This window comes from Haliotis rubra, unplaced genomic scaffold (genome assembly GCF_003918875.1).
Source record: "Haliotis rubra isolate DU_JTF1 unplaced genomic scaffold, ASM391887v1 Scf275, whole genome shotgun sequence".
NCBI lineage: Eukaryota > Metazoa > Mollusca > Gastropoda > Lepetellida > Haliotidae > Haliotis > Haliotis rubra.
In genome coordinates, this window is record NW_025766836.1 from 292,823 (window position 1) to 364,911 (window position 72,089).

At 39.1% G+C, this 72,089-nt stretch overlaps 1 protein-coding gene across 1 annotated transcript; it reads left to right on the forward strand.

Annotated features, from left to right (window-relative positions):
- The first annotated feature begins 1,385 nt into the window (after positions 1 to 1,385).
- LOC124280833 (protein-tyrosine sulfotransferase 1-like) lies at positions 1,386 to 54,952 on the forward strand. Its single transcript, XM_046716816.1, has 3 exons — positions 1,386 to 1,520; positions 46,913 to 48,023; positions 53,532 to 54,952. The coding sequence occupies exons 2-3, from the start codon at positions 47,218 to 47,220 to the stop codon at positions 53,845 to 53,847; spliced, it is 1,122 nt and encodes a 373-aa protein (XP_046572772.1). The 5' UTR covers positions 1,386 to 1,520; positions 46,913 to 47,217; the 3' UTR covers positions 53,848 to 54,952.
- Positions 54,953 to 72,089: the final 17,137 nt, after the last annotated feature.

Consider the following 72,089-nt stretch of genomic DNA (forward strand, 5'->3'; position numbering starts at 1 on the left):
ATAACATTTTCTAGTTTCGTTAAGGGATTCATAAAACAGCAATTTTTATCCGAGTGAGTAAGTATGTTTTTACGCCGCTTTTAGCAATATTCCAACAATATCACGGTGGAGAACACCGGATAAATGAGTTTCACACATTGTACCAGTGGGGAATCGAACACGGTTCTTCGGCGTGAATAGCGAACGCTTTAACCACAAGGCTACCTCACTGCCCCTTTGATCTGAAGTCGGACTCCTGATCCACATGACCAAAGATGCTACCCTCGTCAGCAAAAATAATGTATGGGATGACCCTTGCCTTGCTACATACCGTATACCCTCTAATAAGCGCCGGAAGTAAAGCAGCGGTTTAAGAAATAAGCGCAGGGTCTCTCATAAGCTCCGGGTACATTTTCTATAAAAGTATTCTCCCTTGATCCAAAAATAGATTTATAAAGGAATGGTACCTTTAGTCATAACTTCCGCAATAAACGCCGGGCCTTTAATAAGCGCCGGGTGTGGTAGTCCGTTGGATAGGTAAGCGCCCGGGCGCTTATTAGAGGAAATACGGTCTTTGGCCGACTATTTGGGAACTGAGACTAATTTTGCTCAAATTTAATTGATGTACATGTGCTAAATCCCAAATTGGGCGCCATTGGGACCATAAAATTTCCGAGTCACGTGATGGAAGTCGAACCCTCTTTTGATGCGTTGTCCACAACGACGTATGACGTAGTCCACGTATTCCCATCCACAATACTTGCATCCGTGAAAATTCACCCCTAATTTTGAACTGTGTTGCATCATGTTTTAGTAGAACGCCGCTTGGAACAACATTTCGTTTATGTCACGGCCTTTAAAATAACTCGGATCATATCCAGTGAATATAAATTTGTATTATTCCTAGTGACCACCCTTGAAGATCCGGGTTAGAATTGATCTTCAGTAACCTATGCTTGTCGTAAGAGGCGACTAACGGGATCGGGATCGGGATCGTATTGCGTAGATCGGTGCTCATCATGTTGAACACTGGATTGTCTGGTCCAGACTTATTTACAGATCGCCGCCATATAGCTGGAATATTGTTGAGTGCGGCTTACTGTGCTCGTGTTCAGTTGTGTTACCCAATCACAGCTATACCATGTCCGATCTCCTTTTGCCAAGCATTAAGATTAACTGAAGACAGTTTACACATATTATATTCTTGTTTTCAAAATGGAATATGGCCAAACAAATATATAGTATAATCCTTCATTACTGCGCATAAGAAAGTAACAATGAAATAAACTGGCACAATGCTAGATCCAAAACAGCACACGCCGCTTAGTAATTTGAGTTACCCGCGCTGTCAATGTTATCGGACAGTAGGTGGCGCTGCGGCCGGAAGTAGAAATCCCCATGTGTTGTTGTCTAGCTGCAGCAGCGTCCGATCAGTTGAGAGCGAAATGCATCGCCTGTTAAACTGTATCCATGGATGTGTACCAAAGTGACTTCTGGATGTATATTGTCCTCATCTGTCCGGCGGGCTGACAGAGAGTCAGGTAGGCCTACAAACTACCCTCAGTGTCAGGAACTGGATTTGGGTTTGTGTGTTCATCGTTTGTTTATCTGCGACTAACGTGAAAGGGGGGTGGCGACATCTACTGCAGATGATGGTTTACAACCATGTGGAGTCACCTATACGATGTATAGATACGAAGAGTCAAAGTTCTTGCTAAGTTCTCTTAGTGTTTGAAATTTAAATACCCACTGGGAACGGTTGCACGAAGAAAGGTCAACTCCACGAGAATCGCTGATTGTTTACTGGCGTGTTGGAGTCAAAAGCGGTGGTGCTTGTGAATCAAACGCGTCCAAATCTGGCCTTTAAAAGAATAAGAGATTGTAAACGTAGTGCACAAAACTGTTCATTGGCAACTTTGTACTGAAACTATCAGTTTTAGGTATTTGAAGAAAATAATGAACAAACCAATATTTTTTTATTGTTCATGATTCCAGATCAGGCTCAAATGGAAATACTTCAAAGTAAGCCAACAATATCTCTTCTTTTTCATAGTTTCGTTGTTGTTTTTTGTTAATTGGAAGTTGTAAGCATAATAAAAGTCATTTGGCTCCAAGCATTTAATAATATATGCTTCACATTGGAAATGTAACATCTAAAAAAAAAAGGATGCTTTATGTTTTTATGTAATGTTTGACTTCCTGAAAATCAAATGAATATTCATCCTGGTTGAGAGGCTTATTCATTAACATGAGTAATTTGAAACTCATGTTTACTTTTGTGATTGATTTGTTGAATATTTGTTGTGATCATATTACAACCAGTGTGTGGAACAACTCACTTCAGTCCCAGGATAATTGTACACAATTTTTTATTAATTCCTTGACCCCATTACAATGGTTACTTTGGGTAATGTGATTTGCCGAACATTCAACACGATCAAATAAAATGCTGAAACAAAGATGCCTCATCGTTAGAATGATGAAGAAATAGTGAGATGGAATCTGCTTCCCATTTTTCTATCATTACATATTGTACTAATTTGTAGGAACCTGTGTAATTGGAAGATTATTTTGTTGACCTAGTATGATGCTACTGTGTTGGGGGTCTAATTGCTTATTCTGCATTGTGACGTCTGTGCCAGAATATCAGTTTATTCTTCATTAGGTTATGTAGAAGTGTAAATATACCTGGATACACATGGTCACCAGTCCGTTAATCTGACATAAACAACTTGGGACTTGGTTTCTTCCAAAATCTACACATTTTAAGTGAACCAAAAGTGTGAAATGAGCTTCAGACTAGTTGAATATGACCAGTAGTGTCTAGCCTGTTGTCATTTCAAGATGGTATAAACATAATAATGTTGTAAAACACTATTTACTATGTTCTTTATATGCAAAAGATTTCCAAAGTCACTGTTTCTTTACCTGTCTGATATTTACTGAAAATGTTGAATGCAAGAGACATTATAATTAATATATTATCATTTCATGCCAGTTTTTGAGGTGTGTATTACAGCCCTAGTTGTATTGTCTTGCAATGTAGTGTAATGCCACTTCAATAGAAAATGGCTTCCTTCTCAAGAAATCTTGGTAGACCAAGTTATCAATATCTTGGGATTTCTGGTCTCCCCTCCCATGATATTGCCGGAATATTGCTAAAAGCGGTGTAAAACTAAACTCACTCAAAATCTTCGGAAGACAACTGCAAAGTCAGCGCATAGAAATATATCCGTTGCTCACTGTAAGTGTCAGGGGTGAAACAATGCACCACTGCATCTTGTATCACTTTTCTCTATATCAGGAAGAGCTTTTTATGGATATCAACTTCCTTATTACACAAGTTTCGGAGTATATCCTTACTCCTTCGTCTGGTGAATCCAAAACGTTGTGTTCCTCATAATAAAGAAGTTGACATCCATAAAACTCTCTTCCTGTGTATCACTTTCTAAATGCCACTGAAAGACCTGATTCTCTATTTTGCTGGGGCAGTGGGGGTAGCCCAATGGTTAATGCGCTCGCCCGTCACATCGAGGATCCGGGTTTGATTGCCACATGGGTACAATGTGTATAAAGCCCATTTCTGGTGTCCCCCTGATATTGCTGGAATATTGCTAAAACGGCCTATAACAATACTCACTCCCTCTATATCACTGCAGAACGATACACATGATAGAGAACTTACTACTGATTTACTGCCCTCCACCCCACCAGAAGTGTTTGTTGTTAGTCAGCGATGGAGTGATTGATTGAATAATAGGTCAATCAATTGATCTCGCTTGCTGCAGCGATTAGTGATGAGCTCAGGAGGCTAATCAATGTTCATAAAAAATGAAACATCAATTTAAACTTTAGAAAGTATGTTTCTTATTGTTATGTTTGTTAAATCAAGACATAAACGACTGATACAGTTTCCCGCCTCGTAAAGCTGCAATGTAAACAACATACTCGAGTGCATGTTTCAACAGGAAGTAATCTTGATCATGGTATTATTACTATTAATTGGGGCCTGTTTTGTTTGCAAAGTGCTGCGATCGCTCTGTAATTCCAACTTCAGTTTTGTGGTGTTTTTCACTCTTACAATCGATTATTGACCTTGCATTATCGATTAGCGAGTGATAACCAGCACTAGTATTTAGTTGTCAATAAAGTCCTCCCTAGCAGGACTCAAGCCTCTTTTGTTGGATTACTGATGCTAACTGGTGTCTGCTGATTATAGTATATACTGGATAATGAAAAGGTGTTCACTGAGAATTGTAGTGTTGTTTCCGTTTAAGTCTGTATATGGAATCTTCTTATTTAGATACAGATTCAGGATTGTATGGTTTTGTCAAGAAGTTGGTAATGAGATACTATTTATGAACATTTTCAATCAAGGTTTATTAGATACCTCAACTCAAATGTGGCATGAACGGCTTGACAGCGATTCTCTTGCATTTTATTCCTCTTTTAAATCTCTGTTAGAGTGTGATTGAATGGTATTTATCTATAGTAACGTCACCTATTCAAAGGATTCAAAATACTCGGCATGATTAAGCAAAGAATTCATACAGGCATGTATGGTTTCTGTAGCATAGAAACTGACCATAGGTTGTTGATATCCGAACCCTGTTGTCATTTTCTACAAATTTTATCAACAGCCATAATGGACTGCACTGGAGTGAGTGAGGTTTGTTTTACGCCACACTCAGCAATATTCCAGCTATATGGTGGTGGTCTGTAAATAATCGAGGCTGGTCCAGACAATGCAGTGATCAACAGCATGAGCATCGATCTGCGCAACTGGGAACCGATGACATGTGTCAACCACGTCAGCGAGTCTGACCACCCGATCCCGTTAGTCGCCCCTAACGACAAGCATGGATTACTGAAGATCAATATTCTAACCCGGACCTTCACGGGTAAACTAAATTTAGAAGTGGCAATGTGAACATTGGAGTTATGAAACTAAGAAGAGGACAGAGCACCGTAAATGATATCGATATATTGTGTAGGACCTGTTTATCCCTCGAAGATGAGAGTCATATATTGTTCGACTGCACCATATTTACAGACATAAGAAAAGAACTCATTCCAAAGAAAAACGATGGACAATGCATATCTATTTAATCACTCATCAATTCTCGAAATTCTGAAACCATTAATAATTTAGCTTAATATATTTTCCATGCATTTACTTTAAATGAGAACTGTAAACTCTACCTTACTGTCAAATTGCTTTGAATATTTAATGAATATGTATAATGGGTCATATGGCCTTTAATACGAATAAACATACCCGTACTCATATCTATTTTCAAAAAGGTGTTCACCTTGTTGTGCTGTACGTATGTCTGATCATAGCTACGTTTGCTCGCATTACCTTACCAGGTATGTCCAAATTAGAATAGATGAGAAGGTTATTTTTTTACCTGCAAATTACAACTCTTTTGAAGTGTATGATAGGACAGCAATGACACCACTGTGAGGCGAAAATTATACAAATTATGAATATTGGGGTGTGAATATTTGTTAGTGAATAGCACTGAATACAATAACAAAACAGCAGCTGAAGTATTCTTCATTATATTCAGTGAAACAATGAGAAAACAAAGGAATGACAAGCCTTTATGGAAGATCAACATCTTTATTGTACAATAGCGACATCTAGGTATAGATACTTACACAGTTTTTAAGCATGAGGTAGTGAATGAGTACAGTAGAATATATATACTGGATAAAAATAATTAGGGATGTATTTATTCATTGACAAAATATCAATCATAAAAATACCAATATCCCTAACTTATTTTGTCCAGTATACATAAGGTACATGAGGGCTAACAAAGAAAATATATTCTTTGACACGTTTTGATGATGGCATGTTGACAGTTTTAATTTATCCTGACAATGCTGTCACATATTTTTAATAAGAGTGTTGAATGTTTTCCTGTTTTTGATATGTTCCATCTTGCAAATATTACCTTCATAAATAACACCCAAATTTCAAGTAAATCTCCTCTTTTAATTAAATTCATGAATATTCAATCCTGGTGGTCACGATTAAGAAACTGAATTAATGAAAGTTTATGGTTCAGTTCACCGAATACACAAGTGAAGTAAGATTCCTTGTGTGTGCTGAGTAAGTTGTACACCTAAACTAATACAAGCAAGCTTTTGGGGTAGCCTTGTGGTTAAAGCATTCACTCATCACGTCGAAGGCCCGGGTTCGAGTCCCCCATGCGTACAGTGAGTGAAGCCCATTTCTGGTGTACCCCACCGTGATATTGTTGGAATATTGCTGAAAGTGGCGTAAAACTATACTCACTCAATCTATATAATGCAAACTATCTGCCAGGCTTGTCAACAGCTTTTGAATATCACTTCAGTGCATAAATTGTTTAGTTTTTTCACTTTATTAATTCATGGTACATGTAATTATATAAAGTATCATTCTAGAACATTATCATCTTTGTGCATCTTAATTGATGTACATAAGCACTTGTAACATGATTTTTATCTCACTGGCTTCTGTCATGAAAACATGCTAATAAGAACATGCTAACCAACTTATCTCACTGGCTTCTGTCATGAAAACATGCTAATAAGAACATGCTAACCAACTTATCTCACTGGTTTCTGTCATGAAAACATGCTAATAAGAACATGCTAACCAACTTATCTCACTGGTTTGCTAATGAACATGCTAACCAACTTATCTCATGAAAACATGCTAATAAGAACATGCTAACCAACTGATCTCACTGGTTTCTGTCATGAAAACATGCTAATAAGAACATGCTAACCAACTTATCTCACTGGTTTCTGTCATGAAAACATGCTAATAAGAACATGCTAACCAACTTATCTCACTGGTTTCTGTCATGAAAACATGCTAATAAGAACATGCTAACCAACTTATCTCACTGGTTTCTGTCATGAAAACATGCTAATAAGAACATGCTAACCAACTTATCTCACTGGTTTCTGTCATGAAAACATGCTAATAAGAACATGCTAACCAACTGATCTCACTGGTTTCTGTCATGAAAACATGCTAATAAGAACATGCTAACCAACTGATCTCACTGGTTTCTGTCATGAAAACATGCTAATAAGAACATGCTAACCAACTGATCTCACTGGTTTCTGTCATGAAAACATGCTAATAAGAACATGCTAACCAACTGCTAACCAACTGATCACTGGTTTCTGTCATGAAAACATGCTAATAAGAACATGCTAACCAACTGATCTCACTGGTTTCTGTCATGAAAACATGCTAATAAGAACATGCTAACCAACTGATCTCACTGGTTTCTGCCATGAAAACATGCTAATAAGAACATGCTAACCAACTTATCTCACTGGTTTCTGTCATGAAAACATGCTAATAAGAACATGCTAACCAACTTATCTCACTGGTTTCTGTCATGAAAACATGCTAATAAGAACATGCTAACCAACTGATCTCACTGGTTTCTGCCATGAAAACATGCTAATAAGAACATGCTAACCAACTGATCTCACTGGTTTCTGTCATGAAAACATGCTAATTAAAACTGGTGAAAAAGGGTAGCAATAGCATATCAACATAAGATTTTGTCCTATGTTGGTCATTTTGGTGTGGGATTTTGTCAAAAGAAATTTTGTCTGGGTAGGATTTTGTCCGGTTTGGATTTTGTCCGTTCCCCTGTGAAATATGTGTTGCCATGAGTACTACAAGTGACATGTGGGGATTCTGGCGTAATTAAACATTGGCCGACATCCCCTGTGTACAGCTTTCCAGTTAACAAATACACAGGAAAAGAGCAATTATAGCAAGTCCTTGTTGTTTGACACAGTGAACCTGCCCACTGAAAGCGTTAATAAGCAAAGCAGCAAGCAAGGACATGCTTGTATTAGAATACCTTGACAGATGTTGACGAGGAGAAAGTTAATTACATGTGGTTGCTGCATGTTTTATGTCAAATTTTTCAACTACCTTGTATGATTAATGTTTTAACCTGTCACCAGGTTGTCCCAGGCTTGAAAACATTGGGCAGATTTTAAGAGAGAGTTAAGATTTAAAAATTTTATAGCGATGTTTATAGCATTTAGCGACAGCAGATTAATAGGGGTATTAGTGAATGAGTTTGGTTTACGCCACTTTCAGCAATATGTGGGGGGTCACCATAAATGTGCTTCACACATTGTACTCATGTGGGGAATTGAACCTGGGTCTTCGGCGTGACAAGCGAAAGCTTTAACCACAAGGCTACCCCACTAGTTGGTTTCTTTATAGGCTTTATAGGTATGGGCTTTATTTGAATGATATACGTTTTAATAATTTTTCATGTTAGTGCTACCCAGCTGAGCAATATGAATTTCCCTTGGGGTAATTCAGTCTCATTTCTTACCACAACTACTGGTATGGCAAGCTATGTGCAAACAGGCCTGCTAATGAAACAAGTGTCAAATAGGGTCCCTGTCTGGACAGTAGACAAACCTTGGACACTCGATTTAGAGCATTGGACAGCAGAGATCTGTCTCCTGATGACATTATGTAGATGGTGCTTACAATGTTTAATAATGTTACAAAATTCTGATTTCTCTATGCAATAATAACAATGGAACCTTCCACCCATGACTGAAAGCAAACGAACAGATCATCTCAGTATATCCTTTCGTTGTAACAGTGACCTACAATAGAGGAAAAGGGAACGAATCAGAATTCGATAGCTGCAACTACCAAAACAGTTTTGTGTGAGAAGAAACCAACAACCTGTACAGTGATGAAGCAACTACCATCGATGCGTACAGTTATTGTTTTCATTAATATCTCAGGTTGTATGTTTTGACAGAAGCTAAGATCTTGACACAGCAGCTACATAACCTCAGTTAACCTCAAAATGCACAATGCGTGAAATGAATCCAGTTGATTATGTTGTAAAAACGTTGAAAGTGGTCGACTTCTCAGCTTTTCTGATCAACACTGAAAGACGTATCAAGAAATGCTTCAAATGTAATTTGTAAACAAACTATCGCGTGTCGTGACCAAATGATATAGGGGTTATAATCGATGACCATTCAGTTTATAAGACAAGTCGATTTCATAAACATCTACTACTTGGAAATATCAAAATCTTACGAAGTTTGGGGCTTACTCTCTACCGGGATCCACTGTCTATCGCGGAAATGGTAGTTGATGATGACTAACTTCTGCTTGAGCAAGGACAAGGCTTACCCCCTGTGAGAATTAAATCACCATTTCAAACAGAAACATGAAACGAAGGCATTTTCTGGTCTGTGGTGCCCTGAAGCATGCTCACGCTTCCAGACATGTTAAGCGGTACGATGCATGATTAATCAACATTGTATCAATACAATAAAGTATCACAGCTGGATTTGATTGAATAAAATGGTTGTGAGCATGGAGAAGAGCAAATGTTTCTACCCTTGGATCGGGTTCAATAATCTGTTACTTCAAACCTAATGAGTGAGTTTAGTTTTATGCCGGCATTCTGGCAATATTCCAGCAATATGTGCTTCACACATTGTACCAATGTGGGGAATCGAACATGGATCTTCAGCGTGACGCAGGAACGCTTTAAGCGCTGGGCTACCCCCACTGGCCCTCTTTAAAACCGCCTGTTTTGGGGGACTCTTCTAATCTGTGTATTAATGTTCAAGTATCTTATGGTTTTGAGTTATCACAGATGTGGGTCGTCAAGTGTTTTGATATCATTTCACGAAGGAAGAGCCTCGTCTGTCTGGAGTTAGTGAAGTGTCTTACCATTTAAAGGTGACATACCTCTGATAGTATGCAAATTGTACAGGCACTGCATTTGTATTCATGTTCCTAATGTCTCTTAATGGTTTTTGACTGCAAATGTAGCAGGCAAACAACACTAAGAGACATTAAGAACATGAATACAAATGCAGTGCCTGTTCAACCCGGCAGACATGGCTAATTCGTGTAAAATTTACTCTCTGTCTGGGAAATATTAGTAACTCGCCAAAATCAATCTGTCCTATGATTACAATATTCTTCATTTGAGTAGAAAATATTTCCAAAGGTCCATCATATTTTATTGATTGAATGGTGGGAAAGTTGATGTCTTCATTGTGAGAAGGTAGAGTTTGGATGCAGCACTCACTCCCATTCCAGCCATATTGCGGCAAGCTGTAAATAATCAAGTCAAAGGTCCATCATATTTTATTGATTGAATGAAGGGAAACTTGATGTCCTCATTGTGAGAAGGTAGAGCTATTTGGCGGGGGTCTGTAAATAATTGAGTCTGGACCAGAAAATCCAGTGATCAACATCATGAGCATCCATCTACGCAATTGTGGGATATGATGACATGTGTCAACTAAGTCAGCAAGCCTCACCACCTGATCCCGTTAGTTGCCTCTTACGACAAGCATGGGTTGCTGAAATTCAATTCTAACCCGAATCTTCGTGGTAGAGAGATCATGCGATGAAAGTGTGTTAAAATTGACCCAAACTTCACTGAAGATAACAATGTGTTTCCTCCTGGTCAAGAGGCTAAGTTACAGTGAGTGAGGTTAGTTTTACGCCACTTTTAGCAACATTCCAGCAATTTTACGGCAGGGGACACCAAAAATGGGCTTCACACATTGTGCCCACTAAGTTTCAGGATGATGGCCGGAAAAATGTGGTCTTACTGGCAAACCTGATTTAGACCGAGCAGGCAAATGAGGCATGAGCCTGTCATAAGATAACACGCAGCAAAGTTCTACAAGACTGCAGTGGCAGAATACGGTTAAGTGAGGGTGAGGGAGAATATTGTGAGTATATTGTTTGGTTGCTGAAAGCTGTCATTACCAGAATCAGCCCTGTGAAGGTCCTTTTATGTGTTTGCAAAGTCGGAGACCACAGCTGATATTGTACTCCAGAACATTCAGGAGCTTGTTCCAGTTTGGTTCCACCTTTGCCAAGGAGTTTAGAAACTTCTGAAAATACAGTTGACATGAACAAATGTGTTTTATCTGATTGATGACTTTTTCAAGGATTTGCCAGATAAAAGCGTCTCATCAAATTTGCATACAGATTGAGAATGATTACAGATGTTTTGATTACCCAATGCCATTTAGAAAGGGTCAGCATTTGTGCACATTTGTGGAAGCCGTGGTGGCTGAGCGGGTTAGGCGGGTGAGGGTGTGGGTTCGAATCCTGGATGAGACTCAACCCAACAAAAGTACTAGAATCTGTTCTTTACTGAGAAAGTGTAATCCCAAATATAACGTGTTACAAATGTTTCATTGTTGCATAATAGGCTTAATACTACTTTGCATGTGCAGTGTGCAAAATTTACACTGGTCCTGTGGTCCCTGGCTAGTAAAACGTCATCAGGACCACTAGATAATAAGTTTAAGTTGGTCCTGGTGGCCAGTGAAGTTTGTATTAAGTAAATCTACGAATGTTATTTTGGACCAGTGAAGTACAGACAGGACCACTAAGGCCCCATAAAATAATATGTCCGTTTCCGGTAACCCGACTGACCCTGTCCTAACCCACTCGACCCTAAATCTTTTTTTAACCAAGTCAAATCGAGTATGATTTTTTCATGTTTTTCAGTGTATGTAGGGCTAAAATGGATCGCATTGAATAGGCATAATGGGCTCTCACTGACAAAATCTGCAAATGAATAACATATATAATGATTTGATATAGAAATCTATCAATGTTTCATCACAAGACATTGTCACAACATGATATGGTATCCTTGAAGACATTCTCAGGTGCCCACCTGGTGCTATGAAAAAAAAGAAGAAGTAAAAATATAAAAGATAAAACCGACCCACCTACCCTATTTTTAAAAAGCATGTAATAAGAAACGGACATATATTTTTGGGGGGCCTAATTATTGTCCACTCACTGGTCATGTGGAGTAGTAGATATTTTGAAAGGTATCTTTCCCTGCATAAATGAATTAACTGATTGATAAATAAATCTTTTGTCTAATCATAAATCATTGAATTTAAGGTTGAGGAAAGCCAAATATTATTTTCCTTTACGTTTTTTTAAAAATTCTTTGAGGTCATTTTGTTTATATTTGATTCCATAATATTTTTATGGTTCCCATATTCACAGTGATTATCTTTGTTAGAGTATCTGCTCCTGATGTTTGATATGTACGACAAGTTCGTGTTGTCTTTTGTGGGGGGCAAAATGAGTCGCCTGAAGTTTTGATTAGCTATTTGTATGTGTATTGATCTTGGAACCTGTCATAGCTTTGCCCACTTATACTAAATATTTATTGATTTCTTATCACACATGATTGATAATGCTAGTTGTGAGCCTAATGAATTATACGCTTAATCACTCAAGCTCTATTTGCCCCATCCCTCAACTGTTCGGCCTGCATCAAGGATGTGAGATTGCTGGGTTGTGTAATGGATACAGATCGTGTATGTATTGTAGCAGTTCAGGGGCGGTGGGTAGCCTAGTGGCTAAAACGTTATCTCGCCACGCCAAAGGCCAAGGTTCGATTCCCAACATGGGTGCAATATGTTAAGCCCATTTCTGGTGTCCCTGCCGTAATATTACTGGAATTTTGCTAAATAGCAGCGTCAAACTAAACTCACTGTAGCAGTTTATGGGTACAGATGGTGGGGAGAGGCCACTGATCATAGTCAGGATCTCTCATCTACACCAAAGTAGCCATTAAGTTTTCCATTGGTATATATTTGATAAATGAACATTATCAACAATCATCATGAACATTCAGTATTAATTGTCATCATAGTCATGATCATCCATGCTTGTTGTAAGAGGCGACTAGGAGGATCGGGTGATCAACATCAGGTATATACCTCATGTTATATTCCGAGAAAAATACCTATGAAGATCTGGGTTAGAATTCGTCTTCAGCAACCCATGTTTGTCGTAAGAGGCCACTAACGGGATCGGGTGGTCAGGCTCACTGACTTGGTTGACACGTCATCTGCGCAGATCGATGCTCATGCTGTTGATCACTGGATTGTCTGGTCCAGACTCAATTATTTACAGAACACCACCATTTAGCTGGAATATTGCTGGGTGTTCCGTTAAACAACAAACTAACTAACTATTATCATGATCGCTTCACAATTTTTATCATAATATGTAAAGTAACTGCCTACAGAGCTGTACCCAGTTGCTTCTTACATTACTGTCATAATTATTGATATTGACAACAGCTTTGAACTTGATCATGACAATTTTATGAAGCATCAGTAAAATGCATTGACAAATACAGGGAGTGAGTTGGGTTTTACCCAGCTTTTAAAAATATTCCAGCAATTTCTCGATAAGGGACACCAGAAATGGGCTTCACACATTGTACCCATATGTGTGCAGTGTAGGAAAGATGTAGAAAATCTAGCCTGTCCACAGGACTGGCAGGTCAAATTTTTTACCAGTCCTGCCAAAATCTAGCCTGTCCTCCAAATATAAATAAAACACCTTCGGCAGTAAATATTCAAAAAGGTTATAATCATTATATATATGTCATTGGTTTGCTAAAATTGACCCGACATAAGGACGGACTAGATATATTTTTTTTAACCCGTCCTCCACAAAATTCACCCGTCTCGGACGTTGGGACGGGCTATCTTTCCTACACTGTTATGTGGAATCGAACCCAGGTCTTCAGCATGACCAGCTCGGCATGATGAGGCAGTTTAACCACTCGGCTATCACATCACTCCCCCTATGATGAGTCATTCGTGGATCATAAGTCATCAGTGATGATAGTGTGAGAACTACTCCTACCTGTTCATGTGATGCCACAAACTTATCTTAACAGATTCAGCAGTTGTTTTTAAGCATATGTTGACACCACCAATAGCTGAAGGCCGTCTGATGCTTCATTAGTGATTTCGTGACTACTGACAGAGTCAATGGTTTTTGATACATCTTACAAACAACAAATCACTCAATAATTCTGTGATTGCTGGGAATCAGAATAGAAAAAGGCCACACTTGATGACTTTTCAAGTAAGATTTCTTTTCATGAGTTGAAATCTAAACATAATAGCTTGTAATTTGAGAAAGATGTCATTTACACATTTTCACTATTTCATTAACTATTTATAGGATGTTCTTCTTAATTGCAACACATTTTTAAAAAATCTCCAGAACATTTTGGATGACAACTATATCAGTTTTATCTACAAAAATAACGGCTGCAAGAACCTGTATAATGGTGATCCTTGTCATTATTAAAAGGCACAATGTCACACTTTTGCGACAATATTTTGATTATTATTTGTATATAATTGGGCATATGCACTCACTTTAGCTTCCTATTGATGTAATAAAAGACTTATTATTCCTTACGACTTGCCTGAAATTGTTAATTGAAACTTTGAGGCGAATAGCTTCCAAACAGAGAACACTTGCCATATATGGAAAGTAATCAATTGCTCCATACATTGAAAACTGTCGCACGTGGTGTTGTCAGTGTTTGCCGAACCGGTTCAATCACGTTACACGTAAGAGTTAAAAGTGCTCCAAGGGACATAACATCATAGGTTCGCTTGAAATAATGTTCGGGCGGTAGAAGGCAAGAGAGTCGATTTAAGGCAATGTTGCATTAATTCATTGGAACTTTTTAATTTAATAATTTAATATAAATATGTAATGTTTTTTGGATTAAACTATATAGTAGCTTCCCTGAGGGCTGATAGTTAGCAGGGTTTGATTTAACAGATGTTAACCTACTTGCACCAGGTGCAACCTAAGGTAAAAACCTATTTGCACCAGCCAAATTCCAGTTGCACTGCTTTTATTGCAATATGTTGATGCAGTTATTTAGATGTTTTATTCAGAAGTTTACTCACTCAAAAATAGACTAATAACTAGGTTGCACTTTGTAATATTGGGTTGCACCAATGCAAGCAACAAAGCACTAAATCGAGCCCTGGTTAGTATTATTGAGAGAAATGCATCTTTATTTTTAGAGAAGTGTGGTGTGATATAGTGCATTTAAAATCCAGTCTTCTACTCTAATACCTGGGGCTGTGGGAGGTAGCCTAGTGGTTAAAGCGTTCGTTCGTCACGCCAAAGACCCGGGTTCGATTCCCCACGTGGGTACAATGTGTGAAGCCCATTTCTGGTGTCCCCCGCCACGATATTGCTGGAATTTTGCTAAAAATCGGCGTAAAACTATACTCATTCACTCACTCACTCCAATACCTGACTGTGTGAAGATCTGAGGGTGTAGATGTTTGCAACAAGTGAATCATGAACAAACTTTGACGTACCAGTTTCTGAAACAATTCGATTTCATTTTTATACCTCCTGGATTTTGGAATATCTATTTAACCAAAGAACGACTCGCACAACACTTGTATTCCTTCCGATGTAGTCCCTCGTGGCTGTTGATACCATGTGTAGAAAAGGACAACAGGTTTTAGATATCCACAACACAATGGCACTCGTAACCGATTAGTTTCTATGCTACAGAAACCATACATGCTTGTGTGAATTCTTTGCTTAATCATGCCGAGAATTTTGAATCCTTGAAGTTGATTGGCTGAAAGTTCACATGCCATGACCTTCTGTGGAGATCTTCATGCGGACAGGTATGGTATCGCTGTAAACACTCCGATTGTAATTGACATCATGTGGTTGTTGTAATGCTTGTTAACCAATCTAGCAGTACATACCACACCTCAGTTGACGTCAGTTATTATCCAAACCTTGTAATATAATTCTTTTCTGTGAAGGGGTTGTGGGGTAGCCTAGTGGTTAAAGTGTTTGCTCATCATGCTGAAGACCTGGGCTCGATTCCCCACATGGGTACAGTGTGTGAAGCCCATTTCTGGTGTTCCCGTGCCGGGATATTGCTGGAATCTTGCTCAAAGCTGGGGTAAAACCAAACTCACTCACTCACTCTTTTCTGTGACAATGGGGATTAAATGTGATGCCAAGGGACAGTTTCGAAATAGCACACACCTTTGTCTTGACTCAAGGACCTGAGGAGACGAGATAGCTGATAAGGTTGAAAGATAACTTGGCTCTGTTGAAGTGGGATGACCCAGCCACCGACAAGACCATACTGTATAGTCTGTTAATAATCTCAACCACTTGTCATGTCTATTAGCAGTAATAAATGCTAAGCTTGTTTTTCTGTTTTTCAATTTTTGTATTGTTTGAACAATGTTAGGTAATCCTTGTGTATCACTTGTGTATCATTTGTTTATGTCCTTATCATTTAGGCTTGATTATTATGTTGTATAAGGTGAGTGAGTGAGTGAGTGATGAGTTGAGGTGAGGTTTTATACCACCTTTAGCAATATCACAGCTTTATGAAGAGAGCCATCTGCCTTGCGATCCAGTAAGCAACATTAACAGCTATTACACACAGTCTCTTTCATACCATCTACTTAGTGGGTCTCGAAGTTGGGCCTTCGCCAGCGATACTAATACGATTTCTTTCTGTGAAATGTTTTAACAGACATGGCAGGAAAAGTAAAAGAATTCCCTCATAATTTTCGAATTATTTCATATACCATATAATTGCTATATTATGGTGACCCGTGAAGATCCGGGGTAGAATAGGTCTTCAGCAACCCATACTTGCCACAAAAGGCGACTATGCTTGTCGTAAGAGGCGACTAACAGGATTGGGTGGTCAGGCTCGCTGACTTGGTTGACATATGTCATCGGTTCCCAATTGCGCAGATCGATGCTCATGCTGTTGAGCACTGGATTGTCTGGTCCAGACTCGATTATTTAGAGACAGCCGCCATATATCTGGAATATTGCTGAGTGCGGCGTAAAACTAAACTCACTCACTCACTGTATTAAGGTCCCCTGACTTCTGAGTCATTCTGCAGTAGTTCTAAGCATCCCTCGTAAGAGCAAATGGTTAACATGTTTAACGTGGAAGTGCAGATGTTTTTGTTTCTGTCACAGCCTGTTTACAGACAACAGCAACACAAAAAGGGCATATCGTAACTTTGGCTGTGTATTGGCAAATAAATTGTATTGCAATATATTGCGATTCACATTCCCATATTGCGATGCCTACTGCGATATATTGGGAACTTAGTTTTTGACAGTCAGTGACACTAATTGTGCATGTCAATCCTATTTTCTACATTATAAGTCCCTAAACATATAGTCTGGTCCAGACTCGATTACTTAATTACAGACCGCTGCCATATAGCTGGAATTTTGCTGAGTGCGGAGTCAAACTAAACTCACTCACTCACTCCTAAAGATATACGTTACGGTTCTGATAACAGAAATATCAAAATTGGGTTGCACAGTCAGTTATTCTATTGACCTTTTTACACAATTTATAGTATTGCAGTATGCCAATTTTGTCATTGTATACGGAAAGAAAAGTGTGTAATTTAAACCATAAAGATAATCACAAAGGCTTCGTGTATGTTCTTTACCCAATAAACCGGTTCTCAGAAAATATGTTGCAATACGTATCATTTGAAAAGCGTATTGCGATATACCGGTATAGCGGTAATACTGTGCAGTCCTAATCATAGCATAGTAACTATTATCAGATTTTTAGACTGACATTAAACTAAGCCTTGGCACTACAGCCAGAACTCTGAAATCAAATGTAACACGTTGTGTATAGTTTTATAGTGCCCATTTGTCAATGTTTTAAACATTCAACGCACTTATTTGGATGGATACGGTACGCGAAATTTAGTCAGTGGATCAGTAAACCATGGATTAAAAAATGCATTATCTCTACTAGTGCTGGAATGACACTTAAGAATTTGAGATATCTTCCACAAAATGTTTCAGTAGGTCACAGTGACCTTTGTCTTCCACAAGGAAAGAACCCTGTGAGCAAAGAGAGGAAGATAACAGTTTTAAGCAATCCTTCAACAGTCCTTGAAGTTCTTTTTTGAGCTCAATAGAGAAACTATTCACCACATTTGGACTTTAGAATGGAAACATGTTAGAAGTTTTATCAAGTTAATAAGGCTATATGAGCCATTTGTTTCAGGGTCAGTGTGTTAAGGATATTCCCTCCAGACTTAAGAATTGTTGTTTAGTCAACCAGTATAGTGGCAGGTGTGATGCTAAAACATCGTCTTTGTGAACTTAATGGCAAACTGATGACTTTTTGGAATGATTGTTATTTTATAAATTTATATAGAGAGATCTAGTGGTATTTTAATTACTTAAATTAAATGGTAAAAGAGACAAGATGTTTATTGTGCGAACTCTCCATGGTATCAGATTTATTGGTCCTAGCCTAATGCCGTATTTAAAGCATATTCATACAATCAATCACAGTATGATATTAATGTAGTATTGTCAGATTTGTTGTATTTTTCATAACTGTTTTCATGATATTTAAGATCAAGGACTTTCTGTATGATAATGACTGAATGTTCTGGAAACAAAACTCTATTGTGAAAGATGGGCTAAAGAGCCCCGTGGCCATCTTGACTGTCATGTTGAGTGCCTCTACTTGATCTATGTGCCGAAGACTTCAAGCAGCAATGCTTACATGACACTGATTGATCTTTGTATTACAACCTGAAGCTCACCTGTACAAGGTGTTGATTGTTAATGATGATTGTGTAAAGGTTGTTACTTTAATCTCTCTGAAATCCTGAGCAAGGGATGATTTATTTTGTTCCGATAATGCTCGTTTGAAATGATGTACGTGATGGTCCAACGTTTGGTCAGGTCACCTGTTCAATGTGTGCTGTGACAACTTGCGACATGTAAGTCCCTGTGCACGTTCATTAACAGACCTTTGTTTTCATCAGAATAACTGTAACTGACACATATGGTGCAGAGATTCCAACCTCAATGATTTATCGTAGTTGCTACAATTTTTTTTTAGCCTCAAGCTACGCCAATACGATTGCACGATAAATTCTGCGAAATGTGAAGAAAATTCATTAAGATTCGGATATATAGACAGAAACATATTTTCGTTGATTAAATACATTTTTTGCCATAAAGAGACGACAAGAAGAAATGTAATGCTGATAATTTGGAAATCTGCTGTTGGAGGTATGTGAAATTAAAGCTCTTGATTAGTGTCATATTATCTTTCTCAGAATCCATCATGATTTTAAGTATTTAGTTGATTACTAATTTTATGGTCAAACTACTAATTTTGATCCTTGAAACTACTATTTGCAACACTTTGGGGTTGGCATCTCTGGTGGTGACTGTTAGTTTAGAGCAGTATCATGTGTAAAATGTTTAACGAACTGACCGATTGACGATAACAGTGAAAAATGCCATGAAAAATTGATACATTGTTTAATGGCATTTCATTCAACAGTACTTAATGAAAGCTGTAGCTTTAAGTCTGTTGGTTTGGAATAATATGCTGTAGAAACTTTTGTTTAAAATCAAACATTGTTATGATGAGATAAATTCTAATTTAACCCCATAATCATTCCATGCTGATATGTTTTATACATTTGTCCATATGTGCACATTTGACGGTTTGTGCACTGTAAAGATCCGGGTTAGAATTGATCTTCAGTAACCCATGCTTGTCGTAAGAGGCGACTAACAGGATTGGGTGGTCAGACTCGCTGATTTGGTTGACAGTAATGACACATGTCATTGTATCCCAATTGTGTAGATCAATGCCGCCATGATGTTGCTGGAATATTGCTAAAAGCGGCATAAAACCATACTCAGTCAGTCAGTAGATCAATGCTCATGATGTTAATAACTGGATTATCTTGTCCAGACTCGATTATTTACCGACTGGCACCATATAGCTGGAATATAGCTGAGTGCGGCATTAAACAACAAACAAATGAGAATATGTCATGTCATACTATCAAGAAGAAGGCAACAATAAGTGTGGCACATGTGACCTATCCCTTTGTTGTTTTGAACAATAAAGTGTGTTTAAAACAAATCATACTATCAGATAATATGTAGTAAAAATTGGAAGTTATGTACATGAAACATGAGTTATGTGGTTAAGTCTGTAAACCACATTGTTGTTGATTTATATAAGGCCAGACCAGTTTTGTTTCTTGTTTTATGGATCCGCTGGTCATATTTGTTCAAGAATAAAATAAAAAAGATAAAAATTAATTTTCCCTGCTCAAAATATAAAATCCTAATGTATTTATTGTCCAAAAATGTTACTTACAAAAAACAAATGTTTTTAGATTGTTTTTTGCCTAATGTACACTCATAAAATTGCCAAGAGAAAATACTTTTAATATTTATAAGGAATATTAGTTTCACTGCTGTAATTTTCTTTCATCCTGCCTGAAGGTTTTCTGAGGACAAAAATCTGTAAAACAAAAAATAATATTGGTCTGGCCTAATATACAATCTTCAGTGTAAGTGCTTGAATCCCACTTATGTATCTATTTTCTGTGTTTCGTAAAATCTACATAACTGTTATTGACACTGTTATATAGTAGATGAGCTTCTTCATGTGAAGGTAAAGAGGCTTCACAGTGTGTGGAACAGGAATTCATTTTCACTTTCCAGCTAGTGGCGAGGCAAGCAAGCATAAAACTCAAGGTTGCTTGTTTGAAGACTGCTTTGTGTATTGTTGAGAGAGAATGTACTGCTTCTTTGAAAAGAAAAAGGTGTTATGATTGTACGGTCTCGTGAGTAATAATGGGATTTTTCTATGGCTAGGTATTTGCAGTGACGACTTCTAAGAGTCTCTCGGATAATAATTCTCAGATTTAGAGAGCCATTTTCTCTCAGCCAGTATTGTATAGTGCAGGAAATATTCATAGTCATACGCTCACCTTCTCGTATGAGCGCGCTACAGTATATATCAAAAAGAGAGTTTAAAGAAGATTATCTGCTGTCCATAGACATTGTAAGTACAACATAACTAAAGGTTATCACGTTGGTATCAGGCCAAATTGAATTCGTTATATCTTTATCCGTTTTGTTTATTTTGAAAAAATTGAAATAAATATTTCAGCGATCTGTATACAATAATTATCAGTGGATGTAATTCATATCCAGCATGTGTACAATATGTACATGGACTTCAGCTAGAAAAGTAATTTTCTTTGTAACCTGGGATTACACTTTCCCTGCAAAGTGCAGATTCTAGTATTTGGGGGTGGTGGGGTGGTGTGGTGGTGTGGTGTTTGAGTCACTTCTGGGATTTGAACCCACACTGTCACCTAATCGATAGCACACAAAGTCAGCAATTTAAACTAAATACCCAGACGCTGATACGTTTACCAATTCCGCAGCAAATGTCAGTAAATTTGCCAAATCAGATACTAAAAAACAAAGTGAGGAGAGAAGACAGATTATCATTAAACGGCGACCAAGTTCTGTATAAACACAGTGACAAACCTCTATTCGATAGAACAACTAAAAACAATTTCAAGAAGAGAAAACAGATTATCATTTAATCACAACAAAGCTTTATTTACACACAACCAAACCAAGCTTCTCAATAACTAACCTGTTACAAGCTCAGCTAGACTAAGGCTTAGTCTCTGAATATATATAATTTTGATAGTAACAAACAAGCCCATTTATATTGAAAAGGAGTCCTAGGGAGACCAGAGATTCAGACTGAACCTGAGGAAATCTAGACTTGCTTTATTTAGGGCTTTAGCACTGCAGAGAGAGCTTGGCAGTAGGGAAAATAATGTGGTTCAGGGACTGTGAGACAGACTAAAGCTCAGCCTACTCCACTCACTAGACTGTGGACTGTTCCATTATACCCATAGGTGTTACCCTAATTAACCTTCTTGCATGTCAGTGTCTGCCAAATGGGTGTGTGTCAGATATAACCAGAAATAATATTTTCCCAATGCATGTTTATTAGGTTGTAACTAATGACTTTGTAGAAATGACTTGTATTTTATGATAACAGAGCAATTGGAGAGGAAGTAGTTAATGCATAATTTTACATAATTTCATTTACTGCTGTGTTAAAATACATCACAATTTGACGAAATCCATAACATCAACACCAGAGAATAATAACTCTAGAATATCCCATTAAATGAGATTCCGTTGAAGGCAAAATATTGGTGAATATTATGAATGGACAACTGAAAAAGAATGACCACATTTTTGTCAAAAAAGTAAGAATGTTGTCCTATTAGTTGAGATAGTTGTATGTGCATAAAAAGTTCCCAATTTGCCTGCCAAGAGTACCTCAGTGTTTGTAATCTGTCATAATATCCTGAATACTGAATTGTAGCAGTTCACAGATATCATAATCATGTCTTATGAAGCCTTGCTACCTGAAACACAACCATATAATTTGGGCCCTGGTGGGAGAATTGTTGGTTTTGATGTCGACATTTTTGTCGGTGTACCACCATTAGGCTTCGGGTGATTGGAGGTATGGACAGCTGGATCAGTCTCGACAGCCGTATAGTCAAGACACCATCAGAACACCCATGGTTTACAATAAACACATCTGTGAATATCCGGATTACAATTGATCTCCAGCAACCCATGCTTGTCATAAGAGGCAACTAACGGGATTGCTGACTTGGTTGACACATGTCATCTTATTTCAGTTGCGTAGATTGATGCTCATGCTGTTGATCACAACATTGTCTGGTCCAGGCTCGACTGACTGACTGACTGAGTTTGGTTTTACGCCGCTTTTAGCAATATTCCAGCAACATCACGGCGAGGTACACCAGAAATGGGCTTCACACATTGTGCCCATGTGGGGATTCGAACCCGGATCTTCAGCGTGACGAGCCAACGCTTTAACCATTAGGCTACCCCACCGCCCCTCCAGGCTCGATTATATACAGGCGCCATATAGCTGGAATATTGCTGAGTGCGGTGTTAAACAACCATCAATCAATCATAGAAAAAGTATGTTCGTGTGCTGTGAAAGAGCCATCATACAACACACAAAGAATTAATGTATGACACGGGTTCTTTAATCAGATGATTGGTTTTAGTACAACTGTGTGTGATGAATGACCATATTTCCACTAATAAACATTTTGACCTGGGACATTTTATGAGATCTGGTGTTTTAGTCAATATCTGGCGTTTATTTCTTCATTGTTCCAAGATGGCTGTTGCTGTCAAGTTTTGGCAAAGTCTCAGTTATTATTCAAACTGTGTTTTGCATCTTTGTATGACTGACTGAATTGTTTTTGAAAGTATAGCATCAGTTTATCAACTCATAAGTTCCATGACATATTGATACATTGTGATACAACACAAGACCTGTGCGAAGATCAGAATTTCTAATGTTGACCTTCAATCAATAGTGCTGACTATGAACTTAATTGAGTCGTTATGTTTAAAATTTAAGTTTCTGCCTTAATGTCCTTAACACACCAATCTTACATGTGTATATTTCAGTGGCAGTGAATTGTAAAGATTTACTGGCAAACAAGGATAAGTTGAGTACCGACCTGACAATTGACCCATATTAGTATGTAATATTGAGTTCCACCCACTGGCGCTTGCCATTGTTAGCGAAGGGGCCCCAGGTTGTCTGTGATCAAGTGTAGTGCGATGGGTGAAGCAAGGCGCAAGGCGTGTGCAGCTACGCGCGGAATCAATTTCATCGTCATGCAATGCATGTGCACGAGCCTACATCTGCTCTACCTTTCACAAACCAAATGGGTTTGCTCATTGCCGTGCACCGCCTACTTCTCGTAAATGTGTTCTCTGCGCCGGTCCAACTTTTCCTTGTTTGCCAGTAATAATGATATTATTAAATTTGTGTTGTTACAGTATCAACATTAAAATTGCAATAATAATATCAATATTGCTATAAACGATCATATTCTTAGATCTTTACCCGACATCAATTAAAAAAATTACACTCGATGATGTCTTTTCCAAATGGGAGAAGTGGGGTAGCCTAATGATTTAGCATCTGCTTGTCACGCTTAAGACCTGGGTTCGATTCCCAGAATGTGGGTAGAATGTGTGAAGCCCCGGATGCTGTCTCCCCTGCCATGATATTGCTGGAGTATTGCTGTGTCCCCCTGCCATGATATTGCTGGAATTGTGCTGTTTCCCCTGCCATGATATTGCTGGAATATTGCTGTGTCCCCTGCCATTATATTGCTGGAATATTGCTGTGTCCCCTGCCATGATATTGCTGGAATATTGCTGTGTCCCCCTGCCATGATATTGCTGGAATATTGCTAGGTGAGGTGAAATTGGGTTTAACGTCTTGCTTGAGAATATTTCGCTCATATGACGACATGCATGCGTGTGTATGTGTATGTGCGGCTGCTTGTACTAGCCCAGACTTAAGCTGGTTTTATAGTGCTAGCCCACTGTGATACCATGCCGCAGTGAAGCATGAATACCCCACTCAAACACATTATACTGACTCCGAGCCGACCAGTCCTTGTTGTACCCATTAATGCCGAGCGCCAGGCAGGGACCAACAAGTACCATATTTTAACGTCTTTTGGTATGACGCGGCCGGGGATCGAACTTGCAACCTTCCGCTCTCCGGGCGGACGCTCTAATCACTACACCACGGAGGCGGTCTATGGAATATTGCTAAAAGCAGCATAAAACTAAACTCACTCACTTACACAGCTCTGGACCAATGGTTGGAGCTATCCTTGGTTGCTGTCTAAGTCAAACTAGCACCATGCTTACACCTCCACATCTTTGGTTTCATCAATTTAAAATAAATTTAAATACTAAAAAGAATCTGGTTTGATCATGCTACATAATGGGGTTTACCCTGGAACTAGTGATTACTTGAGACAGAGGGAGTACTTAATCCTGCTGATTGATTTCTTGGTGAAATATTTATGGATGCTTGGTCAGAATGTTATTCTTTTATAATGGATGACTGACTGACTGACTGAGTTTGGTTTTACGCCGCTTTTAGCAATATTCCAGCAACATCACGGCAGGGGACACCAGAAATGGGCTTCACGCATTGTGCCCATGTGGGGATTCGAACCCGGGTCTTCGGCGTGACGAGCAAACGCTTTAACCATTAGGCTACCCCACCGCCCCTATAATGGATGACAGGTTTACACATAAGATCATAGGCTTGGTGGGGTAGCCTAGTGGTTAAAGCGTTCGCTTGCCACACTGAACACCGGGGTTGAATTCTTCACATGGGTACAATGAATGAAGCCCTTCTCTGGTGTCCCCTCCCATGATATTGCTAAAATATTGCTAAAAGCATGAAAACTAAACTCATTCACTCACATATAAAATACATCCTGGTGATCTATTTAAACCATGTACACTTAACTTTTGTCTTATTGAACAGTGTTGCTGGGAGATTGGTTCTTGCTACCTTCAGCCAACATAAACTGTAAGCCAAAAATGAACTGAAACTATTAATATTTTATGTCTGTTATTTCCCGAATCCTAATGTATCAGTTACAGGTTATCTATAATTAATATCCACATGGTATATCAGCGTTCGTAATACCTGCCTGTCCGACCGCCCGCAACGGGTTATTTTCAACACGAACTGCCAGATTCTTAAAGGTCACATGCAACGTAAAACACAACTTTGCAGATTCTGATACCTTTCGGTATGGACTTACCGAAACAAATCATCAAAAATGCAAATTCAACTTATGAAGTTGAAAATAACGTGATGAAAAAAACCGCACGAAATCGTAGTTCAAACGATTCACTAACTTTCCCCCAATGCTTGGGGGAATTGAAGTGGTTTCAACAGCTGGGCTGCGCTCATAGCACATGCGCAGTGAAATAGGTTCGCGAAGCTTGGAACCGGGTTGTCCGGTGAATATTCGGTGAAGGCTTTGGTGTGAGCTATTTTTCTAATGTTTTGTTGATATTTCACAGGCGCAAGCTTTTTATATGTTATTACAGTAGATTACCGATTTAACTGTTTATATAATTTCATTTGTCTATTTCACCACACGTTCTTCTTACCGAGTCACTTTCTCAGTTCGATACTTAAAAGCAATGTCATTATTTAGCGTCGACAGAATTTCTAACTGTGATATAGATATGTCGTTGTCACAGACAAAACTCAATGTCTGTTTTATTGGCACCTATGTGTCTGCCTGCCCGCCTGCTAATGACAATATTCAATACACAATTTCAATCACTGACCACATGCAATTTGAACTTAACACCTATCAGGCTATACACCATAAACAAAACGCATTGATTTATGGCCCGAGTTCGGTCTCCGTCACATTATGTAATTACACAGACAGGCAGGTGTGATACTTGTACACATGACATGTTATGATGTCTGTTGATTGCAAAATGTTATACACAAATAATGAGCATGTATTTACAAAACCCAACATCTCTATATATACACACACAATGAGCCGTGAGAGAGGCATCTGCAAATGAACCAGCCGTTTCACTTGAGTGCACACCCACCCGCTCTGACTAGGTTCGGTATCCCGGCTGCTTCGTTTCTTGGGAAGTAAACCCAAGTACAAAATATTGCTGTTTTGATTTGCGATTGTACGCTTATAATTTAGTTTTTATGTTTTTTTCATAACCAGCAATGTATATTATTTGTCATGAATAAGTGATAATTGTGTTTTAATTATGTTTGATTTTTTGGTTGCATGTGACCTTTAAATTCACCTGCCCGACGGTCTGGTTAAAATTTAGAAATGTGTATGAAGATATTCATCAGTTTTAATTTAATTATACTAAGTAGATTAGTATTTTTGTGGGCAGGTAAGGTTTGGTCAGGGCTGCTCAGGGTATATTCGAACCTGATATTCAAATATAGAAAATCTGTTATGCATGATAATGTTTTATGAAAGTGAAGGTGAGTGAGTGAATGAGTTTAGTTTTATGCCGCACTCAGCAATATTCCAGCTTATGGCGGCGGTCTGTAAATAATCAAGTCTGGACCAGACAATCCAGTGATCAACAACATGAGCATCGATCTGCGCAATTGGGAACCGATGGCATGTGTCAACCATTAAGTCAGCGAGCCTGATCACCAGATCCCGTTAGTCGCCTGTTACGACAAGCATGGGTTACTAAAGGCTCATTCTAACCGGACCTTCGCTAGTGAAAGTGAAGGTAATGTGAAAGTGGGGAAATATGTGTTATTTACACTTACAGGGAGGTATAAGTTATTACACTTGATCAGATAAAAACACTCAATCATTTATAAACTGGTCAAAATATAGCTTGTTATGTTTAGGATGACACTATATCAGTAATCAGATTCCAGTACTATTGTTAGGTTGAGTCCAATCCAGGATTCGAACCCACATTCTCAAAGTCAGGCACCTAATCGCCAGCACACAAAGTCGATGACCCACTCAGCCGCCGACGCCGCTTCCAATAAAAATGGACGGCAGACAACTGGTAGTCTGGATCTAGTCTAGAAAGTATGTCATCTAAGTTTTGGTATTGGCTGTTAATAATAGTATATTGTTGAACGGTGAATAATATAGTTTAGTTAGACCACAACCTACAAGCTACAAGTGACAAATTACTGATCATCTTCCTGAGAGAACAAATTACTGATCATCTTCCTGAGAGAACATATTTTAGAAACCTTGGCAACAAATTTTTAGTAATTCAAAGTAACAAATAATATGTAGTTACAAGATGTAGTAGGTTATGCTGTTAATAGTGGTATTATGAGTATATTAAGTTTTGGTTAACTATAATACATTGTTGAATGTCTTCTGTGAGTGGCGCTGCCATGTAGTTAGAATATCGCTGAGTGCCGCGTAAAACTAAACTCACTCACTCTTTGAGTGGCATTTTATAAGTTGGGAAGTACAATACTTTATGGATAACACTTTCTTTATTTCATGAGTGCGACGTTCTATATCAAAATGTAGCAGTAACAAAATAAAGAAGGAGTATATATATATATCCATAAAGTTTGTTTATTATATTGCTGAATGAAAAATAATAACCTGCCATTCGATTAACTATCCTTTTTGTGAGTGACCTTTGGTTGCTTAGCACAGTTGATGATAATCTTGTGTGTTAATTATTCATGGAATGTACAGAATTTCGTATGGAGTGATCATAAAGTATGACACTGATGTATGCTCTTGCTTCGGTGGGCAATTGCAGTGTACTAGTTACATCTTGCCCTGCGAGTTCCACCTGTGGCAGGCAGCAGGATGTATAGTTTACAGGACATGTGGCCGGCATGTGGTGGCCTAGTGTGCCATGTACACCAGTACCAGGGCTGCAGTTCATTAGCTTACATTACATCAGTTGCTTCTCAACCCTTCCCAAGAATGGACGAGACTGGGATGATGATACTTATGGAAAAGCATGTACATTGTACAATGTGAATGACCCTCCTAAAATTTATGTTCAAAGTAAGTAAATTGCTGAACATCCTTGCACCCACCCCCACCCCCCATGCTTGTCGTCAGAGGGGACTAATGGGATCGGGTGATCAGGCTTACTGACTTGGTTGACACATGTCATCATATCCCAGTTGCATAGATGGATGCTCATGCTGTTGATCACTGGATTGTCTGGTCCAGACTCGATTATTTACAGACCGCCGTCATATAGCAGGAAAATTGCTGAGAGCGGTGTTAAACAAAAAAACACAAAATAGTGAGTCTTTTAAAAGAACAGAATGTATACATCCATGTTTAATTATGACTATGAGTGTAAGAGAGAAAATTTGAGAACTCAGTTATCATTAATGGCATGACTGACAAATCACATTTTGGTATTACAAAAATGAACAGTTGATAGAAAACAGACAGCAGGAGATGGTGAATGACATAGACTACAGCATGACTGATGGTGAGAATGAAGGACAAATGTTTCAGATAACCTATCTTTAGTTATCCAAAGTGTTCTTGTTGTTGGCATGTGTCAAAACAACACAGCAAAACAAGATTATGATGCCTTGTGGCTCTCTTGAATTTTTCTTTTTACTATCTCTCTCAAGAAATTAAACTGTATGATGGATTTTATGAAACTTTCTAGTGACAGTTACTATGAGTTAGATAGACTGCAGCATTGGGGTCCCCAAACCCGAAGAAACATTTTCTGTATTTTCTTGGATCTTTCTTGGATTCCAAACTAATATTCCTTGGTAGGCTAATTGAGAAAAAAAAATGGTATTTTGTTCAAAATTGGGTTTTGTCAAATTTTATAGTTTCAGAGGAATTTAACTGTATTTTCTATCTTTGTACTCAGTATTGTAATGTTATCAAGCTTCTTCCTCGATTTCACCCTGTTGTCAGTGGAATACAAGTCACATTGACCGAGACATGGTGTTAATTGTATCTATAGTTACGTGAAATCATAAATCTCATTCAAGGAGCCAATTTTTTAAGAGGTATAAATGAAATAAGCTTTCTGATGCCATTGTTTTTCACGGCACCGATGGACATCAGCCTTTGTAATAGAGAAAGTCATTATAATGGCCGCAAGCATGCAATCTGAAACTTGACGGAATAAACAATTACACGTGGATAAATGTGCTATTAGTTCGTACATCTGGAAAAATATAAAAATCCTACCTACCTACCCTCCCTAAATTTTAAAGAGGTGTTATTGGAACAACAACATTTTTTTTATATAGGCCTAATGGTTAAAGTGTCCGCTCGTCACTCTGAAGCCTCGGGTTTGATTCCCCACATTTCTGCTGTCCCCACCATGATGATGCTGGAATATTGCAAAAAGCGGCGTAAAACCTCATGAACTCACTGACTCTCTAAGGAGGTTCTTCAGCCAACTGCTGCTTCTCTGAACAGGTTTAAATAACACCTGATTTACCAACGTTTCCGAACGTAATTGGTAAAATAATTATTTTACAATGCTGTCCCCATGATTACATTGAGCATCACGTGTGAATTTTTTATCCGCTAAGGTTATCATATCTTGCAGAGCAACTGATCCTGGTTTAGAATAAACTACACTCCAAATCTACTGTTGAGAGATTATTGTACAATTAGAGATGAGTCAAGAAAAATTATCCTGATGCCTGAACATCTTATGCAATTCCACTAACTCAAGTGATGTATCAATATGGACACAGCCAGGTGACTCAGTGTAATAGCATTATCGTGATGTGCTGACAGTGGGGTACTTTGTTGTAATTGATTTCCAGATTTATCTTAACCGTTTTGATGAAAATGGATGTTGAAAGATGATAACTGATTTTTAGTGAGTGAGTTTAGTTTTACGCGGCTTTTAGCAATATTCCAGCAATATCACGGTGGGGGACACCAGAAATGGGCTTCACACATTGTACCCATGTGGGGACTGGAACCCGGGTCTTCAGCGTGATGAACGAACGCTTCAACCACTAGGCTACCCCACCGCCCTGCTGTGGGAGGAGAGCCTGTGGTAATCAATCCAAGAAACATCATCCATGCATCCCAGTCAGGTGTCCATAGCAACGTATCCGTGAAGATCCGGGTTAGAATTGGTCTTCAGTAACCCATGCTTGTCATAAAAGGCGACTAACGGGATCGGGTGGTCAGGCTCACTCACTGACTTGGTTGACACATGTCGTCATATCCCAATTGTGTAGATCGATGTTCATGCTGTTAAGCACTGGATTGTCTGATCCAGACTTGATTATTTACAGATTGCTGTCGTATAGCTGGAATATTGCTGAGTGTGGCGTGAAACTAAACTCACTCACTCACTCCAAAACAACTTACAACTGTACAAGACAGGAGTTTCAAGAGTAGGTAGTAGGCTGCCTTTAATATTAGAGCAAGACATGCCTGGGGCTGTTGTCAAGCTCACTAGCTCCACAAGCCAAGAAGACACATCTTGTTACGAAGCTATGCACAATATTTCCGCTGTTATTCAAAGCATCTATTGTGTTATGGTGTCCCTCGCCTTTCAGCAGGTGCAGTTTTTAAGAATTATGACAAGCTTGTAGTTACATATATTTTTGAGAATGTACATCTATCCTGCTATTGAAGAGATGAATGTACGTTTACAGGAACAAGAGAAGGGTTTCCATTTGCTGGCGTTCAAGTCATGAATTTTTTATTATCTTTTATGGGAAGTCTCACATATGCCATTTGTATGTGGTTCAAGGTCTAGCCTGGTAGGATTCTTTCTAAAGGCCTTTACTTTCACTTGGCTGATTTGTTTGAAGGTAAAAGAACTACAGTTCGTGCACTGTCTACGTTCATACACAGTAATGGGCTCTTGAAATCTCTTGTAGGTGAGTGAGTGGGTGGGTGGGCGGGTGAGTGGGTGCTCCATGCTCTAGACACCAATTTTGCGGCAGTCTCGCTTCCCACTGTAGAACCTATAGCTGTATAATAGCAATCGATAACTCAATGTCTTAATTCTCAAATAACACAAAAGGTTGTTTCCATACAGTGTTCACTATATTCATAGGTGGATCCAGGGGAGGGGTTGCAGGGGTGCACATCCCCATTTTGTCCTGAAAGTTTATTAAATGACCATTGAAACTCTTGTGAAAATGGGTGAAAATGAACTGTGCACCCCCCTTTCTCAAAAAGCTGTATCCGCCCCAGATATTTGGGTTCTATTTACATGGTTGGAATTGCTGGACCATGGTACCCTGAGAGTACAATTTAAGTTAATTTTTTAAACAGTACCTACCTTGAAGCTATGTATGCCTATATTATGATTTATATAAGGTCAATTGAAACAACAAATTCTAAATATTATCAGTACCAGTATTTTAATGTCTTGCTTCCTCTGAACTCATGCAACTATTTTTATTTTCACTGTACATGTATAATTTGTTGGCACACTTATATTATAAATAAATAATTGAATTTGGACCAGACAATCCAATGATTGATATTCATGAGCAACGATACATGCAGTCGTGGTATGATGACACAGAGTCAACCGCGGGCGGTCAGAGGTAGCCGTATGGTTAAAGTGTTTGCTCATCATGCCGAAGGCCCGGGTTTGATGCCCCACATGGGCACAATGTGTCAAGTCCATTTCAGGTGTTCCCCGCTGTGATATTGCTGGAATATTGCTTAAAGCAGCGTAAAACCCAACTCACTCACTCACTCAGAGTCAACCGATTCTCCGAGCCTGACCTCCTGGTCCCTGGCGATCAACTTTAGTTGCTGGGGACTGGGAATTTTTTCAGGGGCTTAAAGATTCATTTTCACCTTTCATTCCTGAACAGTGAGTGATGACAGCTTCTAAAAAATGTCTTGCCATATGAAAATCTAGTACAGGATACCACCACCATACCCTGTGGATTGGATGGAAACAAAGTGTGACTTTGCCAGGTAACATACAGATTTGTGGGCGTTATTGAATATTTGATTCATGGAAAATGATATTCTTTAAGTATGCAAGCTACTGGTATTAGCTTCCTAAATATGCTTAACACAAATGATGTTTGTTGACAGTGTCAAACAAGTGAACTCGGTAAAGTGTCACACTTTTTAGACAGACACACTTTTCTGTTGACTTCACTGATGCCATGGTGACAGGTTGGTTTGTTGTTTAATGCTGCAATATTCCAGCTATATGGCAGCGGTCTGTAAATAATTGAGTCTGGACCAGACAATCCAGGGATCAACATCATTAGCATCGATCTACGCAATGGGGATATGATGGCATGTGTCAATCAAGTCGGCGAGCCTGACCACCTTATCCCGTTAGTCGCCTCGTACAACAAGCATAGGTTACTGAAGGCCAGTTCTACATTGCTAAGCACGGCGTAGCACTAAACTCACAGATCTATGTTCGATTTCCTACATGTGTTCAAAGTGTGAGACCCTTTTCCGGTGTCCCCCCGCTGTAATGTTGCTGGAATATTGGTACAAGCCTCGTCAAAACTCACTCACTCACTCACTCACTCACTCACTCACTCACTCACTCACTCACTCACTCACTCACTCACTCACTCACTCACTCACTCACTCACTCACTCACTCACTCAGGGACATTCCAAATTCCAGGTTCTAGTCATACAATGTGTACACTGGGAGGACAAAGTGATTATATCACAATACTGGCGACCAAGTGTCTGTCAGAGGCGTGGCGTCAATTTTTTTGAAACAGCAATGACATGGCATCAACTGGAAGCCACCATAAGTTGCTCGCCTGGTGACATATATAGCAAGTTATGTATGTAATAGAGTAATTATGCTACTTATGTCTATTGTGATTGTAAATGGTTGAGTTGACAAAGTGCATTTCACAGATAAAGACGCTTTAGTCATGTTTATGTACAATTCTACATCATTGCTTTGAATACAAGGTTGAAATGCCTCTAAATTTAATTATCCCCCACCACGCGTTTAGAGCAAAGCGGGGATGTAGTAATAGGCTCCGTCCGTCGGTACGTACGTACGAATTGGAATATCTTAAGAACCGATGACTGGATTCTTTTCATATTTGGTACCTAGGTTCACCACAGTAAAACAAAGGCCCCAGTCAGGTTTGGTGACCTTGACCTTCATTTCAAGGTCACAAGGGGACTTTAACGTTTCACCCTTGTCAGCGAGATATCTCAAGAACCCTTGACTGGATTGTCTTCATATTCAACACCAAGCTTTATCTAGGGAAGGCGCAGGGCCCAGTCGATTTTGGTGACCTACACATAATTTCCAAGGTCATGGTGACACTTTGAAGATTTCAGTATGTTAAGCTGCATGTAAGCTTGTCAGCGAGATATCTCAAGAACCGTAAACTGGATTTTCTTCATATTTGACACCAAGCTTCATCTGGGGAAGGCGCAAAGCCCAGTCAATTTTGGTGACCTTCACTTCATTTTCAAGATCACGGCGACACTTTAAAGATTTCAGCATGTTAGACTGCATGTTACAGGGGTGGAAATAACTTTAAAATTGCTGGTGTACTACTGAACAGTGGCACATGTAAAATCACCGACCGTTTCCTTGTTGATTTTCTAAAATAAACAACATAGTTAACATTGGAAAGTCAACTGTACACCGGTACAGTGTGATATACAAATTTGCTTGCCCGACAGAAAAAAACACTGGACTCAGACGTCGGGCAATGGGTTATTTCCACCCCTGATGTTAAGATTGTCAGCGAGATATCTCATGAACGGTTCACTGGATTTTCTTCATAGACTTTCAAGACTTCCCTTGAATGTTTTTCAATAAGCAATTTCTTTCTTACTATTTTTGCATATAACATATGTTATATTTGGGATTACACTTTTTCAATAAAGTACAGATTCTAGTACTTTTTTGGGTTGAGTCCCATCCGGGATTCGAACCCACACCCTCAGAGTCAGGCACCTAATCGCCAGCACACAGTACCCCTCTGATAAGTGTTAATTGGCACTGTGGCATTGTGTATTTCACAGCTTTCAGCCGTGGGAGCTGTGCCAATTAACACTTATCAGTGGGGTACACAAAGTCCGCAGTCTAGACTACCATTTGTCCGACTTCCATTTTGTGGAAGCTGCGGTGGCTGAGCGGTCTAGGCGTCTGACTTTGTGTGCTGGCGATTAGGTGCCTGACTCTGAGGGTGTGGGTTCGAATACTGGGTGGGACTCAACCCCAAAAAGCACTAGAATCTGTACATTATTGAAAAAGTGTAATCCCAAATATAACATATGTTACATTTGACCACTTTCTAAAATGGCATTGTGTATTTCATATGTTTGCATATTTCATACACTAAGACATTCATGTCAAGGTCAAAGTGAGTCTTGTAAATAGTTGTGCTTTTGAACAACTACAGATCAAGATATCAAGAAAGGTTGACTGGTCATGTTTTTGTTGACATTTAACTTCATCTAAAATTACGACCTTCACTTTCATTACTTTTTAAGTTTGATTTGTTAATTTTCGGCAGGGGATTAAGTCACCTTAGTGACAATGCTAGTTAAATAAAATTGTTCTGCCAATCATATTATATAATATCATTATATTCCCTTCTTCATCTGATACTTTGTTTTAGCAAACTCATTGGTTGAGAATTAACATGTTGCAAAGGCAAATAGTGCAGAAGTATTTTTGGTGAATAATATTTTATCATAATTGGTAATATGAGCCCAAATATTAGGTATTAACTTGACAGATGAATTATGAATACAAGAAAGCTATTTTTTCACAATCAAGAATTTGGTTAAATTAACAATCTTGTTTGTTAAGTTTAGATACATGTCGACATTGAATTAAATGGATTAATGTGAAACTATGCATTAAGGACTCTGTTTTAAATGGCTCTGTTATAAGTGAAATATGAGGTACCACTGCAGTGCTTCTTACATTTGTTACAATTACATTAACCATGAAATGATTATTTCCAATTTGAGCATATTAACTGCCATTTTCTGCAAATTTGGGTGGAATAATGGAACTTTGAACAAGGCTTGATGAATGCGGGGAACATGGAATGTCTGGATTTAATAGCAGAAAAAGACATTCCGGTGGGACACATTATCGGTCTTTCAAGTCTGTAATTTCGATAATGGCTTATTCAACCAGTATTTAACAAAAAACATAATTCCCATGACAATCTGCGGTTTGAATAAATCTTTAGCAACCCATTCTTGTCTGAAGAGGCTACTAATGAGTCAGATGGTCAGGCTCACTGATGATGCATGTGATCATATCCGACTTGCATAGGTTGATGCTCATGATGTCAATCACTGGATTGTGTGACCCAGACTCAAGGTTATTGACAGACCAGTGTCATACAGATGTAATGATCTCAGTGAGGGGTGAAACAGTACGCTCTTACCACATTACAGTTCGTATTGCGGTACAAAGCCTTTGTTTCGGTCCGTTTCGGTTCGGTATATTAGAATTTACTTCTGGGAAAATAGTGTCCGTCTCGCAAAGAAATGCATAGATTTTTGACAAAAAGGATTTGATTTGTAGACATTTTGGAAATGGTGTAAAAAGGTTATTAAAATGATGGTATGAAAACCGAAAATACCAAATTTTTGGATTGCATTTGGTATACCGAACCGAAGGCAAAATACTGCTGTTCTACTAATACTGTGGTATACCGTTTCACCCCTAGCCTGAGTGAGGCATTAAACAACAAAGAAATAAGACGTTTGATGTAGTCTCTGATGACATTGCATCATGTGATGGTTTGGTCATCTAATGAATTTGGCTTGTTCTATTATAGTTTTTTGCTAGGTCTGGATAAAATAATAGATAATTGGAAATATTGTCAAAAGGAAAAATTAATAATGGTTATCGATATGAAAATTGTGTCATCGATTATTGTACAGTAACTTTTGTGATAGAAAAAAGTTTTCATTTCTCACACCATATACAAATTTAGGACGTTATACATAGTCTGCTTCTAAATTATGTTCAAGACGCTGTTTTGTTAGTAATCCATGCATAAACATGTCACAACTCACCTGTGATGTGAAATATGTATTCATTTCTTTCAGACATTTTTGTCATTTTTTGTTCAAAATTACGTTTCTGATAATAGTGATATTTTTAGATAATCGATCGATATGCAGTTAACGATCTGTATGATTTTATCGATAGCCAGCTGTAGATTATCATTAGATATCTTCAGATGTGTCCGAGATTGTGTGATGCTAACATGAGAATTCATGTATAGCTGGAGATATAATCCTGGTGGCTTGTGAAAGTCTCTCAGAATCATCAGGTTCACCTTGAATGTCATGAAGTCCTCGGGCTGCACTGATGAACCTGCTGGTGTTGGAATAACTGAGGATTGTATGATATCTTTAACATGCATCTTAACCGCTCAACAGTATATGCGTGTTTCACAAATGGTACTCATGGGGATTTGGAGCGAGGAACAACACATTTTGACGTAAACGTCTGCCGCCATAACATGATAAATGAAACATTCTACGTACTCACCTTTTTAACACATAGAATGGTTTCTTTGTGGATAATTATCATTTGCTTCACATGTCGTAAAATCATATCCCAATACTCATATTCTAAACAGTGAAATCTGTATGCAATAATGCTGTTGAGTGAGTGAGTGAGTGAATTTAGTTTTACACCGCTTTTAGCAATATTTCAGACCGGGGACACCAGAAATGAGCTTCACACATTGTGCCCATGTGGGGAGTCGAACCTGGGTCTTCGGCGTGATGTCTCAGCGAACACTTTAGCCACTAGGCTACCCTGCCGCCCCATAATGCTGTTGAACTTGCATGTACCAGTCCAGTAGATATTCCCAAAAATTTCAACAAATCCACTGTGAGAATTCCATAGATTTTGTTTACGTCAATGGTCTCTTTTGTGATACATGCCATTATAATCATACACTCATTGAGGCTGGCTAACTTTCAGTTTTTTCGTACCAAAAATCTCATTCAGATCTGTAGCCTAAAATTAGCTGCAGTCTGTAAATCACCGAATCTGGACCAGACAATTCAGTGATCAACAGCATGGACATCAATCTACACAATTGGGATACAATGACAATGCGTCAACCAAGTCGGCGAGTCTGACCACCTGATCCCATTAGTCACCTCTTACAACAAGCACAGGTTACCGAAGATCAATTGTTATTCTAACCTGGATCTTCACGGGTTGCTGAAGACCAATTCTAGCCTGGATCTTCATGGGTTGCCGAAGACCAATTCTAGCCCGGATCTCTCACGCAGGGGTGGAAATAACTTTAAAATTTTTTTTTTGTTTTTTACCGGTACAGTGGCACATGTAAAATCACTTGCCCTGATAATTTTTCCACTATACTGGCCTATTTTCTTGTTGATTTTTTAAATAAACAACATAATTAACATTGGAAAGTCAACTGGACACCGGTACAGTGTGATATACAAATTTGCTTGTCCGACAGAAAAAAACACTGGACTGGGGCGTCGGGCAATGGGTTATTTCCACCCTTGTCTCGGGTTACTGAAGACCAATTCTAGCCCAGATCTTCATGGGTTGCTGAAGACCAATTCTAGCCCAGATCTTCACGGGTTGCTGAAGACCAATTCTAGCCCGGATTTTCACGGGTTGCTGAAGACCAATTCTAGCCCTGATCTTCACGGGTTGCTGAAGACCAATTCTAGCCCTGATCTTCACGGGTTGCTGAAGACCAATTCTAGCCCAGATCTTCACGGGTGTATTTGTAATGGAGAGATGGAGGACTTGTGACTGTATCCGCAACTGTTCCATGAACAAATATAGAACAAAACGGTTCAGCTTCGCCTTGTCTGTTGATATGCAGCAGCACTTTTTATGTCCTGATAAAGAACGGTCACTCATCCTCATTTGTAACTGTGAGCTGCGTTTTAAGTGAAGAGGTTTGGAAGAAGTTATTGATATTCTTGAAACTGATATTCACAGTCTCAAGCAGCATTGATTTTTGTGGTTTCATTGAGTTATTGTTCACAATGTGATTTTGGTTGGGATTTATTTTTAGGGATGAATATCAAAAAACAATTTTCCCATAAATTGTGTACAGAAGAAAAGCCATAGAGTAGTTCTGAGAAACAAAACTCACAAAAATGGACATTTTGTATTGAACTATGACATCCAGATATTGATATGAGCAAGACTGATTTCAAACAGGTTCTTATAATTTATTATCATGAATGTTTCATTTCCAAAAACCTGAAGTTTATAATTTCCATTTCCCCCGTGAAGGTCCGGGTTAGAATATTGATCTTCAGTAACCCATGCTTTTCGTAAGACTTAGAGGCGACTAACGGGACCGGGTGGTCAGACCCGCTGACTTGGTTGACACATGTCATCCGTTCCCAATTGTGCAGATAAATGCTCATGCCGTTGATGACTGGATTGTCTGGTCCAAATTCGATTATTTACAGAGTTGTGTCCCTTGGGTATGCCACCATATAGCTGGAATATTGCTGAGTAACTGTTTGCGCATGATAAGGGTGTAAAACTAAACTCACTCACTCTTGAGCATGATGAGCAGACGCTTTAACCATTAGACTGCTCCATCGACCCTCATTGTCTGGAATTAAAATGCCAGGTCATTTTGTGCTTTGCCTGAGTATTTAAAATGGAGGGATTTTCAGTCCTAGTTTATACTGCAATAGTATTTGAATCTAATCTTATGTAATTTTGACAGTAGGGTTCTGTCAAGTATATCTGGAATCTAATTTCAAGCTCTATAATACTGTGCACTACAAAATGAAGACAAATAGTCGTAGATGCATTAAAAATAACCTCCAGATATTTCCAAACTTTCTGATTTTATTTATTATCACAGTTTCACCTGCATTGTGCAATAAAACCTTTTTGTATATACTCCCTGATGCATTTTCTACAACAAAGGTGTTTATGTTGGGCTGATGACAGTAAACATTGTTATTTCCAGAAACATCACACCTCTCTTGGTGGTAACACAGGATCTGACGTCTGCTCTGTTTGTTTTCTCCGCTTTATGTGACATTTCGTCTTTGCTGTTTTCGTCCATGGAGATTGAATGATTGCGCTGCACTGGGTCCTTTGTGGCAAGGTGTAAACAGCCCCAGACATTTTTGTCCTACCTCGTCTTGCATCATTCAACTCACTCGAGTCTCAGCTTTAAGTTAGTGGGGCTGTGGGGTAGCCTTGTGGTTAACGTGTTTTCTCGTCATGGAAGACCTGGGTTCGATTCCCCACATTGGTACAATGTGTGAAGCCCAGTTCTGGTGTCCCCTGCCGTGATATTGCTGGAATATTGCTAAAAGCGGAAAAAAACTAAACTCACCTTAAGTGTACATTAATTACCATGTGTCATTGTCTGTCCTTTGTTGGCCATTAAGCTGGTGGTTTCATTGAGTTTTACCATATTTCAGCTGTTGGTGTTGTTGTTGCCTTTAACCATGTTAACTTCATAATAGTTTTCAAGTTCATTATTTATTATGTTATCTTTCAGTATTTGATATGACAAAACATAAATCAGTAATATTCAGCGTCCATTTTTCAGAATGAGTGAACTAGAGACTCTTACTCGCCCAATGCTTATCCATATTTTCAAAACCCTTTCAGGCGCCTGGTGTGTCTGATTTTTCTCTTAAGCTAACCTGGAAATGATTTATTTTTGTCTTTTCCGGAGCAGAACTCTAAAACCTTTCAATATTTCTTCACCAAACTTGGCACATAGATAGATCTGGTAGAGTACTGGTGCCTTTTGGTAGTTTTGGAATTCTGAATAAAACATTTTTGGCGTTTCCATGGCAACAAGTTCAACTTAGAATGAAATTAGTGGTAGTGCTCTTTTCCGGAGCAGAACTCTAAAACCATTCACTATTTCTTCACCAACCTTGGCACATAGATAGATCTGGTGGAGTACTGGTGCCTTTTGGTAGTTTTGGAATTCTGAATAAAATATTTTTGGCGTTTCCGTGGCAACAAGTTTTGACTTAGACTGAAATTGGTAGTAGTACACTTTTCCGGAGCTGAACTCTAAAACCGTTCACTATTTCTTTACCAAACTTGGCACATAGATAGATCTTGTGGTGTACTGGTGCCTTTTGGTAGTTTTTGAATTCTGAATAAAATATATTTGGCGTTTCCGTGGCAACAAGTTCAACTTAGAATGAAATTAGTGGTAGTGCTCTTTTCCGGAGCTGAACTCTAAAACCGTTCACTATTTCTTCACCAAACTTGGCACATAGATAGATCTGGTGGTGTACTGGTGCCTTTTGGTAGTTTTGGAATTCTGAATAAAATATTTTTGGCATTTCCATGGCAACAAGTTTTGACTTAGACTGAAATTGGTAGTAGTACACTTTTCCGAAGCTGAACTCTAAAACCGTTCACTATTTCATTACCAAACTTGGCACATAGATTGGTCTGGTGGTGTACTGGTGCCTTTTGGTACTTTTGGAATTCTGAATAAAATATTTTTGGCATTTCCATGGCAACAAGTTTGACATAGACTGAAATTGGTGATAGTGCTATTTTCTGGAGCAGAACTCTAAAACCGTTCACTTTTTCTTCACCAAACTTGGCACATAGATAGATATGGTGGTGTACTGGTGCCTTTTGGTAGTTTGGGAATTCTTAATAAAATATTTTTGGCATTTCCATGGCAACAAGTTTTGACTTAGACTGAAATTGGTAGTAGTACACTTTTCCGAAGCTGAACTCTAAAACCGTTCACTATTTCATTACCAAACTTGGCACATAGATTGGTCTGGTGGTGTACTTGTGCCTTTTGGTTCTTTTGGAATTCTGAATAAAATATTTTTGGCATTTCCATGGCAACAAGTTTGACATAGACTGAAATTGGTGATAGTGCTATTTTCTGGAGCAGAACTTTAAAAACCTTTCAATACTCTCCTTCCACTTTTCTATATACACACCTAAATATTTGACATACTCATAACTCGAAGACATAATCATGAAGAGTATTTTGCCATTGCGGGGGATATTGATGACTTTGTCTTCTTGTTTGTTTTACATGTTTCAACAGTTAAGTGACTCCATGTCTTTATGACCCTGTTCGAAATTACGTCTTTTATATTACCTTCCTCCAGTCCTGTCATGGGTGATGGTGATCATTGTGCAACGTGTACCAGGTGTGTAAACATCCATATGTGATGCTTATCAGTTGTTCTGCCTTAGACATTTGTCTGTTTTAAGACTTACAACCTTGGAACAGGACTCTGGAATAAAAACAGCACCATTCCTTCGTCATTTGATTATATTCCTACCTCCGTGTATCCTTTAAAAATATTTTGGGGTTGAGGTAGCCTTGTGGTTAAAGCGTTTGCTCGTCATGCTGAAGATCTATGTTCGATTCCCTGCATGTGTTCAAAGTGTGAAGCCCTTTTCTGATGTCCCCCTGCTGTAATGTTGCTGGAATATTGCTACAAGCAACGTAAAAACTCACTCTCACTCACTCACTCACTCACTCACTCACTCACTCACTCACTCAGTGAGTGACTTGGCTACTTACTCTGGCTTGAGGGGCGGTGTGGTAGCCTAGTGGTTAACGCCGTCACGCCGAAGACCCGGGTTCGATTTCCCACATGGGTACAATGTGTGAGGCCCATTTCTGGTGTCCCCCGCCGTGATATTGCTGGAATATTGCTAAAAGCGGCATAAAACCACACTCACTCACCCACTTGAAGTAGCTAGAAGTAGAAGGTGTGTGATACCTTGCAGACAGATGTTGCAGATGTACCCAGTGTGTGTACTCGATATATTTCTAGTTCTAGTTTCTTGGTAATAAGCACATGATGTGAAGCATTTCATGACTCGTGGCTAGTGTGCCATGTCAGATGCTTGTTTCCTCATTCATGGTCCCACAATACGGTACTAAGTCAAACCACATGCTGCAAATGGGATGCAGGATCCAATAACAATGATCATACTTTGTTGGCACTATAACTACATGTTAATTTTGAAACATGTTAGCTCTATTCATGGTGGTGTGTGGCCCTGTGCACAGAGCTCAGGTCACAATTCAGTTGAAGTTAAGCAACGATTGGTGCTGACAGTACTTGGATGGGTGACCGTGTTTGGCAGCTTGACTCCTGAGAGTTTATAGGACTTCAATCCTGTCCCACGAAGAGGCATATGTGACACATGTGTTCTCACCATGGGCAATTGAGTTTGTTCAAAATTGTCTCTGTTCTCCTCGCAGCGAATGGGTACCCATTGGAATGTGTCATATGACTATCAATACCATCTAGTGCCTCACAGAGCTTGGGTTATCCAGGGTAATAATGTCCATTATGTTGCATGCACTTAGAGCATGCCCATGCAGCATGGAGTTCAGTTATTATTATCATTGTAGCAACCATAAAATTTCCTAGTCCCGTGCTGGGATTAGAACCACGGACCTTCTAATCCAAGTCGGACGCCTTGTCCACATGACCAAAGAGGTTAACCCTGTCAGCAAGCTGACAAGGTAAGGATGTCATCTGTGGGATGACTCCATGCCCTGCTACATACTCCAACGTAGCAACCATAAAATTTCCTAGTCCGTGCTGGGATTAGAACCACGGACCTTCTAATCCAAAGTCGGATGCCTTGTCCACATGACCAAAGAGGATAACCCGTCAGCAAGCTGACAAGCAAGCTGTGGGATGACGAGGTAAGTCAACATGTCATCTGTGGGATGAGACTTATTTTGCTCAAACACCCTGCTACATACTCCAATGTAGCGGCCATAAAATTTCCGAGTCCCGTGCTGGGATTCAAACCACGGACCTCCTAATTCGAAGTCGGATGCCTTGTCCACATGACCAAAGAGGTTAACCCCGTCAGCAAGCTGACAAGGTAAGGATGTCATCTGTGGGATGACTCCACGCCCTGCTACATCATTATCTACTGTAGGGCAACTTCTTCACGGTTTGGTTCTTTAAGTTTGATTAAAGCTTTAGTTAAATATTGCATCCCTTATTGTGTCTGGACTTGGCAAACCTTTAAACAATGTTATTGTCAGATATATTTTTTCCTTCGGTTTTCATCTTTTAGTAAGGTCGATGGGGTAGCCTAGTGGTTAAAGCCTTCGCTCCTCATGCCGAAGACTTGGGTTTGATTCCCCACATGGGTACAATGTGTGAACTCCATTTCTGGTATCCCCGACCGTGATATTGCTAGAATAATGCTAATAGCAGCGTAAAACTAAACTCACTCACTTATTTTTTAGTATGTGTAGTTTTTCTAAACCAGCAGTAAAACGTCTTTCCTGAGAAATTCCAGTGTATTAGTCATCAGAAGAGTACAAGCAAGAAGAAAAGTAATGAATACCATTGATTGAACTGCATATAAAGTTACTAGGTTAAAAACTCGAAAATGGTTATTCAGCATCACGCAATATTGAGCATCTGCATCTCTGATTATTGTTTATCTTTTGATATAAGATCCCCTGTGCAGCTGAAGGCTTCAGCTGTTGATGATGGTAAGCCTGTAACTTGACTAACTCAACATGACATGGGCTCAGAACTTCAAAAATCTGGTGCTAAGATATAATTATATTTAATGCATGGCATATGCCTTTAATATGTTCCATGCTTTAGAGTAATATTTAGCAATCTTTTTCATTCATTTTACAATTCTTTTTAGCAGTTTGAATTGCACAGCACCCCCAAATACCTATGGACATACATCTTAGAAAATATTGTTAATGACGTCTGCTCCCTGTACAAACAGACATAGGTGGTTATAATATTGAATGGTTTAGTCATGTGATACGTGGAATGTTGAGACATCTGTTCATTGGCTGTATCATTTACAGTGGTAATTGCATTGGAAAGTATGTATTACATCACATCTGGTTATTGTCAATACTGGGTTTTTAACCCCCCTGGCAATGTCTGTCTGTCTGTCTGTCTGTCTGTCTGATGCTGTTTGCTACTTACAGATTTTTTGCTGTTTCTATTTTTCTTATTTCTTTGGAAACAATTTGTATCATAACTGGGTGGATTTTTTTTCCGGAGCACAAAGCCAATTTTGTTCAATGTTTTTTCTGTTTCTATTGAAACAAGTTAGACTTTGCGGAAATGGAGGTAGGTGTCATCTCCAGAGCAGAACTGAAAAACTATTGAACATTTTTCATGAAAACTTTGGACATGTATTAAATAGCGGCTAAACTGAGGCCTTTTGCTATTTAGGTATTTTTAAAAAATACATTTTTTTCCTGTTTTCAGGGCAACAAGTTACAAGTTTACACATATTCTTGTGATTGTCCGGACCATATTTCTGAAATGAATAGGTATTCATTCATGAAACAGTGGTGCACACAATGACCAGGTTGCCATATTGGTACATACCTAACTTAGAAATACAAACTAACAAAGTTACAAATCCGATTCCATGGTATTGTTTTGATAGCTCAAGACTACTCTTCTATCATTACAGAAAGATTAGACAGAAATTCTCTCATCAAGTTGGGCTTAAAGTCAGATGGTTTGTGAGCTGTTGATGATTCTTGTTTACTTCACCTATGAAGATCCGGGTTAGAATAACAATTGGTCTTCAGCAACCCATGCTTGTCGTAAAAGGCGACTAACGGGATCAGGTGGTTAGGCTTGCTGACTTGGTTGACACATGTCATTGTATCCCAATTGCATAGATGGATGCTCATGTTGTTGATCACTGGATTGTCTGGTCCAGATTCGGGTATTTACAGACCACTGCCATATTGCTGGAATATTACTGAGTGTGGCGTTAAACAACAAACAATCCCAAACAAATCTTGTTTAGTCCACCTGAATCCAGTTATAATGATTCCTGTCAGCTTTCCCTTCTGTTGTGTGGCCAAAAGTGTCCAACCACCATCTTATCCTTTGCCAGTCTGTTCATATCGTCTAAGTTGGGATACAAGTATATACATTGATTTAGAGCTTTGTTACTTGCACTGGTGCAATCCAATATTACAAAGTGCAACCTAGTTATTAATATTAGTCTAACTTGCACCATGTGCAAGTCAATTTTGAGTGGGTAAACTTCTAAATAAAACATCTAAATAATTCAATAGCATATTTCTTTCATTTCTTATTGCCATAAGAGCAGTGCACTTGGAATTTGGCTGGTGCAACTAGGTTAATATGTTAGGTTGCACCTGGTGCAAGTAGGTTAACATCTCTTAAATTGAGCCCTGATATATTCTGACATGGATGTATCAATAAAGTTTTAATGTAGATATTGAATTGATTTCGATTGTTGCTTGGCATCACTCTCAGTAGATGTTAGCACATGCATCTTTCATGTATGGACTTTTAGTGGAGCATTCCAGATAACAATCGTTTCACTAGACTTTTGATGCTGAAGCCACAGTCATAAGTGTAAATGGGTTTTACAGTTTTAAGGGGCAGTTGAGTAGCCTAGTTGCTAAAGCGTTCACTCGTCGCCGAAAACCGGGTTTGATTCCCCACATGGAATCAATGCATGAAGCCCATTTCTGGTGTCCCCTGCCGTGATATTGCTGGAATATTGCTAAAAGTGACGTAAAACCCAACTTACTCAGTCAGTCAGTACAAACAAAAGCTGCTGAACGAGATACAAACTAGAAATTACTGAGTGATATTTTCTGAAAAACAATAATCTTAGTTACTGGGAATGAAAAGACTGTCGAACCTGCAGAAAACAAAAGCTGCGGGTCCGAGTGGTTTTCGGTCTAAGGACCGACGTTAATTTCAAACACTGATGTCAAGTATCTTAGTTGAGTAGCCTAGTTGTTAAAGCGTTGACTCGGCCACTTTAATTTTAAAACCAGGGTTTGATTTCCCACATGGATACAATGTGTTAAGCCCATTTCTAGTGTCCCCAGCTGTGATATTGCTGGAATATTTTTTAAAAGCGGTGTAAAACCCATTACTCACTCATTCATGACAGTTTTTACAAATCCATAGATGACTTAGATGTGAACCAAATCTCTTTTTGCACACTATACCATGAATGATATGAACATGCTTTTGTCCAAATTAAGAGAGAGAATAAATTATTATTCTGGAAATCCATCAAGGTTTTGTGAGAATCAATCTAAAGATTCAACAAAGAAATTTCAACACTTCTTTGTAGTTTTCATCAAACATGATCAGGGCTCGATTTAATGCTTTGTTACTTGCACTGGTGCAACCCAATATTACAAAGTGCAACCTATTTTTGAGTGGATAAACTTATGAATAAAACATCTAAATATTTCAAAAGCATATTTCTTTCGTTACATATTCCAATAAAAGCAGTGCAACTGGAATTTGGCAGTTGCAATTAGGTAAACATCTCTTAAATTGAACCCTGATGATCTGTTCTGTAAACTTTCAAATCTGTTTGCCCGATTTGGGGCTCTTAGCGTCTTTTCAGTAGATTTCAGTGATGTAATGTGTATCATATTTAGCTAAGGTTACTTGACCGAACATGTTTTGCTAGATTTAATTTTCAGACTTGTGGATAAAGTCACAAAATGTGGCAAAACATAATGTGACGATATCCAAACTTCAGACTCCGGAAGATCCGGGTTAAAATTGATCTTCAGTAACCCATGCTTGTCATGGGTTGGTTGATCGATGCTCTTGCTCTTGATCATTGGATTGTCTGGTCCAGCCTCTATTATTTACAGACAGCCGCCATATAGCTGGAATATTGCTGAGTGGGGCGTAAAACTAAACTCACTCACTCCAAAACTTCAGGTTAGCTATGGGGCCTCTTACTTCCATATTTTTCTGTGGTTTGTTCAGCTGATTCTTTTTTCTGCTAACAGGGAACTCTGCAGCGATGGATTGTAAAAACTGAAGCCGGCGGCCAGCTGTGTCCATATCACCCACACCTTGTCATCTGTCATCGAATTTGATTATTCTGAGGACTACTCAGAATTCGGAAGTTTGTTGTTGAACATGTGTAGCATTGTCACAAGTGTATGAGTACGGACCCTGCCACTGTCATTGTGATTTTACCAATAGCTTTAACCAGTGAAATCCTTATTTGAAAAGGGTTTTTTTCAATCTGTGATTTGGGTAGTTTTTTTAGAAAGCCATTTTTATTTTGTTTTTTGGTTTTATTGCCGTAATGAGAAGAAAACTATTGTATGGAGTTGTGTTCTGTTTGGCGGCAGTGTATATCCTTTACTATGCTCTCCCTTGTGATAATGGATCAAAAATGTTCATGGTTCCAAAGGAACCAACAAAGTTCATGTATGACAACAAACACCGTGCCATTCCTTACGACGAAAATATGGACATCATATTCATTGGCGGCATGCCAAGAAGTGGGACTACTTTAATGCGGGCACTTTTGGACGCTCATCCAGAGGTGCGATGTGGAGAAGAGACGCGGGTGGTTCCACGGATTCTTGGCATGAGGACACAGTGGGAGAAGTCTCCGACGGAGAAAAAACGGTTAGCTAATGCAGGAATCACTGGAGATGTGCTTGACTCTGCCGTGCGTTCTTTCATTCTTGAAATCATTGCCAAACACGGAGAAGCTGCCCCCCACTTGTGCAACAAGGATCCATTCACATTAAAATCTGCCATATACCTTAGTCAGTTATTCCCCCACTCTAGATACATATTGATGGTCCGGGACGGAAGAGCTGTCGTACATTCGATCATCACTCGCAAAGTCACCATATCTGGCTTTGATTTGAAGAGTTACAGAAAGTGTCTGCAGAAATGGAACCAGGCTGTTGAGTCAATGTATGGTCAGTGTTTGAGAGTGGGGCCATATCGCTGTATGCCTGTGTACTATGAACAACTTGTGCTTCATCCTGAACTGTGGATGCGGAGGATCCTCAACTTCCTGGAGCTCCCCTGGAATCAGTCGGTGCTGCATCACGAGGACTATGTCGGCAAACCAGGAGGAATCTCATTATCAAAGTAAGTACAAACTTACCATACTGTCCCAGTGGTCTTGTCACCTGCTGGTTGTGTTTGTTCTTAAACTTGTGCTTGAAAGTCAAAGCCTTGTCCTAAATATACTGTTGAACGTTGAACATTTTGGAGTTCCATGATTCAAATACTGTAGGAGATAACAAAAAGAGTTCCATTCAGAGTATGATTTAATTTTGAAAAGTCGCTGGCCAGGAGGGCTAGTTAAGTAAAAATGTTGCTAGCCCCCATCATACTTCACTGGCCCTGCAAAATATCAATATCAAAATGCATATCGGTCAAAATTGGTGTGATGTTTGGTAATTGAAGATGGTAAGTTATTGTTGCCCCATAGAAACAATATAAATCAAATAAACACACAAAAAATAAGATTTCTTTCTTCATTCCTTAAATACAGGTTGGAGAAAACACTGCTCTAATGTGCACCTCACTTCTAGTGCAATAGATAAGCTTGAAAACTAATGCCGTCATTCACAATTGTCTGATTCATCAATTTCAAATTTGTCAACATCAGACAGATTGTCTGCTTCAAAGTCAGAGGGGTGGTGGGGTAGCCTAGTGGTTAAGGCGTCTGCTCGTCATGCTGAAGACCCGGGTTCGATTTCCCACCCATTTCTGGTGTCCCCCGTCGTGATATTGCTAAAAGTGGCATAAAACCAACCTCACTCACTCCATGAAGAGTGAATGCTTTGACCATCAGAGGTTACCCTTAACTGTCGTGGGCTTAGATTTTAGAAGCTCTCTTAGCGCTAAGAGAGCTTTGAAAATCTGGGCCCTGGAGTGTGGCAAAAGATCTTGATCTGTATGAGTTCTTGTGGATAAACAAAAAAAAAAGATGAAGTCAGTTAGACGCTGTGAAAGGAATGTTAAAAAATGGGCACATTTTTAGTAATCAGTTGCAATATTTATGTTATTTGCAGTCAATACATGAAAACATTTCTGTTTCCAAAACGGCCAAACAACAGAGGTCTCCCGGTGCATTGTCTTATAGATTTCTGCCTTCCAAGAATGTGTATTTTCTTTTGGGAAAATTATAAAGTGTTTGAAAGAATTATCTTCGTTGAAGTAAAGATACAAAAATCGCAAGCTTGCTGGGGAAAATCTCACTTTAATCTGACCTTTGAATTTCTCAAAATATTTTCTCACCCAATAACCAATATTTAAAAGCGAAAAAAAACAGGTTAGAGTTTAGACGTCTTGTGGCATGCGAAACTCTGGTGCAGTCGTGTTGGTCAAGTGGTAATAAACTAACACAGGAATGTTAGACTCCCCATTGTTTGATCCCCTGTCTGTCTGTGTGAAAGGGGAGACCTAAATAGCCCCAGCTACGTGTAAAGATGGCCAAGTTGCTGTCAACAGCGTCTCCAAACATCCAAACACGACCAGACTTTGCTTCTCAAGCTGTTTTTGCATGCCTGGCTCAGCTTATGATTGCTGTACAAGCACTAGGCGTTTATCATGTTTATTGGCAATTACATTCTCATACACTATGTGGATGAAGGGCCATAACTTGATGATAAATAGTACAAGAGGGTCCTGCCCTTTTATGTTGCTGGTTAGGTGGGGAAATAATTGATGTTATAGTCCTGAATTAATTTATCAGTTTTTTTGTGTCCCCCATGTCAATGTCAAAGACCCTGCCCTACCTATTTTGATTTTCCTGAAGTATCTTCAAAGAATTTTTTCCATGTCTTCCTTTACTGCATGAAAAACATCAGATAAAGTCATTCCAAATATTCATATTTATGGAAATCATACGTAGCAATCGTTAGTGTACACAGTTGCATGAACAATTCTTATTTATAACAAAATAAATAGATGCCTTCTTTTTAATTCAACTGAATTTGAATAGAAATTTCATATTTCATATTTTGTTGAAATCTTAAGATTGAGAGCGCCAGGATAAATTTTATCTAATTCATTGTAGACATTGTCGCCTCTGACAGACACTAGTCCCTCCACAATTAAATTTGCGAGTTCAAAGTTCAGGTAGTTTTTTATCTCAGAATACATGTCAGTTTTTTTCATGTCTCCCTTTACTGCATGGAAAACATCAGATACAGTTATTCCAAATATTCATATTTATGTGAATCATATCTGCCAGTAGTTAATGTGCACAGATATATAAAATTATCATGTTTTTAAATATAAATACATAGATGCCTCCTTTCTATTTCAAATGAAAACTGAATAGAAATTTGATATTGTTGTGGAAATTTTAAGATTGTGAGTGCAATGATGAAAATGATCTAAATCATTGTAGACATAGTCACCTCAGACACCAGTCCTCTACATTTAAATTTGTGATTTCAAAGTTCAGGTAGTTTTCTCTCACAATGCATGTCACGTAGATTCTCGGCTGAAATAAAATGTGTCCTTGCCAGATTTGTTACTAATGAAGAAAGTCTTCCCCTAAAAATGCCACCTAAATACTTGACACGAGAAAGATGTTTTCAAATTTCTAACTCTGGTGTACGTTTTAGTGGCTGAAGTGAGCATCATGAGACAGATTTCTTAATTAGAACATAATTGTTTGGTAACATTTATGATGTAACTGAATATATTTAAAGACAAATTACTTGATCTTACATATTTGGATATTTTAAGGGATATTGGGGTTTTACTACCAACAAAATGAACACAGGTTTTCATTACTACTGATACAGTGATATTAGTGGGATTGAATCAATATTGAGAGTTTCGGAAAGAAATCGTTGAAATTGGAATATGCTTTCCATGAATTTAGCAAATTTTCATTTATCAGGAAATTTGATATTTTTTCGCAGTGATGTTATCAAAACATCGTAATTCTGTTGTCGATTTCCTCACAGCGATTATCCATGGTAGGAACACGTGTTCAGTGAGGCAGCCATATTGCCACAGCATTACATGGATTTAACAAACTACACAAGACATGGATTTAACAAACTACACAAAACTACACAAGACGTGAAGTTTGTTTGTTAAAGTGTAATTGTCCACACATGAAACATTTTCCACGATTTAGATTTTGTCACTATCCTAATATATATACATATATTCGTGGTTGAGGATGCAGAATTGTATAAATATCATGTGCTTTGATGATATAATTTGGAAATACTTTCAGTGGTCAGGGTTTAATCAAAGGGTTGTTTCAGCAACAGAGTTGCAAGGATTAGAAAGCAACCATTTGATTTTCAAGGGGAGGAGAGGAGGGAATTTTTTTATCAGCATTTTTTCAATGATTCTGAGTTCAATTATTTTAAAGCATAAACAGGTGCTCAATAATATTTTTGAAAATACATTAAAAAACAAGAATGATTCTTATTTCACTTTCTGGAAATTCCTTTAATTCAAGGCATATTAACAAGAATTTGTACTTTACTGAGAAAATATAATCCCAGTTATAACACATCACTAATGGTGTCTTATTTTGGGGGGAAATTTGACTATTTCGTCATGCAGATTGCTTCCCCAGTAGATGTAATAGATGTTCTCTTTTGTGGTGTTATTAATTCATGTAAAGCAGAGCTCGCTCTAAATACTCTCCTTAAACATGATTGAAGAGTTCTAGCTGGAGTTATGTGTGTTAGTGTTTAAGGGAAATGAAAACAAGGACAGATGTTGGATTGCATATTCTAATTACAACAGCGGAACTCAAGAAGGTTTTATCTTTGAGGAGAGTTCCTAGCGATAAAGACCGAGACATATGAACCAGGAACTAAGGCATAAGGCCACGATAACTTGATTATTAGATTTTCATCTAAATTATATAAAATGTCAGCAGGAGATATTTTGTTGATTTATTTTACTCTGTTCTAAGGTACAGTAACTGTCAACCAGTGGAATTTTTTTCGACTGACTATGTTTCTTGTTCTCTAGTGTTGAGTCACTTTTGTTTCTGGACATTTTATATGTACAGTAATAATAAAAATAATAAATAATTGATTTCTTAAGTGGCTAGTATCCATTGACAGGTGCTCACCAGTGTCATTTGTTCAAATGTATTGTACATACCCGGTACACAAAAACTGTTACCATCTCAGTGTATTTTCATTTCTGCTATACAGATCTGGGTTAGAATATTGCTCTTCAGTAACCCGTGCTTGTCGTAAAAGGCAGCTAACGGAATTGGATGGTCAGGCTCACTGACTTGGTTGAAAAATGTCATCGTATCCCAATTGTGTAGATCAATGCTCATGCTGTTGATCACTGGATTATCTGGTCCAGACTCAATTATTTACAGACTGCCGCCATATATCTGGAATATTGCTGAGTGTGCATTAAGCGACAAACCCACCTAATCATTGTATACTTCTGGAAACTGAGGTCTCTCACCATTTATTTCAGTGCTTTCTTTTGTGTTGAAGTTGACAATTTTTCGGGTCCCCTCCAAATTCAAATTATGCTACATCAGCGAATATCAATAACCCTAAGACCCCCTTTATTTTGAACACTGCTTTCATGTGACATTCAACCCTCAGTATCCAAAGAGATGGAGAGAAAATTTCTTATCTAATTTACCGGGGCTGAACTTGAGTTTGTTACGAAAGTATTTGTTTTTTATTAATACATTCTAGACTAAATATGCTGAAGATATTTGTTTTGGTAAGTTTCACAATAGTTTATAGTACAAAATTTTATACATAAGATATACGGCACTGTCAACTGTTCACATAACAACCACAGTTATTAGTGGGCCATTTAATGATATGTCAGCGTGCAACTTATTACACAGTGATTATGTTTACTGTGAATGGCTAGATTGTTATGTTCGTGATATTCTCATAAGTCCATGACATTCAAGAGATGTAGTTTACCATAATCACATCCAGGACCTGTCCAGTAACCTTTATTGTTCAACAAAGGGTGGAGTGAAATGGGGTTTAATGCCGTACTTAAGAATATTTCGCTCACATGACAACATGTGTGTGTGTGGCTGCTTGTACTAGCCTAGACCTAAGCTGGTTTTATAGTGCAAACTCACTGAGATACCATGCCGCAGTGAAGCATGAACATCCGACTCAGACACATTATACTGACTCCGAGCCGACCAGTCCTTGTTGTACCCATTAATGCCGAGCGCCAGGCAGGGACCAACAAGTACCATATTTTAACGTCTTTTGGTATGACGCGGTCGGGGATCAAACCCGCGACCTTCCGCTTCCTGGGCAGACGCTCTAACCACTTCTCCACGAGGTGGTCAACAAAGGGATTATTCCAAATAGATGACCTAACGAGGACAACACTACACATCTCTAAAAGTTGCAGTCTCAATGAAAATTGATAAGTATTGCCAAACACCCGGGTTCGATTCCCCACATGGGCACAATGTGTGAAGCCCATTTCTGGTGTCCCCTGCCATGATATTGCTGGAATATTGCTAGAAGCGGCGTAAAACTAAACTCACTCAATTACTCTTTCAGACCCCAACCATGATATTGCTGGAATATTGCTAAAAATGGCATAAATCTCACTCACTCACTCTCTCACTCACTCACTCTCTCTTTTCAGAACTGAGAAATCTACAGACCAAGTGATCAAGCCGGTCAATGTTGAGGCACTGACCAAGTGGGTGGGCAGCATTCCTGACGACGTTGTACGAGATATGGCCTCGGTGGCCCCCATGCTAAAGACTCTTGGTTACGATCCAGACTCCAACCCACCAGACTACGGAAAGCCAGACCCTCAAGTTTCTGACAACACGCTACATTTACAAAAGAATAAGGATCTGTGGCAAAAACGTGAAAAGGACATCTTCGACAAATTAGATGAGAGCAAAGACAAGGAGGCTAAAAATAGATATTCATCCAACTCGACTGTGCACTGATCACATGAGAACTATAAAGTATTATGAATGTATAAATGATAATGAATACTGTCTCAAAGATCATCCTTTTACAGTCAATATCTGTACACATTTTGCAGCGTTAGAAAACTTAAGAATTGAAATCAAGGTTTTCTTGTCATTACCCACATGTTAAAAGTTCAACATGTATGGGTCCAACAATTTATATGCTAGTAAGACCCCTCTGAGACCCCAACATCCCTGAACCTCTGCACACCTAGATCCCGAACTTCTGCACACCTAGACAGCTGTAGCCCTAGGTCCCTGGATCCTTGGAACCCTGGACCTGTGGACCCTAGGCCCCAAAATCATTGGACCTCTGGCCCTGTGGAAGCCTGTAAATGTATATAATTTAAGGGATCTGAAAATTCACACTTCAGATCTAAAAGGACCTAAGGATCCAAAAGTTTCAAACACAGAGGTTGAATACAAACTGTGATACAAAAGACCGTTATTTGATGTTTACATGGTATACCTGTTGGGTTTTAATCGTTAGCACAGGTGAGGTTGATGTTGGTTGTTCTATACAGAATGTTAACATGCAGGTATTGATAATATTGTGATGTATCTCTTGTATACTGATGTTTAACATTTGCTGCTAAGGATGGCATGTTAAGAGTCTATTTTGCTATGGATCATAACGTAAACAGTGTACATGATCCTTGGAACAGCTGTTTCATATTCCAGTAGAAACTCTGATAAATTGTGCAGTCCTATATTATTATTTATCACAATTATAGTGTGGAACATACATTTCATACCAGATTAAATACCCCTGTAACCAAAATTTTCCAAGAGATGACCTAAGAAACATTTGGTTATAATTTTTTCAGATTTATCTCCAGCCAACTGGAAAGACAAGGTATGATAAGGGAGTCATTTTGGATAAGGGAACTTTTAAAAGAGTGTTAGGAAACTTACTGAAAATGTTCAAGCGACTGATATTAAGAATCTTGTCTTTTCAGTCTTTGACATGCATCATTGACCAGTTGTGGCAACAGTAAATGAAAAAAGCTAGGGGTGAAACGGTATACCACGGTATTAGTAGAACTGCGGTATTTTGCCTTCGGTTCAGTAAACCATAATGCAATCCAAAAACTCTGTATTTTCGGTTTTCATATCGTCATTTTATTAACCTTTTTAAACCTTTTCCAAAATCATTTTGTCAAAATCTATGCATTTCTTTTCTTTTCTGTATTATGATCATATCTCATATACTGAACCGAAACAGACCAAACCAAAGGTCTTGTACCGCAATACGCACCGTACCATGGTAAGAGCGTACCGTTTCAACCCTAAATGCCATGGGTTTTTTTATTAAATTTAACCATGAGGAACATGGGACCTCAATATGAAATTTTCAAAGAGTGTCTACAGAATTAGCTCAGTCATTTTGGGCAAGAACTGCATTAAGTTACAACAGGACAGAACGCTCACATAAAAAAGTATTATGGCTCTTTTTTTAAAAAATCAAAACACTGGATTTAATGTCACTTTTACCAGTTGTCGAAAGTTTTCAAGTGAACAAATTCTAGCTCTCAGTTCATATGAGCTCTTTGTTGACCAGATAGCCCTAATCATACTTGTCTTTAGAAAATGAGGAATGATAAGGGTCTTTTTTGTTCCACAGGACCTGCACTATTTATGAATTGAGCCAAACATCTGAAAATTGGTATGGAAGTTATCAGACATGTTTATATGCATGTTTAGGACTCTTGACAAACAAACCGCATTGATAAGGATAAGATGGCAGGAGGCTTTTAGAAGATGGGCTAACATAAGAATTTAAATATTCAGTACAGGCAGTCATGTATTTTAAGACGTTAAGACTTATGTTTCAGTAAAAAACATTAAGTCAAGCATCTGTTTCACAATATCAAAGACTAAGACCATTTGCAGAAAAGAAAAGCAGCCATTTTGAAATCCAACATGGCTGACACAAACGTTTATGGAAAACTGGCAACATAATTTTCTTAACAGAAATGTATTTTGATTGTTTGAACATTTTTCCCAAGATTAAACCTAAAAATATATTTCCTTTACTTTAATACATTATAAAAAAATATTTTAACATAGACAAATCTTTGGCCTTAGCTAAGTTTCAAGTGAGATGTACAGAACAATAACTTCTTATGTGTCATACAGTGATAAAATGTTTAAGTCCTCCTCTGTTGAAGCCTTTTCTATGTTTTTGATCATGTTGGAAGTCCAAAACTTTGAGTATAAGAAAGGAAAAAGACAAGATGTTAGCCAACATGTCAACATGTCTAATAGATTAAATACCAGTACTTCAGAATATTCCCCAACTTTCATAATGACTCTTGCAGGGGCCATGAAAGCCCCTTATCCAATCTTGTTCATTATCTCTTTCAGGTTCCTGTGATTCTACCTTTCCCTTGAGTTTCTTTAGTGTTATAGTATTATCATGAGATAAATAGTTTATGTCCTGTTAGTATTTTGATTGTTAGACAAGACGGCATCTATGAAACTGAATGCAATTGTTATGCTTTTCTCATATACCTCAGCCTGTTGTTGAAATATGGAATTCCAATCCTGAAGTTTCTTATTGATATTTCATGTTAAAAGCAGTGTGCGAAATAGTTTCCAAATTTTGCTTGCCAGTCGGGCTAGCCTTGCCTGAAAGTTACTAGCCCACAAAATAATTCACTTGCCCGCAATTTCAATGTAGAATCTAAGCAAATGATTGCAAAAATAGATGAGAATAATATATTGTCGGCATGGGCAAGGGTTTCATCATTAAGCTGCTACTATGATAAACATTTTTATCAGGCCATAATGTTGCATGATTTAAAGTGTATTATTACTTAGCAGGTCACAGAGAGAGTGATATATTTACAAAATCACGCCATGAAAATTCACTAGCCAGTCGGGCCAGTGACTGTGGTGGGCACAATGTGTTAAGCCCATTTCTGGTGTCCCCCGCCGTGATATTGCTGGAATATTGCTAAAAGCGGCGTAAAACTAAACTCAGTCAGTCAGTGACTGTGGAGATTTACTGGCCCACATGGATTTTTACTAGCCAGGGGCAAGCAGGCCAGTGGCTATTTCGCACACTGGTTAAAAGCACCTCATGGTGTATACGCTTGTGTTCATCACGATGTATAGTGTTAAATCCTAAAATGACTGAACAGTATGCAGCTAATTTTACATGAAGGTTTTAATGTATTTAGACTCTGTTGAATTTGTTTAGCAATTGGACAGGAATATTTGAAGATTGTATTTTAAAAATGACACCATTTACATGATTATTTTAGTGACTGTAAAATTGTTATCAACATTTGACATTTTCTGGCCAGTAACCATAGAGGTAACCACGTTATGTTGAAATAACAGTTGTTCTGTCATTTAAAAATTGAGTAAGCTATTAAACCTATATAGAGTTACATTAGGTCATAAGAATGTTGATTGTCACAGTTGTTACTGACTATGAACACAGCTGTTGACCCATCCTCTATAGTCACGGTTATTATCTCTGTTCTGTGTAAGATAAATACCCTTGACCCATTTAACATTGATAAAGCTTCTGTATGCTTTGGTTTCGTAAAAGTCATAGCCCCTGCCTCGGATTTGTTAAAAGCGAACATTTATTGTTATAGATTGTATAATATCATGGGGAAGAAGCTGAACGTACATATATGAAAATTTTGGGATGGGGTGAAATTTGTACCATCGAGTATGGGTGGAAATTGTTCCTACGAATCTGGATTTCAGTCAGGTTGAAAGGATACAATGCTAAAATATCTCAAATACACTTTGAAATAACTGGTGTTTGAGATATTATAGATATTTATTGTAGAATTTTCAGAGTTTGATGGATGTTCTTCTCCACATCGATAAAAATGTAATTAAAAAATCCAAAATTTGTTTTTAAAATTTCAGAAATATTTTTGCCTGAAATGATAAAGTAAATGTGAAGGGAAATTTTCCGACACTGGTTAGTTAATCTGGGGTTTAGTAAATCTGGATCATATTACAGTGAGCACCGCTGTTTGGATTATCGGTAACTTAAGAATGTTGAGCTCACTCTATTCTGGTGTAAGGAGATCTCAGGGAATAAGCTCCTTTTTGCCACCCAAAACTTTGAATTTTCACTCACCCAAAGGATACTTTAGCAAATTGCTACTGGGCTTGTGCTCGTTTCTACCTGGGATCTGTGAGATATTTATTCTACTTGAAATTTATGAAATTGTCTTGCAAGTGACGTTTTACCACATTCTTATGTTTGTTGTTTTCAGTTTGTTACCACAAGTACTTTAAATACCAGATTATTTATTATGACACCATCTGTACGAACTTAGAACAGGGCCTACATTTTCGAAGCTCTCTTAGCGCTAAGATAGTCATAAGTGACATACATTAACATTAACTAACATCTATCTTAACGCTCAGAGAGCTTTGAAAATCTAGGCCCTGGTGCCTCTAAATAGACCAGGGTGCTGTTATACAAAACAGCCTTAGCGTTAAGACTACCTTCTGTCTATGTTAAGGTATGGGAGTTACGGTCACCTTAGCGCTAAGATTGCTTTGTACAACAGCACCCATGGCTTAGCGGTACGACTTTAATAAGTGTATAAGTGTACTGGTGGTAGGATGACAGCAGCGCTAAGATCTTTCTGTACAAGAGGACCCTGGTGGTTAGGCTCAGAGACTTGCTTCATTGCTTGTTGTCGAACCTTGATGGTTGTGACGATGTTCATATTGTCATTCATTTATCTGACCACACTCAATTATTTACAAGACCCTATATAGCTGGAATAAGGATTGGTTCAACAAAACATGAATGTTTCCTCTGAGCTTCTGATTATCCCCTGGGTTGGAGACAATAGAACCCTACCCTGACAATCTCCTATCAAAGAGTAAATAAACCTCTTGAGGTTACGGTTGAAGATCCGGGTTAGAATTGATCTTCAGCAACCCATGCTTGCCATAAGAGGCGACTAACGGATCGGGTGGTCGGGTTCACTGACTTGGTTGACACATGTCTTCATTTCCCATTGGTGTTGATCAATGCTCATGGTGTTGATCAATGCTCATGGTGTTGATCACTGGATTGTCTGGTCCAGACTTGATTATTTACAGACCGCCGCCATATAGCTGGAATATTGCTGAGTGTGGCGTGAAACAACAAACAAATACTGTTGATGAACAAAGGTTGATCTTTGACATATTAGTTGTCAGGGGTAGGTAATGGTGTGAATGTGGGAAAATCATATTTATTTTGATGTGTGTAAAATATTTTCTGGTGTGTGGGTAGTTATGAGTTGAATCAAATAACACATTGATAATGGTTTCATGTTAAGTCCATTTAATGTTCCGTGTTTTCTTGAATTTGTCCTGGATTGTCCTAGTTTACCAAAAGCTTACATGAATGGGTACTCTGTAGTGGCTGAAATCCTTTAACGTGTTAGACATGTTGAATCATCATACAGTATTGTAGACTTGGATACATATTAGATATGTTTTCTTGTGGTCAAAATATCCAGAAACTACACCCTGCTTCTCAGGAAATGATAAGATGATGGCTATACGTAAAATATGATCAACCATTATCATGATACCAACTGCATTTCCTAGATTAGGTTCAAAAGGAAGTTACTCACTGGGATATTTGGGATGCGTCGTCAGGTTGTAATTTTGAAAATTTATGTCTCAAGTGCAAATGTTATCATATTGAAATTTGCTGTGTCAGCGCAAATTGTATCTTGTCAGTATCACTAAATATCTGCATCAACTAAAGAAATGCATACCCTGCAGTTTTGTGCAGACATGAAACTCTTTCATATGAGGGCCATGAGATTACAAATCTTTTAGATAAACCATTATGGATTGGATGTCAATTCGAAAACATGGCTTATCAAGGCCTGTGGGTTTTTTAAAAGTTTCCTTTGAACAATTACCAAATTTGAATAAAGAAAGTCGTGGTAATTGATGTTACTGATGTGAATTGTTGTGTAGATGATGAATAATTTATGTTCAGCAAAGACATTCGCGCCATCTTTGGTGATGTTAGCTTGAGTTGAGGTTTTACGGCACATCAGCATTGTTTCAGCCATATAGCGACGGGACCAAGTCTGTGTACAGACACATTTTAATTACAAAGTCCAAAGGAGTTTCTTAAAATACGTATTTCTTCATTACAATATTATTTGCAAACAGAAAAGAAAATATCAAAATTAAAAACCACCAATTTGTCATGCATATACATAGTTACGATTTATGCAATGTCAGCAAATATGGTATTGTACATCTCATAGACTGCTTTGCCAATGAATGTTTGTGGCCATATGTATAAGAATGTAACACAGGGATTACTGCCCTCTACTATCATCATTAAACAACCAGATTCTCTTTACATGACGGGGGGCGGTGGGGTAGCCCAGTGGTTAAAGCGTTCCCTCGTCACGCCAAAGACCCAGGTTCGATTCCCCACATGAGTGCAATGTGTGAAACCCATTTCTGGTGCCCCCCACCGTGATATTGCTGGAATATTGCTGAAAGCGGCGTAAAACCATACCCACTCACTCGTGACATGATGGCTGATGATCCAACACAGGACCTCTCAGATGGTATCTTGTGAAAACAGGCAATATTTGGATCTCTTAGATGGTATCTTGTGAAAACAGGCAATATTTGGATCTCTTAGATGGTATCTTGTGAAAACAGGCAATATTTGGATCTCTTAGATGGTATCTTGTGAAAACAGGCAATATTTGGATCTCTTAGATGGTATCTTGTGAAAACAGGCAATATTTGGATCTCTTAGATGGTATCTTGTGAAAACAGGCAATATTTTTGAAATGTCAAATAGGAAACGGTATTATCAGTACTTTACAGATTTGTACACTCAAACCGCCTCCTGAGCCTGGAAACCAATGGAGGCCAAAGAATGCTCTGTTTATTTAGCTCGTATATCATGTGAAACTTGGGTCTTGCCTTGAGGCCACGTGGTCAACACACTGATGGAAAAGCCGACAAAAGAGAATTAACACAATCTTCACTCTGAGTAGGGTTTCTTTTCTAGCAGTAGCCTAGTGGTTAAAGCATTTGCTCGTCATGCCGAAGACTCGGGTTCGATTCCACACCTGGGTACAATGTGTGAAGCCATTTCTGGTGTCCGTGCCGTGATATTGCTGGAGTATTGCTGAAAGCAGCGTAAAACCATTCTCACTTACTCGTTTCAGCAGTATGTTGACATAACATCCACATGGAGTACGGATCCTTTCAGGTGTCTCGGAGCTGACACAAAATTAACACACACACTAGTGAGTTTTGCCCTTGATTGTTTAGCTTGCAATAGACACACATGACTTAGGGCAGTGGGGTAGTCTAGTGGTTAAGGCTTTCGCTTGTCAAGCCAAAGACCCGGGTTCGATTCCACACCTGGGTACAATGTGTGAAGCCCATTTTTGATGTCCATGCCGTGAGGTTGCTGGAATATTGCTAAAAAGCAGCATAAAACTAAACTCACTCACACACATCACCACTATGCCATCAGGGGCAGTAGGGTAGCCAAGTTCACTCATCACGCCGAAGACCCGGGTTCGATTCCCCAACTGGGTACACTCAGACGCATCACAACTATGTCATCAGGGGCGGTAGGGTAGCCTAGTTATTAAAGCATTTCACTCATCACGCCGAAGACCCAGGTTCGATTCCCCAACAGGGTACACTCCGACCCATCACTACTATGTCATAAGGGATGGTGGGGTAGCCTAGTTATTAAAGCATTTCACTCATCACGCCGAAGACCCAGGTTCGATTCCCCAACAGGGTACACTCCGACCCATCACTACTATGTCATAAGGGATGGTGGGGTAGCCTAGTTATTAAAGCATTTCACTCATCACGCCAAAGACCCAGGTTCGATTCCCCAACTGGGTACACTCCGACCCATCACTACTATGTCATAAGGGTAATATGCATTATGGAGGACTTGATGTATACAAATCCATGAAGTATAGCAGCCTGAAACACAAAGACGATAACATTAACCTGGTCCAGCATTCCCCTGGAAGGTACTTCTACCATTTAAATGCATGTAACATGATAATCAAATATTTGTCCTTTGTTGGTTTTTTCAAACTTGGCATTTTAACATAGTTGAGTATTCTAAGTCAGAATACTCACATTTAACTTATATTCCATGGACCAACTGTTGAAACTTGTACAAATAGCAACTGACACAATGATTTTTAAAAATCCTCCTTTCAATCAGTATTTAACAAATAATCAGTTATGGGATATTTGAAGATTTTTGTGTCGGACGCTTGTTACTGTATAATATTGTAATTGTTCAAGCTGTTGTTTTAGCTCAGCAGTTCCAGTTGGAAGTTTGAAAGCTGTTTTATGGAATGACTGTTTGTGTTTGATTGTGAGGATATTTATGTGAATACATGTATTCATGTTTTAATGCAAAAGTTGTAATTTTTGGTTCTTAACTGCTGTGTATAAAATATGGTGAAAACAGTTTTTACATCCGATGTTGTTGCTTGTCTTTGGAATGAGTGAGTGAGGTTTTATGCTGCTTTTAGCAATATTTCAGCAATATCGCTGCAGGGGACACCAGGAATGGGCTTCACACATTGTACCAATGTGGGGAATCGAACCCGGGTCTCCTGCTTTATGAGTGAACGCTTTATCCACTAGGCTACTCCACCGCCCAACTTGTCTTTGGATGGTGGCTGGAACCAATGGTGCTGTGCAGTTGTGGAGTCACTACATACTATAGTCCGTTTGACTTCTTTTTAGACTGATGAATTGCTCACCAACACAAAATCTAATAATTGCAACAAAACCAGATTTTGCACAGTAACATGAAATAGACAGACCAACTCTGATGATTTGTCTCATAATTTTGGACACACGAATAAAGAGTTTAACAAACGACCATTATGTTGTCACTTGCTGGTAGAACAGCCAGGTGTGTGAGTTATATGTGTGAAATTGCAATTTCATTGCACACGTTTGTTGATAACCTGGCTGTTCTACCAGCAAGTGGTCCCCTCTCCTAAGACATAGCGAAACATGACAACAGACTATAATGATATCTAAGAAAGCATGACCCCTAATTCTAAAACAGATACACTGGTTGCCCATTAGTGGTGGTCCGACTAATTGAAATAATCGAAGATTGGTCGCAGTCACTAAACGACCAAGCAGTCGATCATGTTTTCTTATAATCGAACACAAACAATTTGGAACACTTGTTTGCATTAACAATATTTTTCACAAGGTTGGTTTTGTCTGTTACATTTTATGACCACTACAAACTCGTTCCAAGTCATGATTAAATTTATCTTAAAGACTCCAAGAAATTAATGTTCCTAACCTACTAGTCATCCTTTAACAATGTGAAATTTGCAAATGCCTTTGTGCAATTTGCAAAGAACTACATGTTTTTTTCTTTATTTTTTTTGTCCATTAACAAAAATAATCAGGAAAATTTCATATATGACGCTAAGCAATTATTTTCAATGATTGATCGGTTGTAATGAACCAATCATCAATTATGAGATTTTTACCAATTCCCAGCACTATTGCCCATAAGAACATTAAAGTTTAACCCTTGTCTACCAGTGCATACTAGGCACTGCTCCAGCCTATCACAAAGAATTGTTCAAACCATATTTTCCATGCAGGCAGCTTCGCTTTAGTGATAAAAACTTACTTCATTTTCAAAAATGGAAGTTGAAATCTTATGGTTTTCTCTCATTTAAAGTGGCGGCCACCATGAACTGGAATGAGTTACCAGCTTACCTTAGAACAAGCCGAACGGTCACATGATGAAAAGCAGTTCTAAAGACATAACTTTTAACTATGTTTTACAAGTGACTTCTAAATTCTGTCTTGTGTGCACTATGAGCATGTTCTCAGTGTGGATTAAGCGCAATATAAATGAACTAATTATTATTAATTCATTATTAAAGAAATAATTCTTTGTCATCCATAAAGTATCATACCTTTCTTATTATTCATCAGTGCTAAAAGCGTCGTAAAACTTATCTTACTCACTATTATTCATCAACTCTAAAATGTCAAACAAATAGATATCTTAATGTTGGAAATTATTTTCAGGTTTCACAGATACGCTTATTTTTGTATGCACCGTGTTAAGCCAGATAGGTATTTACTTTAATTAATAATAGGTTAATATATGATGCACGAAATGCCATTTAACGAGTGGATGCCCATGACACTACCTCATTATTACCCAGTCAGTGTGTATTCAATTTTTATTCCCTGCTCCCTGGAGATTGTACAATGAAAGCCGGTTAACTGTCACATTACTGTCTCAATCTATTATTCATATTAGTTTGGTGAAGTGTTACTGAAGAAAGAAATACTGAAGGAGAGTAGTGCCTTGTGTTCAGTTCATCAGTGTGATGCACTCCGCAATATTCCTGCTATATGGCGGCGGTCTGTAAATAATCAAGTCTGAACCAGACAATCCGGTGATCAACAGCATGAGCATCAATTTATGCAATTGGGATACAATGACGTGTCAACCAAGTCAGTGAATCTAATCACCCGATCACGTTATTTGCCTCTTACGACAAGCATGGGTTGCTGAAGATCAATTCTAACCCGGATCTTCAAGGGTGTTGTACTGTGATATCAGGCCGAATATGAAACAGAGTTGTTGGCTAAATATACATTAGATCATGAAACAAATCATTGTATCTTACATAGCTGTCACAGAGAGTCACAAAGGGCATGATTTCACTACACATCTGTTGGATTAGTAAAACACCTTGTCTTCACACTGGCACACTGCTGTGTCAGTCTTCAGGGTCTACAGACAAAATGAGATTGCACTTATTCCTAATGTGGTTGGAATAGTGCTAAACCTGATGTACATTTGGTAGTGCTCACTCACCATGATTCTCTTGGTGTTGGGACTGTCAGATGTGACATGGGTGGATTTGGAAACCTTGGGGATGGGACTGTCAGATGGGACATGGATAGCCTAGTGGACCTTTGAGATGGGACTGTCAGATGTGACATGGGTGGCCTAGTAGACCTTGGAGATGGGACTGTCAGATGTGACATGGGTGGCCAAGTAGACCTTGGAGATGGGACTGTCAGATGTGACATGGATGGATTAGGAAACCTTGGAGATGGGACTGTCAGATGTGACATGGGTGGCCTAGTGGACCTTTGAGATGGGACTGTCAGATGTGACATGGGTGGCCTAGTGGACCTTTGAGATGGGACTGTCAGATGGGACATGGGTGGCCTAGTAGACCTTGGAGATGGGACTGTCAGATGGGACATGGATAGCCTAGTGGACCTTGGAGATGGGACTGTCAGATGGGACATGGATAGCCTAGTGGACCTTGGAGATGGGACTGTCAGATGTGACATGGATGGATTAGGAAACCTTGGAGATGGGACTGTCAGATGTGACATGGGTGGCCTAGTGGACCTTTGAGATGGGACTGTCAGATGTGACATGGGTGGCCTAGTAGACCTTGGAGATGGGACTGTCAGATGTGACATGGGTGGCCTAGTAGACCTTGGAGATAGGACTGTCAGATGTGACATGGGTGGCCTAGTAGACCTTGGAGATGGGACTGTCAGATGGGACATGGATAGCCTAGTGGACCTTGGAGATGGGACTGCCAGATGTGACATGGGTGGCCTAGTAGACCTTGGAGATAGGACTGTCAGATGGGACATGGATAGCCTAGTTGATTTTGGAGATGGGACTGCCAGATGTGACATGGGTGGCCTAGTAGACCTTGGAGATGGGACTGCCAGATGTGACATGGATAGCCTAGTAGACCTTGGAGATGGGACTGTCAGATGTGACATGGGTGGCCTAGTTGACCTTGGAGATGGGACTGCCAGATGTGACATGGGTGGCCTAGTAGACCTTGGAGATGGGACTGTCAGATGTGACATGGATAGCCTAGTGGACCTTGGAGATGGGACTGTCAGATGTGACATGGGTGGCCTAGTAGACCTTGGAGATGGGACTGCCAGATGTGACATGGGTGGATTAGGAAACCTTGGAGATGGGACTGTCAGATGGGACATGGGTGGATTAGGAAACCTTGGAGATGGGACTGTCAGATGGGACATGGATAGCCTAGTGGACCTTGGAGATGGGACTGTCAGATGTGACATGGATAACCTAGTGGACCTTTGAGATGGGACTGTCAGATGTGACATGGGTGGATTTAGAAACCTTGGAGATGGGACTGTCAGATGGGACATGGATGGCCTAGTAGACCTTGGAGATGTGACATGGGTGGATTAGGAAACCTTGGAGATGGGACATGGATAGCCTAGTGGACCTTGGAGATCGGACTGTCAGATGTGACATGGGTGGCCAAGTAGACCTTGGAGATGGGACTGTCAGATGGGACATGGATAGCCTAGTTGACCTTGGAGATGGGACTGTCAGATGTGACATGGGTGGCCCAGTAGACCTTTGAGATGGGACTGTCAGATGTGACATGGGTGGATTTAGAAACCTTGGAGATGGGACTGTCAGATGGGACATGGATGGCCTAGTAGACCTTGGAGATGTGACATGGGTGGATTAGGAAACCTTGGAGATGGGACTGTCAGATGGGACATGGATAGCCTAGTGGACCTTGGAGATCGGACTGTCAGATGTGACATGGGTGGCCAAGTAGACCTTGGGGATGGGACTGTCAGATGGGACATGGATAGCCTAGTTGACCTTGGAGATGGGACTGTCAGATGTGACATGGGTGGCCCAGTAGACCTTGGAGATGGGACTGTCAGATGTGACATGGATAGCATAGTGGACCTTGGAGATGGGACTGTCAGATGTGACATGGGTGGCCAAGTAGACCTTGGAGATGGGACTGTCAGATGGGACATGGGTGGCCTAGTAGACCTTGGAGATGGGACTGTCAGATGTGACATGGGTGGCCTAGTGGACCTTTGAGATGGGACTGTCAGATGTGACATGGGTGGCCTAGTGGACCTTTGAGATGGGACTGCCAGATGTGACATGGATAGCCTAGTGGACCTTGGAGATGGGACTGTCAGATGTGACATGGGTGGCCAAGTAGACCTTGGAGATGGGACTGTCAGATGGGACATGGATAGCCTAGTGGACCTTGGAGATGGGACTGTCAGATGGGACATGGATAGCCTAGTGGACCTTGGAGATGGGACATGGGTGGGCTAGTAGACCTTGGAGATAGGACTGTCAGATGGGACATGGGTGGCCTAGTAGACCTTGGAGATGGGACATGAGTGGCCTAGTAGACCTTGAAGATGGGACATTGGTGGCCTAGTAGACCTTGAAGATGGGGCAGTCAGATGGGACATGGGTGGGCTAGTAGACCGTGGAGATAGGACATGGGTGGCCTAGTAGACCTTGAAGATGGGACATGGGTGGGCTAGTAGACCTTGGAGATAGGACATTGGTGGCCTAGTAGACCTTGGAGATGGGACATTGGTGGCCTAGTAGACCTTGGAGATGGGACATGGGTGGCCTAGTAGACCTTGGAGATGTGACTGTCAGATCCCTGGGGACACAGGTAGCCTAGTAGACCTTGGCACCCGTGAAGGTCCAGGTTAGAATATTGGCCTTCAGTAACCCATGGTTGTCGTAAGAGGCGACTAACGGGATCGGGTGGTCAGGCTCGCTGACTTGGTTGACACATGTCATCGGTTCCCAATTGCGCAGATCAATGCTCATGTTGTTGATCACTGGATTGTCTGGTCCAGACTTGATTATTTACAGACCGCCGCCATATAGCAGGAATATTGCTGAGTGCGGCGTAAAACTAAACTCACTCACTCACTAGAAGACCTTGGAGATGGGACTGTCAGGTCCCTAGGGACACAGGCAGCCTAGTATAAATTGGTGATGGGATTGTCAGATCCCTGCTGACACAGGTGGACTTGCAGACCTAATTCCTTTTCTAGGTTTGTCAGCACATGCACGTACACACTCATGAGTAATGATAAATGTCTAAGAACTGTGTCTCATAGGCTTCCTCCCACACAGTCATATAACTGGAATATTGCAGCAAGCCACCTTAAACCACAGTCAATCACATACCCTTGCTCAAGTTGGTTGGTTTATTGTCTAATGCACTCAGCAATATTCCAGCCATATGGCGACGGGCCCTTTGCTAAAGGGCGGTGGAGTAGCCTAGTGGTTAAAGTGTTGGCTTGTCAGGTCGAAGACAAGCTCTTGTCAAATTTTAAACTTGTCACACCACTCTTGAAGACGTATTTCACCAACAACCTAAAACCCCCCAAATAGAAAAGAACCGAAATCTGTTGGTAACGACACAATGTATATGAGAGAAAAAGATTGTTTTGACATTGAAATGCTGTTGTCAAATATTAAATTTGTGAGACAACTCTAGATGATCACGATTTCACCATGAACGCCTTAAAGCCCAAAACAGAAAAGAACCGAAATCTGCTGGTAACGATATAGTATATATGAGAGTAAAGATCACTTTGACATTGAAATGCTGTTGTCAAATTTTAAATTTGTACAACTCTAGATGATATATACTACCCATCAAAAGTTTAGACTCACTAGTGTAAATGTAGCCACTTACTTGTCCACTGTTCTAAACTAGCTTTTTGCAAAATATTCCATACTGTTTAAAGGTACTGTTTAGTTATGAACTGGTGTATTGTAAAACATATTCGTAACATTGAAAAGATTATTGTCATGAGTTCAGTAAATGATTAAAATCTGTGAAAATTGGCGAATTCTTAACAAAACTTTACACCAAAACGAATCTGTTCACATGCACGACATTTGCTCATGCCTTTCGCAATTTGAAGCATCATCCTTGTGCAATTCATCTGCATAAGGTTTTCAGTTGGTTCCCCCCAAGTTTGTGGAGAAAATCATCTTCGATGTAACCACATACATATACATAACATATAGTGAGTGCTTTAAGTGAGTCTAAACTTTTGATGGGTAGTATATAGTTCACCATCAACATCCTCAAACCTCATACAGAAAAGAACCAAAAGCTGTTGGTACTGATATAGTGTAGAGTATCAACCTGATATGATATGCAAAATTTCACCGATTCCACACCATGAAGCTAAACAGAACCTCGCTGATGTACTTATATATTAAACATGTACGACTCTATTGATCTACGCACTTTGCCAAGGGAGACGCCTGGATGTCGCCTGTGTAGCAGGCAGGCTGGACACAAATCAGTACAATGTAACCAATCAATTTGTAGTGAAACTAAATACGAACATTAATCATAGGGGTTATTCATCAATGTGTAACTGTGTATTTGACGTTTATTGGCTTCAGGGACAGAATGGTAAATGTTTGAATGGCTTGTTTTCTGTTTCTATCAGACAAGGTCGGAATGTTTCCAATCAACTAAGCCTGTTTATTGAGTCTTCCAGAGCTATACAGATAACGTTTTGGGCCAATGAGTTACGTACTCGCTTGTGTTCATCTCAAGTAGGTATCCTAGTTTTCGTTTGAGTAACCAAATAAATTGTACCCACCTCACTCAAACTCAATTGGGTATTTCGCCATTTTCCATTAACTGTAAAAAATGATAAAGTTTAAATGTTGGTTTACGTGTTTGTTATTTATATTTGATCTGTAATATGAAAATCGATCAGAAAGACTGCATGTGCTGAAACAGAACCTCTCAATAAACCTTAGTTATTTTATCTATTTTGTGGACGCATGTAATATCAAACTTTTTGAGTATTTACAAAAATTCAAGCGCAGTTGTACGAAATAGACTTAATAGAAATTGAGTTTTTACATATATATGTGCGTAAGTTAAGCAAATTTGTCCACGGAGAATCCTTGGATGGGTGACGGTGTTTGGCATCTTGACTCCTGAAAGTTGTTTTTACTTCTGTCCTGACCCACAACGAAACACGTACATGTGACAAGTGAGTTTGTTCGAAACTGCCTCAGTTCACCAAACAGAAAATGGGTACCCGGTGGTATAAGTCACATGACTATTAACCTCACCGGTAGCTTGGGTTAACCAGGATAATAATGTTGTATGCGTTTGGTGTGTGGCCTGCGAGGCGTGGAGTTCAACACTATGTAAGTGGCATTATTATTATTATTATTATCATTATAGTGATGATGGTGGTCCTAGAGGTTGTCCCCTTTGGTGAAACACATTGATTACACAACATTCTCGTTTCCTGCTGACTGAGTTCCGTCCTATTGCGCAACTTAGTACAATAACCAGTACAGAATTTTGATACCAACTCATTCAACTGGATACGTAAATATTCATCAGTATTATTTGATACATCTAATCACTTGTATATTGCAACATTACGCTCCTTCTACTTGCAAACATGTCGTGCAGCGTGCTCTGACAAACGGAAATCATGGAAAACTCATAACGAGGCTCTGCCGCTAGAAAGGTTTGGCGGTCTGGTACGGAGTTGATATTATATCAATCACATTGTACGTTACACAAATACACTTAATAAGCGCAAAGAATACATCACAGATGAATTATGAATCATTGTACGACCTCTTCAAACGGGGCAGTCTGTGACGTCTTAGCTAAAGACATGTTGCCTAAACCTCGACATAGAATATAGAAATACGATTTATCTAAACTTTAGAATTAAAATTTATTTATAAATATCATTTTCTTATGAAACAAGGAATTGGAATTCAGTGTAACCACAGTTGTTTGTAGTGTCTCTTTTCACTTTCACACGAGAAAATTCGGATCGGCTGAAAAGTAGGTCATTATCTGAATTGGTTATGAGACTCATGTTTCGGTTTGCTAAACATGGTGCAGACAATCCATTGTGGTAAATCCAGGAGTCGAACATGATTCGAGAAGGACTCTCCCAAGTGTTTTGGGTTTAACACTGCCTTGAGTGAGTAAGTGAGTCAAAATGTGATGAATGAGTGAGTAATGGGTTTTACCGGCTTTTAGGGATATTCCAGCAACATCACGGCGGGGGGCCCAGAAATGGGCTTCATACACTGTACCCAGGTGAGGAATCGAACCCGGGTCTTCGGCGTGACGGGCGAACGCATTAAGCACAAGGGTGCCCCGCCCCAGCACTGCCTTGAACATGATTTCAGTTACATCATGGTAAGTCAGTAGGAGGAAGACCCACAGGGGAAGCTAGTTTTAGTGGTTGGTCAGACTACCAATATGGTGCTGACGACGTAGTGATCATAATCAGAATTATGGCTTCTAAAGACTGATTGGTTTTATAATAGTGAGTAAGGTAATTGGTTTAACATCATTTTCGAACATAATTCAGTTGACTGGTTGGCTCTGAGTCAGTTTAATGTGTCTGAGTGGGGTATTCGTGCTTACACTACGCCATGAGATCTCAGTGAGCTAGCACTATAAAACCAGCTGAAGTCTGGACTGAAGTACTGTCGGAAATAGAAAAAAAACTTTTTTTCATATTTATATCTACAATTTAGGTAGTTAATATGTAAAAGTGTGAAATATCTGTTAAACTAAGTTTGGCCTAACTGCAGTCTCAGTGGTAGGGAGATAGGGAACTTAAAAAAAAAAGTATTTTACTGAGGAGAGATTAGTGCTGAAATGAGCAATGTGGTTTTTTTCAAAGTTATTTAGAACAGACCATGGCTTTGTGCAAATCAGTGTGCGATGATTTTGTATTACAAAGGACACTTTTTAAATGCCCTTTTTGAAATTAGCTTCATTATAAACGATAGCTGACGCAAAAACATAATAACTTTAATACTGAAACTATTAAGGATGTAGCTACCATGGAGTCTCACTATCACTATAAAAAGAAACAGGTAGGGGGGGTCATCTCAAAAGCAAAACCAGGACGGGTGATCAGCTAAGATAAGATAATCGTTTAGGGGAATTAAACTGGGGAAGTAAACAGCACGTCATAACAATTTACAAATAATATCCAGTCCTGTCGATCTTCGGGAAGTCATGCCACCTGTATATCTTCAGACATTTAATACAATGGCTGATTTAAGCTTTTCTATGGGGATCATACTCTTTTACATATCTCAACATAAACCTTACGCTAGAAAGACGCGTCAGATGTTCATCAGTGAAGACACATTCAATACACATGAAAAAGCATAAAATATCTTTGAGATGACCCCTTGTGCCTATGTGCAGCACGTGCATTTCATGCCAGGTGACTCAACGGTCCGTCGTCATACCTGGCTGAGCGGCCTAATTGCCATCTATAGTCTGATCTATTGTTTTCAGCAG

Coding starts and splice junctions, on each gene's coding strand:
- LOC124280833 (XM_046716816.1), top strand. CDS start 47,218: ATGAGAAGAAAACTATTGTATGGAGTTGTGTTCTGTTTGGCGGCAGTG. Junction 48,024..53,531: donor GGAGGAATCTCATTATCAAA/GTAAGTACAAAC, acceptor CTCTCTTTTCAG/AACTGAGAAATCTACAGACC.